Source organism: Cupressus sempervirens, chromosome 11 (assembly GCF_028749045.1).
Source record: "Cupressus sempervirens isolate cs-2001-9-10 chromosome 11, ASM2874904v1, whole genome shotgun sequence".
Taxonomy (NCBI): domain Eukaryota; kingdom Viridiplantae; phylum Streptophyta; class Pinopsida; order Cupressales; family Cupressaceae; genus Cupressus; species Cupressus sempervirens.
This window is the reverse complement of record NC_143128.1, coordinates 79,181,203-79,253,291: the sequence shown is the minus strand read 5'-3', so window position 1 is coordinate 79,253,291 and position 72,089 is coordinate 79,181,203.

Here is a 72,089-nt window from a genome sequence, read left to right as displayed (position 1 = left end):
GATTCCTGCTGTTGACCTTGTGCAAAATGAATGCCCAATAGTTACAAATAAAGAAAGAGATTTATCAAAGATAGAGCATATAGAGATTGCATGGATGAAAATAAGAATGAAACTAAGAATATTAATGTAGATATGATACAAAATCAGAAAGGGAGTTGACAATGAAACTTAAGAGAACACTTTTTCCATTGCATGATAACTAAAGGTGTTTCCATCAATGCGAAAGAGGGAAATTGTTGAAAATTACAACTACAATAATTGTTATATTTTATTGATGCCAAACCTTAATGGTAAGAAATTTGCTAATAGTGTAGAGTTCCATATCAATTGATTGATGAAGAGGATTTGAAAAAAAAGAGTTAACAAGGTGATTAATTAAGTGGTTGAGAAAAGAAGAATGAGTATGATGAAATTACAATGGGAACATGCTCAGTTAGTATTTGACAAGATAATGTGTTATTTGATCATTATATTAAGTGAAGAAGCAAGATGAGTTGAAGTATAAAAGAGATTGTTGAAGTTGATGAAATATCAACCCCACAGCTCCCAAGAATCATCTGCATGCAAACACTTATCATAGAAAGAGAGAAGAAACAACTATGGAGGCTAGAATTCCTAGATCCATAAATGAGAGATTCTTGATGCTATTAATCAATAGTGAATCAATAAATTACAAAGAGATCAATCTTTGTAAAATGAGATGAAAACCCTAATAGATAACTAACCTAGGTTGCATTATAGTAATATATAAAATAATTAATTATTACATGCTCAAAGTTTAGCTTAAGTAAACTAGAGAAAATAAGTGACTTGAAAATTAAATCAATATGATTTAATTAATTAAGAAAATATTTTATTACTATAACACCCCCCCTTTAAGATAAACTTAGGGAGTATCTAAAAGCCTAAAAATTACTATTGAAAGGAAATTGGATCTCAACAACAAGGCCTAATGAGGTACCCAAGCACAACCAAACCTCTTGAAAGAGGAGAAATACAGGAAAACACATAGGAAAAACCCTACTCTAAAAAGAGATGGAAAGAATGTTTCAGAGGATAGGAACAAAAGGACAACCATGAAGAACACCACTAATGCATGAAGCTACAAACACTTCCAAACTGTTGATATGAAGAAACTCCACTATATAGAACATGACCAAGTAGAGAAGACTATGTTTGAAGAGCTAATCAATCATAGATGGAAGGTATGTTCATGGAATCCAAAAATAGGAATGAAAGAGTGTCTATATTGTAAATGATCCATCTTACCAAAATGCATAAGGTATCCAACCACTATAGTCACATAGCACATAGGACCAAATACTAAATACACATCTCACTCCATTGAACCAAGAAAGTAATAGAACCAAAATAACCCTGCTATAATGCTAAGAGATAAGACATAAACATTAAAAGTCAATGCAATATCTCCTACAAAAAGAAGAACCAAGAACATCGAGAGTGTAAAAGAAGTACAAACACTTATAATGACACATGTCATTGACACATCATGAGGCTAATGTCATGGAAGAAACACACACTTGACAAAGGAAGATGGTGAATATGGCCAACATGAAGCCCCCAAGGTACTTTATAATGTAGTGTGAGTAAAACAAAACTCAAAGATGTGCAAAATCCCAAAATGGAATAGAGTGGCACTTTATCTAAGTGCATTTTCAAAAATACTATAAAAGGATGTCAACAAAGATCAAAAGAGACATAAGGCCGATACAATAGATAGTGCAACCCATAAAAAATCATCTAAAATAGAAAAATTTATCTTTAGACCTAAAACAACCAAGATGTTAATCTTAGATTGGTTTTGACATATGAGTGACAATATACTTAAGTCATTTACTTAGTTCATACTATACAAGTAATACATGTCGAGCATAAGTTGCGAGATAGTATATGCCAAGAAAGAGATATATAATAAGTACTTAGAAGATAGTAAGTTCTAAGTCATTTAGATGTTGAGTAATCTAGAGGATAAAGTACAACATTGAAGTTGCAGTTCATCCCGAGCATCAGGGACTTCAAGTGCAGAGTAATGTAGTTTTGACATAGTTGTTTGTAATGGTAGAAACTACTATGTAAATTATTTTGGAGCCAACTTAAGGATTTTTTTGTGATCTTAGATGATAAGGACAAATCTTTATTGAGAATCCCTATGTAGTACATGTAGTCAATTAGACAAAGGAAAGGTTTAAGCGACATTATGGGTGAATCACAATCATTGATTCATACCTAACCCTATGTCACCTAGGTCTTATTAAGGAGGAAAAAGCCTAAAATTTTTAATGAATGTAGAAGGAGAAAAGAGAAAATTTTTTTCATGTGCAAATAGAGAATTCATGGTGATTAAGGAGTTGTGAATTGAGATACATTGCAGAATTAGTTAGAGATCAAAGGAAAAGAGTTAGAGGAGGGAAGAGATACATTTGATCACAAAGGATCAAGTACACATTAGGAAAGAGGTGATATGTTATCTAGCAACAAAGTGCTAACTATAGGATCATTGGTGAGACATTCTAACAGGTGAATCAATTAAATCTCTTAACAAAGTAGTCTTAATAGGCTATTGTAAATCCTTTTACAAGGTTCTTACTTAATTGTAAGTTAAAGTTATTTTACTAGGAACACTTCTAATAAGGTGTTGAAATCCTTTAACAAGGTAAGATCTAATAATCTTGTAAGCCTTTAATAGGGAAGACCTTTCACATAGTAGATCATGTTTCATGATCAAACATTATAACCTTCATTGGATACACTTTATTACTATAGTAGTAGATATTTGTGGGTGTCACCCCCACCTCAATTTTTCCTTCTCCTTTGAGGGTTTTTGGATAACCAAATATCTTGTGTTATACTTGTGTTGAATCTTATTTTCCTTCATACTTTGGATGAATATGTTTAGCTAACTATTTTAGTTTACATACAAATTATGAGATGGATGTGTAGTGAATGAATTAATGGTTAAAGTTTTGAAGGACTAATTCACCACCCCTCTTAGAGTTTACTTTCCCTAGTGTATTTCCAACAATTGGTATCAGAGCCTTGTTCTTTGGAAAGTAAAGCTTTGCAACTTTGAGGAAAGATCTCAGAGATGGAATTCTACAAGTTGAGAAAGACTATTGAGAACTAGAAGATTGAAATACAAATTTCTCCATATTAGTTGAATGAAGCAAGAGATAATCTAAAGCATTCACTCAAGAGAAGGAAATATATAACTATTGAAGAGAATGACACACATTACCAAGAGATTGACACTATTGAATTATTTTTAGATAGAAACACATGTGAATTTGATGAATCAGTTGCAGATCTAATTGAAAAGAATGGAGCCCTAACTAAATAGGTTAGAAATATCAAGATAGAACAATAAGTCCAATAAATATTGCTATGTGAGGTGACTTAGTAGGAAAAGAAAGCTAAAGATGACAAAGTCATGATTCAAGATGACAAAAGGATACTGATCAATAAACTGGAAGAGAACACATCAGAGGTGAATAGGATTTCTCACATGCAATTAGAAACATTAAATCTAATGATGATTACAAATCATGAATTGAATTGAAAAGTATTAATATGACAACATTGAAGTTGTAGAATAAACAATTGAGAAATGATCTAAAAAGAGAAAAAGAATTTGCTAAAAGTTTTAACAAACCTAGTGATGCCATCAAGTATTTGAGCAATTGATGAGATCTCCTAGATCCAACAATGATACTACTAGATTAGGTTAAAGTAGTATTGAAGAAGGAGAATCATCTAAAAGTGGTGAACAAAGGAATTCCAATAGTAAGAACTCCAAATGTACTTGTCATGATTGTGGTAAGATACTACCAATGCTTTTAGGAGCAAGATTGCAAACCAGAATCCTAAGTAGAAGTTCATGGGTCACTACCACAAATGCAACAAACAAGGACATTAGGCACATGAATGTAGAACCAAGACAATAAGCACACAAAGATTTGAAGGATATTGATGTAACTATCAGAACTATGGACACCAAAAATATGAGTGTAGATCAAAGAATAATTGGTCATCAAACAAGTAGACAAAGGTAAAGTAAAATGGTAACTCTTATAATTGGGATTATAATACTAGGTACAGTTTTCACTATTGTCAAGAGTATGGACATATTGTTGAAAATTGCATAAAAATACATTTCAAAAGTGACTACAAAAGATGGTTGAGTCAAACTACATGTTTTAGCTATTTGAAGATTGGTCACATAAGAAGAAATTGTCCAACAAGGTCAAATGCACCTAGTAGTGAATTCGATAAAGGAAAAGGAAAGATTGATGTTGATAATGTTAGAAATGAGATTAACAAGACATGGAAGAGAAAGGAAGATTGCAACACATCAAGTTTAGATGGGATTACTTCACCCAATGGGTCAAGTGATCACACCACCTGCTGAAGAAATCAAGAGGTATGTTTGGGCTTGATATTTAAAATATATGCTATACATCAGTTCCAAGGTTTAGTTCTAAAAATATTATATTTTCACGAAGAAAGATGCAAAGTATTGTTTAGAAGCTAGAAGAAATCTTTATTTTTTTTGTTAGTTTTCATGTTACTGCTGAGCATAAAAAGTTTCATCATGGTTGTTGAGTGAAATATAGTTAATACCAAGCTATCATAAGTGATAGTGTTGACCAAGCTTGTAGTGGTTACCAAGCTTAAAGAAAACTATATGGAAGCTTAGTGAGCTAGAATTTCTATAGGAGCCGAGCTTACAACTGTGTAAGCACTATGCATTAATTGTGAAATTTTAAGGTCTATATGATCAATTTTTGACTCATTTGACATAATTTGAGATTGAAGAGAGCATGAAGAGCTGAAAGAAAATCAAAGAGATCATTCCAAGCATTTGTAGAGTGAATTCAACCATTGTTTGACAACATTCATCAGATTTGTGAAGGTATTTATCATGTGCCAAGCTATGCTATTTGAATTTGTGCAAACCCTAGGTATTAAATATGGCATCTAGTTCTTCTACTACTAAGGTCAAAGGGGGAAAGGATGTTTAATTAATTAGAAATGAGATTACACAATTTTAAGGCAATTCCTAACATTTCTTATAGACAAGACCCATCTAGTGCATTATCCATGATACCACCACAAGTCTTAATGATTCAAGATGTAAGATGCTATTACACATGCAAGGTGGGTAGCATAGGTGACATGGAAATACAAAATCTATATGGAAAACTATATGAAAATGAAATAATGAAGGAGGAAAATAATATTGTAGAAAGAAAAGGATAACTTGTCCCTCAATTTCCCCAATATTTTAAAGATAGAGTGGATAAAGATTGTTTTGAGTAAAATTCATGACATTTATGTAAGGTTAGAAGATGGACCTATGAAGATTACTAATAAAATTATGTAGAGGGTAACATGGTATCTAACCTTAGAACCAAAACCATGAGAAATTATGTAAAAGAGTTTATTGAGAAAAACATAGGGGTAGTGTAGAACAAGAGAGGAATGACAATTGATACCATCATTGCACACAAATTATTTCAATCAAGTAGGTTGAATAGTGTACCTTGTATTTTTGTTGATGTAAGATACAAGATAGTGAAGAAGGATCATTCTTATGACCTTGTCGAGCTGCAATCACAACAATTATAAAAAAATTGGGAGCCATAAGGAAAACCAAGAGTGCACAATGCAAGTTTGGATCAATAATTGTATGTATATTTTTCTATGTGTAGAAAACATTTCCTTCCTTTGGTAAAGTTGGATGGAAGAAAAATAGATCTATTATAGTACAAATAGGTGAATTCATTAAGAAAATGGGAGAGAATTTTGAGTCTATTATGACTAGTTACATTGAGGACTTTAAAGAGTCACTGGAACAAAGACATAAGATTCTAGTGTCACTAGTTGAGAAAAATTTTAATGATGTTTGATTTCTAGTTGATATTGATTTCACATATGTATAAGCTACAATTCCAAGGGCAAGATGGTTAAGACCTCTAGGATATGAGATTAATTTCCAGATGAGGCATCTACAACAATTACATCTTTTCTTGTAGAAGAACTAGATAATAAGGCTACTACCTTTGGTAATTATGATGTTGTAAAATCAAAGGTAACTATGGACTTGAAGACAACATGAGTATTAAGAAAGAAGAAAAAAATAGTTAAGGAGCTTAAAGAAAAATTTGGTGAAGGAGAAAAGGAAGATGAAGAAGAGGAAGACCATGAAGATAATGAAGAAGATGATGTCCCTACTTAAGCACCATTGGCCCTAAACCAAGGTCAAGGAGAAGATCAAAGTGAAGACAAAGCTAAGCTTGAAGAAGGAGATAAGGGAGAAGAAGTTAGTGAAGAACCTATAGCCATAGAGAAGAAGAAGAGGAAAGCTAAAGCTCCAATAGTTAGCAAACAAAAGAATGTTGTAAACCTAAGCTTGTAGTTCTAGCTACTAGAACTAACACAAGAGCTACTGCTAAGAAAGCTCAAGAAGTGGCAAAGCCAAAAGGAAAGAAGGCTAGGAAAGCTATATAAGATGATAAGTCTAAGAAGAGACAAAGTAGAAAGTACATTTCTCCAGCTGAATTAGATGAGGAGAAGACATAATCTAATGATAATAGCCAATTTAATGTGGTAAGTCATAGTCCTTCTTTTGATTTGGATAATCTATGTGAAAATATAAAGACTAATGTATATTTAAGTGGATTTTCACGTATTGAATTTGATAAGCTTGGAAAGCTAGAAATGGATAAGGTAGAAGAGTTAGTATATGCCATGATGGAAACTTTTAAGAAGACTCCAATTGAGATTGCTAACTCTCTACCAAAGAACTTATATGATAGAGTTGAGATGGAAATATAGTCTCATAATAGAAAGAAATATAAGAGAAACTACACTTGCAAGAGTGATGATAGATTTAGATAAATTTGAAATGATAAAGGCCATTAAGAAGCAAGTGGGAATATTTTCTCCAAAGTATTGAGCATTCAATATTTTGTAGAATAAAATTGAAATTTTTTTTCAACAGAGTACCCAAACATGGAAGGTAATTTATGGGTTGACAACACCCAAGGAAATTGAGTAGATGCCTATTGAGGTAGGTGATGAAAAAGGTGAACAAGAAGTAACTGAGGTTACTAAAGTTGATATTGAGAATAAGACACTAAGACAAATGTAGACATATAGGCAACAACTAAAGATGAGCAACAAATAGAAAAAAGTATACTAGATATACAGATGCCAAGTGCTAGTCGATAACATGTGACAAAAGAAGACACCAAAATTATATAGATCAAGGATGTTTCTGACAATGTTCCTTAGAATATCAATCCCCTAATAGAGGAGGACATGAAGAATATATTTCTAGACACCACCACCAAGGCAAAACTATGTACTCATCCTATAGTGGTGAGTGCAGATGAACTTAAGAAGGCATAGAAGTCATCTATAGAGGTGGAATTACAAGAATTATCAAAAACCCCTCAATTTACTATGATACAACCTACATTTCCCATTGCAATGTATCAAAGAAAAGAGACATCCATAAAAGACATCAACAAATTGGTGCACACTATGTCTGTACCAGAAGTTTCTATAGAAGAATAGGTTGAAACAAAAGTTCAAGGTGCAATTTAAATTAAAAAGCAAGAAGAGGAGAGGAATGATGAGTTAGAATTGAATAAAAAGCCTAAGGAACAATTAGTAATACAAACATCAGTTACTTTGCCAACAATTACTACTCCTCCAAGTCAAGCACTTCATAGGCTAAGTGTAGAAGCTACACAACTGCAATCATCAAGGCCTAGTTGTATTACATCTAAGATAGATGAGGTTACATCATTTGGTGATGTCAATTTGGATGAAGTGATTGTATTACCAAAGTTTGACCTTGCAATAATCGCTATTGAACAAATGGGCATACTATAGGATGCACTTGCAAGGAAAAAGTATCAATAATTTCTCAGAAGGGAGCATAGGTAGAAGCAAGCATTGCAAGACATTGTTTATAAATTTCTTGATGCATTCAACCTACCAAGACCTGAAGAAGACAAGCCTATCATGGAGTAGTTGATAAACATTATAGAATAGATCAATGTTGCAGACCTGGATTCCAATGTAAAATCACTTAAATGGTCTGAAATAAAATTTTCAGGAAAAATCAATGAAAATATATCAAGTGTTACTACACTTAGTCAGGTTGAGTTAGCAACCAAGGTTGAAAGTTTAAAGAAAGTCCTATAGAAAATTTTCTCACTCTACACTAAGTTGTGTGATACAAATCTATTCACACAAGAAGTGCAATGACATATTGTAAATTTTTAGGGAGATATGAAGCTAATAGGTACTACTCTATCAAATTTTCTAGCTTAGAGTCAAAAGCACTTTAAGAATTTGATGAATTTCCAAGGTCAGTTGGTAGCTTTGCATGCTCAAGATGTAAATATATGAGCTACACAGATCAACATCCAATCCATGTTGACCCCTCACATGAAAATACTTTACAAGGAGCTAGCCTTTGTAGAGACATTAATGTAGAAAGATCCCCATCTTTCTACACTTGAAGGCTTAGTTCATCTTGCTACCGAGTTAGCCATCTAAATCAAATCATTGGAGGTAGCTTGCAATAATTGGGATGCAGCTCTGAAGTTACTACTTGAGATCCATAGATCTTTCTTGGATAAACAAACTATATGTGTATAACCCTTTGACATAAGTATCAAAAGGGGGAGAAATAGGTAAAAGGGAGCACTAAGTTTTGAGAGTGACAATGGCTCCAAGGAAAGAATAGATATAGTTTTGGGGGAGGCAAACCAAAGGGGTAAAGATAGAAATAGAGTACAACATAGTTCAATATATGCATATTTACTCGGCAAGAGTATTGGTTCAAATTTAGAAAAAAAAATCAACTCAAGGGGAGTTATAAGATTTTGAGGTATGACTATTAAGTCAAGTTTTTGCAAAATTTTAAAATTTTGTATATATGCCAAACAGAGATAGTGAGTATCTAAGTTATGCTCATGAGTTAATATCATTCATGCATGACCAAGTGATTTTGCCACTCATGTCAAATGGGGAGATTGTTAATCTTAGATTGGTTTTGACATATGAGTGATAATATACTTAATTCATTCACTCATTTCATGCCAAACAAGTAGTACATGTCAAGCATAAGTTTCCAAATAGTATATGCTGAGCAAGAGATATACAGTAAGTACCAAGTAACTAGTAAGTGCTGAGTTACTCAAGTACTGATTCATTTAGATGCTAAGTAATCAATAGATGTCAAGTCATTCTGAGGCTAAGTTACAACATTAAAGTTGCATTTGATGCCTAGCATCAAGGACATCAAAATTTGAGTAACACAGGTTTGACATAGTTGTTTGTAATGGCACAAACTACTATGTAAACAATTTTGGAGCCAACTTAAGGATTTTTTTTGCAAGCTTAGATGATAAGGATGAATCTTTATTGAACATATCTATGTAGTACATGTAGTCAACTAGAAAAAAGGGAAGGTTTAAGCTAAAATATGGGTGAATCACAATCATTGATACGTATCTAACCCTAAGTCACCTAGGTCTTTTCAAGGAGGAAAAACCCTATACTTTTTAATGAATGTAGAAGGAGAAAAGAGAAAAAGTTTGCATGCATAAATAGAACATTCATGGTGGCTAAGGAGTTGTGAATTGAGATACATTGTATAATCAATTAGAGGAGAATAGAGAAAAGTGTTAGAGGAGAGAAGAGATACATTTAATTAGAAAGGATCAAGTACACATCAAGAAAGAGGTGATTTGTTATCTAGCAGAAGAGTGCTAACTACAGGATCATTACTGAGACATTCTAAGAGGTGAATTAGTTAAATCTCTTAACAGAGTAGTCTTAATAGGTTTTTGTAAATCCTTTTATAGGGTTCTTATTTCATTATAAGTTAAATTCCTTTTACCAAGCACACTTCTAACAAGGTGTTGAAATCCTTTAACAGGGTAAGATCTAACAATCTTGTAAGCCTTTAATAGGGCAAACCTTTCACAAGGTAGATCATGTTTCATGATCAAACATTGTAACTTTCATTGATTGCACTTTATTTCTGTAGAAGTAGAGATTTGTCGGTGTCATTCCCACCCAAATTTTACCTTCTTTTGGGAGGAATTTTGGGTAACCAAATATCTTGTGTCATACATGTGTTGAATCTTATTTGCTTTCATACTATGAATGAATATGTTTAGCTAGCTATTTCAATTTACATATAGATTATGAGATGGATGTGTCACAAATGAATTTATGGTTAAAGTTTTGAAGGTATGATTAACCCCCCCTCCCCCTTCAAGTTTATTACTTTCCCTATTGTATTTCCAATAATCCACCAAAATGCAAAAAAGAAAAAAAATGAATGGGATGTGCCTAGAGCAAAATCTAGAAAATAATGTCTCAAAATATGTCTCCCAGAGTGTAAAATAGAACCTTGACTTTAACTACATAAATCAGCAAACAAACAACATCAAAGGTCCAAATAAATTACATCATCATGACGAGCTTGAAACCATCTTTTTGATGATGTTTAATTTACAAAAAATAGAGTTTGGATGAGCAAGTTATGACCAAAAAATCATAGGTAGGTCAAAAAAGTGTTGGAAAAGCAAAAAAAGGTGCTACCTCAAGATCCATGCTAGAATACACCAAGAAGCGTGTCCACCAGTACCAAAAAATTACATTGGGATTTGTGTCCAATATTTTTTATTACAATACCAAATTACCTTGATTTGTGTACAAATTCTCAATTTTTACACCAAAAAAATCTCAGGATGCGTGTAAAAAAATCTTGATTTGTGCATCAATAATCTTGATTTGCATGCAAAAAATCACAATTTGCATCTGAAAATCTTGATTTAAGCTCTACAAGCTCAATTTTTGTAGAAAAAACTCAATTTTTGAAGTGAAAAATCTTGATTTAAGTGCTAAAAAATCTCAATTTTGAGTCAAAAAATCTTGATTTGTGTATTGAAAATTAAAAAATTATCACCTTGCAAAACATGCCAAATCTGCGAGCAATATTTTAAAGCCTCAAATTCAAACTGTGTCCAAATTGTACAAATTTTATATGAAAATAGAGGGTTTTAGATACTTTGAGATTAATGGTGATGTTTTTTTGGGTTCAAAGTGCACTGAAAATCAGTCACACCCATATTCAAAACAAAAATCTTCTAAAAGCCACAGATCTAAAAATTGATGCCAAATCTCTCAAGAGCAGAATAGGGGAATAAAGATCTAGAGCTTTGATACAATATTGAAGTTGATGAAAGATGATGTAGGAGCATCCTAGGTTGCCTTTTCATCCTACTTATTTTTGTTCATCCTGCCAGTTTCCAGTTTCCAGTTGATGTCGAGTTGCTAGTTGATGTCGAGTTGTCAATTTCTAGTTGATGCCAAGTTCTTAATTTCTAGTTGATGCCAAGTTGCCAGTTTCCAATTGATGCTGAGTTACTAGTTTCCAGTTGATGCTGAGTTGCCAGTTTCTAATTGATGTCAAGTTGCCAGTTTCTAATTGATGTCGAGTTGCTAGTTTTCAGTTGATGCTGAGTTGGCAGTTTCTAGTTGCTGTAGAGTTGCCAATTTCTAGTATGTGCTGAGTTATCCAGTGCAGGTCAAGTGTCAGCATTTGGATGTGATTTTTGCAAGCCTACTTGTGAGATTTATTTTGATTGTGACATTTATGTTAAGATCTTTTCTTGGGATGTGTCTAGACTATTGTTGGGTTGGCCTTCCTCTTATGTAATGTTCTAGAATAATCTATAAGCTATTTTGGCAAGTATATATATAGTGTTTAGGCTTAGAGTTAAGTAAGTTTCTGGAGAGAAGATGGCTAAGAAAAATTGAATCTACAGTTGGATCTATGAATGTGAATGTATTTGTAATTGGCCGTAACCTAGAGGGTCTTACAGTTGGGCATGTATGAAGATATTTTGATGAATCAATAAAAGTATTTCTCTCTTCTTCCTCCTTGGTTGTTATTCCTTGTGTTTACTTCTATTGTGTTAACTCTTGTAGGGTGGTTTGGATAGCCGGGTGAGCCTTTGGCCCTAGTTATTCACCCCTTGCCTATGTTAGTTGGTATTAGAGCTTGAGGTTCATCCTTGTGGAGATTGGATTGTGTAGAACCCTAATTTAGATTTGGTTGTAGGGTGGCAGATCTATGAATTTGACCTATAACTTGTAGATGGTTACAATCTTGTAGGAACCTAATTTGTAAAGATGGTTCATGGTAGAGGAAATAATGTTGATAATTGTATATTGGATTAGTTGAGACAAATTGTAGCTAGATTAGATGCTATGGAGATAGCCTATAAGAGAGGAGTGCATCTTGAAGATGTGGGTGATGATGAAGTAGTAGCACCAAACCATAATCCAGAACCTGAAGAAGATTAAGATGAGAAAATATTGTTGCAACCGTTGTCTAGGAAAAATTCAAATCCTACTATAGAAGTTGTTCCTTATGATAGAAAATTGGGTACCAATGCTATGTTGGATTAGATCTCTAATATGGAGAAGTTCTTTGAGTATGAAAACACTCTTGATAATAGAAAGGTGAAGATTATAGTCACTAGGTTGAAAGGTCATGCATCACTATGGCGGGAACATTTTTAAATTGATAGACAAAGGAGAGAAAAGGAGAAGATAAGAACTTGGCCAAAGATGGTGAACAAGGCAAAGAAAAAATTCCTCCCTGCTGATTACCAAGTTAGCTTGTTGAGAAAGATGAAAAATTTGAAACAAAAGGACATGAATGTGAAAGAATATACCAAGGAATTCTATAGATTGGACATTAGATCTAGACATGTGGATGATGATGTTGAAAAAATTGCAAGGTATATTAATGGATTGAAATTTGGAATACAAGATGAAATAAGTTTTGTGAAGTTGGAAAATATAGAAGAAGCATACCAATATGCCTTGAAAGCTAAGGAGATCTTGACAAAGAAGCATGCATGAAGACAAAGAGGTAGAGGTGGTAGATTCCAGAGAAGCAGAGGTAGATCTTATGGTGAAAGTGGTAGATCTAACAACTCTATGCAGGATAAAGGCCAACCTAAATGGAAGAGTGATGAAAAAGACAAGAATGAGTGGAAAGGTGGTAGTTCTTACTAAGGAGGTACTGGATCTTACCAAGGAAGAGGTAATTCTTATCCTAGAGGTGGTTTTTGGGGTAATTGTTTTAGATGTGGAAAAGTAAGGAATAGATCTTTTGAATGTAAATCTTTTGAAAGTGGGTAGAATAATAGAAATGTTGTGATTCAAGAAGACATTAAGAGTTCATCGAGTGGACTTGAGGTTGGAGAAAATCTAATGGTGAGAAGAACCTTATGTAATAAGGGAAGTGATGAGGAACCTATTTTAAGGAGAAGTCTTTTCAAGACAAGATGTAAGATGGCTGGAAAGTGTTGCAAAGTGATCATTGATAGTGGAAGTTCTACAAATATGGCATCAAAAGAGCTAGTTACCAAGTTGTAGTTGCAGAGGATGAAACATCCCAAACCTTATCATGTTTCATGGATCAAAGATGAGCATAAGATATTGATAAGTGATCAATGCCTTGTGAAGTTCAAGATGGGACATTACTGTGATGAAGTTTTGTGTGATATTATGCCCATGGATTGTTGTCATATTTTGTTGGGTAGACCTTGGCAATATGATAGATATGCTATACATAATGGAAGATTAAATCAATAAACTCTTTGGGTAAATGGGAAGAAACAAACATTGTTGCCTTTGATTGAAAGTGCACATGAGGTTAATTGTACTGATATAGAAATTTGCATGGTTAATGGGAAAAAATTTGAAAAGGAAGTAAAGAGGAATTAGGTTTGTTTTGCTATAATTCCAAGAAAACCAAGTTTTTTCAATGGAGACCAAATGCTAGAAAACAATGTTAATCGAGTGCCAGTCAGTGGTGACCGAGTGACAAATGGTAGTATTGGCCAGAAGAAATTGCAAAATTGCTGAATGAGTATAAAGACATTATTGCTGATGATATTCCTAATGGTTTATCTCCAGTAAGAAGTATAAGTCATTGTATGGATCCAATTCTTAGAGCTAGTTTGCTAAACAAAACACCATATAGATTGACACCTACAGAGAATGAAGAACTTAATAGACAAGTGCATGAGTTATTGCAAAAAGGTTTGATCAGAGAAAGCTTGAGTCCATGTTCAGTACCTGCTATATTAGCAACTAAAAAGAATGGACAATGGAGAATGTGTACTGATTCTAGAGCTATTAACAAGATAACAGTGAAATATAGGTTTCTTATGCTAAGGATGGATGACATAATGGATTGTTTGAGTGGAGAAAAGTATTTTACCAAGATTGATTTGAAGAGTGGCTATCATCAGATCAGAATTAGAGAAGGTGATGAATGGAGGGCTGCTTTCAAGACAAAAGATGGTTTGTATGAATCGTTGGTTATGCCTTTTGGTTTGACTAATGCACCTAGTATTTTCATGAGGTTGATGAATGAAGTTCTGAAAAGATTTTTGGGTAAGTTTGTGATTGTTTATTTGGATGATATTTTGATATTCAGTAAGACTAAGGAAGAAAATCTTGAGCATATTAGACAAGTATTACAAAGGTTGAAAAAGGAAAAGTTGCCAATTAATCTGAAAAAGTGTTCTTTTATGCAAGAGGAAATTGTGTATTTGGGATTTATGATTTTAGCTGATGGATTGAAGATGGATGCTGAGAAGGTTAAAGCAATTTTGGAATGGCCTACACTTGAGAATGTGGGTGAAGTAAGATCATTTCGTGGTTTGGCTAGTTTTTATAGAAAGTTTATAAAGAATTTTAGTGTTGTTTGTAATGTTATGACTGAGACAATGAGGGGAGATAAAAAGGAATTCAAGTGGACACATGGAGCTGATAAGAGTTTTGAGACTTTGAAACAAAAGGTTGCTAAATTACTTGCATTGGCTTTACTTGATTTCAACAAAGTATTTCAAGTTGAATGTGATACGAGTGGTAATGCAATAGGAGCTGTATTAAGTCAAGAAGGTAAGCCTATTGCTTTCTATAGTGAAAAATTGAATGATGCTAAAAGGAAGTATTTTGTGTATGATCAAGAATTTTATGCCATTGTTCAAGCATTGAAGAAATGGAGACATTGTTTGATGCCTAAGGAGTTTGTATTGTATATTGATCATAAAGCTTTACAATACTTGAGAAGTCAACATAAACTGAATCAAAGACATATGAAGTGGGTTGAGTAGTTGCAGAGTTTTACATTTGTTGTTAAGCATAAGAGTGGAGTTACTAATAGAGTTGTTGATGCATTGAGTAGAATACATTGTTTTTTGACTGAAATGAAGGTTGAAGTTCTTGGTTTTGATGAGTTGAAAGAGTTGTACGATGTTGATCCTAATTTTTCAAAGGCATGGAGAGACTATAGAGCACCAAATCTGATAGATCACATAAGTAAGTATGATGAGTATTTTATTTAAGAATGTATGTTGTTCAAAGGTATTCAATTGTGTATTCCTAGAAGTTCTATTAGGTTGAATCTGATTAAGGAAAAGCATAGTGGTGAATTGGCTGGACATTTTGGAATTGATAAGATATTGAGTTTGCCAAAAGAGAAGCATTATTGGCCAAAAATGTATAAGGATGTTCAGAAATTTGTAAAGAGTTGTGGAGTTTGTTGAGTTGCAAAGGGAGTGAGTCAAAATATTGGTTTGTATACACCTATTTTTATTCTTGAGAAACCTTGGACTGACATCATTATGGATTTTGTTCTTGAATTGCTTAAGACAGTGAAGGGGTATGATTCCATATTTTTTGTAGTGGATAGATTTTCTAATATGGCTCATTTTATACCATGTAAGAAGACATCAGATGCTGAGCATGTTGCTAAACTTTTCTTCAAAGAGATTGTGAGATTGCATGGATTACCAAGAAGCATTATTTCAGATAGAGACAGTAAGTTTGTTGGTTATTTTTGGAAGACTTTGTCGAAGAAGATGGGTATTGAATTGAAGTTTAGTTCTACATTCCATCCACAAATAGATGGACAGATAGAGGTTGTGAATAGAAGCTTGGGTAATTTGTTGAGATGTTTAGTTGGGAATAAGCCAAGTAATTGGGAGATGGTATTGAAAAAAGATGAATTTGCATATAATAATTCTATGAATAGGAGTATAGGGAAAACACCTTTTGAGATTGTTACTAGAATGCATCCTAGAGGTATATCAGATTTGAGAGATTTTGTTGGTGAAGAAAAGAGAAGCACTGTAAGAGAAGAATTTGATGATTTTATGTAGTCTTTGCATAAGGAAGTGAAGTTGAGTTTGGAACAAAGTAATCATAAGTATAAGGAGAATGCTGATCATTCTAGAGGACATCATGATTTTCAAGTTGGTGATGAGGTGATGGTTCATTTGAAGAAAGAAAAATTCCCAGTTGAAACATACAGTAAGCTAAAGATAAAGAAATTTGGACCTTGCAAGATATTGAAGAAGTTTGATAGTGGTAATGCTTATGAAGTTGATTTACCTGATGACATGGATATATCTCCTATATCCAAAGTTGCTGATTTATATAAGTATAATGAGTCAGATGATGAAGTTGTTGTGTCAAAAGATTATCCTAAGAAGCAGATTGAAGAGGTTGAAAAGGTATTGGATCAAAGAGTTGGTAAGAGCACAAGAGGAAAAGATTATTATGAGTATTTGGTGAAGTGGAAGAATAGACCAGTTGAAGATGCTACATGCATTTCTCAACTTGAGTTGGATTCAACTCAAGTTGTGACATCTCAATGATTCAAGAGAATCATTTCTTTCAACCCCAGTTGTCTGATGCAGGAGCATCCTAGGTTGCCTTATTATCTTGCTCATTTTTGTTCATCCTGCTAGTTGCTAGTTTCTAGTTGATGCCGAGTTTCTAGTTTCCAGTTGATGCCAAGTTGCCAGTTTCTAGTTGATGTCAAGTTTCCAATTTCTAGTTGATGCCCAGTTGTTAGTTTTTAGTTAATGCTGAGTTGCCAATTTCTAGTTGCTGTCGAGTTGCCAGTTTCTAGTATGTGCCAAGTTATCTAGTGTAGGTCAAGTGTCAGCATTTGGATATGATTTTTGTAGGCTGACTTGCAAAATTTATTTTGATTGCAACATTTATGTTAAGATCTTTTCTTGGGATGTGTCCAAACCATTGTTGGGTCAACCTTCCTCTTATGTAGTGTTCTAGAATAATCCGTAAGCCATTTTGGTAGTTACATATAAAGTGTTTAGTCTTAGAGTTAGGCAAGTTTTTTGAGAGTAGATGGCTGAGAAGAATTGAATCTACAATTGGATTTGTGAATGTGAATGTGAATATATTTGTAATTGGTTGTAACCTAGAAGGTCTTACAGTTGGGCACGTATGAAGATATTTTGATGAATCAATAAAAGTATTTCTCTCTTCTTCCTCCTTGGTTTTTGTTCCTTGTGTTTGCTTCCATTTTGTTAGCTCTTGCAGGTGGTTTGGATAGCTAGGTGAGCCTTTGGCCCTAGTTATTCACCCCTTTCCTGCATCAAAAGACCAACCCCACAGCTCTCAAGAATCACCCGCATGCAAACACCTATCATAGAAAGATGGAAGCAAAAGCTATGAAGGTTGGAATTCCTAGATCCATAGATGAGACACTCTTGATGAGAAAAAAGAGAGATTTTTATTAATCAAAAGTGAATAAATAAATTACAAAGAGATCAATTCTTATAAAAGGAGATCAAAACCCTAATAGGAAACCAACCTAAGTTGCATTATAATAATTAATAAAAGAATTAATTATTATATGCCCAAAGTTTATCTTAAGTACACTAGTGATAATAAGTGGCTTAATAATTAATTCAATATGATTTAAGTAATAAGAAAATAGTTTATTACTCTAACACCCCCCCTTAAGATAAATTGAGGGAGTAGCTAAAAACCTAAAAACTACTGCTAAAAGGAAATTGGGACTTGACAAAAAGGCCTGATGAGGTACCAAGCACAAAAAAACCTCTTAAAAGAGGAGAAATAGAGAAAACTACATGGGAAAAACCCTACTCCAAAAAGAGATGGAAAGAATGTTCTAGAAGATAGAAACAAAAGGATGATCATGAAGAACACCACTAAAGCATGAAGCTACAGACACTGCCAAATTGTTGATATGAAGAACCTCCACTGTAAAAAATGAATAGGTAGAGAAGACTAATTCTAAAGAGCTAATCAATTGAAGATGGAAGGCATCTTCATGGACTTCAAAAAATAGGAATGAAATAATGTCTATATGGTAAATGATCCGTACTGAAATGCATAGGTATCTAGCCATTACAATCACCTAGTACATAGGATCAAATACTGAATACATAGCTCACTCCATCAAACCAAGAAAGAAATAGAACCAATATAACCTACCTATAATTCTGAGAGGTAAGATGTAAACACTAAAACTTAATGCAATATCACCTATAGAAAGAAGAACCATGAACATCAAGAGTGCAAAAGAGGTACAAACACTTATAATAACACATGTCATTGACACATCATGAGGCTAATGTCATAGAAGGAACACTCACTTGACAAAGGAAGATAGTGAATATGACCAATATGAAACCCTCTAAGGTAATTTATAATGTAGAGTGAGTGCAACAAAACACAAAGATGTGTAAGATCTCAAAACACAATAGAATGACACTTTATCTGTGTGTTTGTAAAAATACTACAAAAGGATGTCAACAAAGATAAAAAGAGATATAAGGCTGATAAAATAGATAGTTCAACCCATGAAAAATCATTTGAAATAACAAAATTGATCTCTAGACTTGAAACAACCAAGATATCCACCCGAATGCAAAAAAATAAAAAACTGAATGGAATGTGCCTGGAGTAGAATCTAAAAATAGAATGTCTCAAAATATGTCTCCCAGAGTACAAAATAGAACCTATGAATTTAACTACATAAACCAATAACTAAATAGCATCAAAAGTCCAAATAAACTACATCATCACAATGGGCTCAAAACCATCTTTCCTATGATATTTTGTTTGTGAAGAACAAAGTCTAGATGAGCAAGTTATGACCAAAAAACTATAGGTAGGTGAAAAAAGTGTTGGAAAAGAAAAAAGGTGCTGCCTCAAGATCGGTGCTAGCATACATTAGGAAGCATGACCTTCAGTACTAGAAATTACCTCAAGATTCACACCAAATATTTTTATTACAATAACAAATTATCTCGATTTACATGCAAAATCTCAATTTTTACACCAAAAAATCTCAGGATGCCTGTAAACAAATCTTTATTTGCACACTAAAAATCTTGATTTACATGCCAAAAATCTTGATTTGTGTACAAAAATCTTGATTTGCACACCAAAAGCTTGATTTTTATGGAAAAATCTCAAATTTTGAGCTAAACAATATCAAATTGTGGGAAAAAAAATCTCAATTTTTGATCCAATAAATATTGATTTGCATACCAAAAATAAAAAATCAAGGCTTCGATTAATGTACCAAATATAGAAGTAATAAATTTTAGCCTCAAATTCAAACTGTGTCCAAATTGGACAAATTTTATATGAAAATAGGAGTTTTTGGGTGCTTTGAGCTTAAGGATGATGTCTGTTTGGGCTAAAAGTGCATAAAAAATAAGTGACCCTAAATATTCAATATAAAAATCCTCAAAAAGCCACAAATTTGAAAATTGATGCCAAATCTCTCAAGAATAGAACAAGCACATAAAGATCTAGAGCTCTAATACCATGTTGAAGTTGATGAAAGATCAACCCCATAGCTCACAAGAATCACCTGCATGCAAACACCTATCATAGAAAGAGAGAAGCAAAAGCTATGGAGGCTAGAATTCCTAGATCCATACATGAGACATTCTTGATGAGAAAGAAGAGAGATTGTTATTAATCAAAAGTGAATTAATAAATTACAAAGAGATCAATCCTTATAAAAGGAGATCAAAACCCTAATAGGTAAGCTTAAGTTGCATTATAATAATTAATAAAAGAATTAATTATTATATGCCCAAAGTTTAGCTTAAGTAAACTAGAGATAATAAGTGGCTTAATAATTAAATCAATATGATTTAATTACTAAGAAAATGCTTTATTACTCTAATAGGAACGATTGATAAAAGTCAAGAAGTGAGTAAAACACTAAGCTGCTTGACATAGTGATAGGTTACTAGGTCAATGAAGAAGTTGAAGTAGAAGATTAAGAAACTTAAGTAATGGTTGAGAAAAATAGTATTAGCCAAGTGATGGTAGAGGTCAAGCAAGATGAAGGGAAATCATAGTAGTGATCAAGCACAATGACTGTCGAGCGAGCCAATATAAGCTGAATGAGACATATCAATAGAGATTGGGCTACCTAGTGATAATTGAGATGAAGAACATAGTGATGATCATGTGTCAAAAAATTAATAGTTTGTGAAAGAATCAAGATTTGAGGCTGATACAGTTGAATTTATGAAATAGTGAAAATATGTCAATGATAAGGATTGATGAGATAAAACATTTAATGCATGAATTGATTTTGTTAAGAGATCTATGGTGAGGATTCAATAAGAAGTATTTAGTAGTTTCAAGAAAGATGAAGGAAAAAATGATGGAAAGATTCAATGAATATGATCAAACCCTAAAGTCTATGATTATGTTTAAGTGACAAAAGATTAAACCCATCTATTTAAGGAGGCACAAGAGATGATTTATAGCTGGTTGGTGGAGTGGAAAATTTTTGATTTTGTGAAGAACAAGTAAAGAATAGATTTGTAGAGAAAAAGTGAGAATTTGTTGAGAGAAAGTTTTCTTGAAGAGTTGCCAAGAAGATCAGAGGTGGAGAATGTGATGAAGTCTAGTCAATGAACCAAGAATGAGATAAATTGAGATCTAAATTCACAAATTGAGTTGTATTTATTAAATGAACATAGCTATTACTTTCTAACCATTGTGGTAGCAAAATCCTTTAATCAAGGTTGACCTAACAATCACATTGTAAATCCTTTAATCAAGGTGTCATTCTAATGGGATGTTTTAAATAACTCTAAAAAGGCTGCTCCTAATAGGGTGATTAAATCCTTTAATAGGGTCATAGCTAACATTGTATTTTGTAACCTTTAACAAGGCTAGCTCTTAACCAAGCTCACTTCAAAAGACTGAAAAGTGGTAGCATGTTACTTGGTGGTTTTTTCTAAATTGGGTTTCCACACCAAATCCCAATGTCATACTTGTGTGAATGTTACTTTAATGTTTCATGTTATTTACTATTATATATTTATGTTATTCAACATATACTAAACATAGACCTAAGTGACAATATGGATAAGTTGGATTATTGATGAATTTCTATATTGGATGAGTGGGTTTATGAGTTTAAATAAGTTGTTTGAAGTTATTAAAAGTTGAATTGGTACATTTTGACCTAAGAATAATTGATTCACCCCTCTCTTAGTTATTTTAATCAATCTAACACATAACACATCCCTTTACAACTCATGCTTTTTCACATCTATCAAGAATGAATATATGAAGAACATGAATAATTAAGTATACATACATTAAGCTTAATGACAATCAATATAATTGATATATCATAACAACAATAATCATCCTCATCTCATTAGCATCAATAATGATACTACAATGCATTTAGTCTTTGAGTGCATCATAGGATTATTAGAAATATTTATAGCACTAGTATTATGATAGTAGATGGTGTTAGCATGAGTGTCGGTGATATTCCTATGGGGGAGTATTCTAGCATTTCTAGAATAATGGAGAGATAGTTAGCATGATTGTATGTTGCATTCATGACTATGTTTGTCATTGATGTCAACATACTGTGAAGATTAGTAGAATAACAAAGAAAGAATGAGGTCATCCATATCATGTATTAATGATGAGGTCAAGCATAGTTGAGGATATTATTTACAATGTGTCTTGATGATGTGGATAAGTGTGCATGAATGAAGTCAAAGACATGTTAAAATTATTTGTGATTTATAGAAGACAGTGTACACATAGTGTACTTGAGAAGTGGTTTCTAGTGTATTGGTTAACAATTTGTCCCTCCTATGATTTGGCTTATACCTTGACTCTTTATTAATACCCAATATGGTGGAGGAAGAAGTTGTAATCAATAGAGGGGTTAACACATGGGTGATATTACTGCCCTATGAATTGAAAGGTACAACTCCCTTGTATGCAAATATTTCTAATGAATACTATTTTTAATAGATATTAATCTAAATAGGGGTATGCTCTTAACCAAAGAGCATAAGAGAAATAAATAGGTTACCCACAGCCACAAGAAAACCAAGCCGAATGAGTGGATTAGACAACTTATAACACCCAAAACTATGAATACTATTAGCCACTTTCAACTCTTCTACACTAACTCTACTTTAAACAACTATTCCTATGGATATAACTATTGAATGAAACAATGGTACACTCAAGAATGAAAATTCATGGGCCCAAGTGGCTCTCTAATCACACAAGATCACCCAACAAAAATCTCCTAGCTCACTTATATCCTAATCCCAAAACACACCTATGCAAGCCTATACTAAAAGATGCAACCAGTAACAAGAAAAATAGTAACATTAGAGGAAAGTAACACTCAGATTACCCCACCAAGCCACAATGACACATAGATCACTATAACTTGATCAGTTTACAATTAAAATACTTCACTTTCTATTATTGAATTGAACATGCATGCTAAACTATCAAATGTAATGCAACTGAGAAATGAAACAGAACTAAACATGAAAAGAAACACTCAGATTGTTTACACTACTAACACACATCACTAACACTTAGATCAATGTGACATTAACAACTTAAAATTTGATTGTCTTTCACTTCAATATGAACTAAACTAATGAATGAAAAAAATTCACAGTAAACCTAGAGTCTTAGCTACAGGGGTGAATTGACAAAAATGATTGTTGATCCTTTATTAATTTTTCAAAATTACATTTATAGGCCGTTTTTAGAGTCTTTTCAGTTATATTCCTTTTATGCTCTTAATGCATCAAGTGTCATTCTTAGATCCTTGACACCTAGGATGTAAATATTATCTTCTCTAATGATCTAGTAGTCATGGTCCTCTATTAGTTCTTCCACTATGGTGACCTTGGATTGGAGCTTATTTGATGCCTTCTTTAGGGTAAAATATATGGTAGTGAGCTATAAAAGCTTGGAATCTTGATAATTGGCTAGACTAGTATTTTCCTCAATTAAGCTAAGAAATTTTTCTCTCATATGATGGGTATCCACCAATTGCTTATTTGGAGCCACTTAGGATTCAATGTGAAAGTCCTTTAGGTACACACAAATCTTCTCCATGATCTTCCTCACATCATTAGATATGATCTTTAGTTCTTTCTTGGATTTCTCCAAGTTATCCTTCTTGAATTCCACATATTTCTTCTTGTGGTGTAATGGCTCTTTTCTTTTTCTCAGGATCCCATGATTGATGAAAAAATCAATCTTCATGTTAGAGTCATGTCAATTCCTCTATCAACTTTCAAGTTTCTCATTAGATAGAGACTTGGTGATTAGCCACAATCTCTCTCAATTTTTTGGTATCTAGCAATAAGTTTCACAGGTTCTCAATTAATGGAGGACCTTGGACCTTCATATCCTCTATCCAAACATGACCTATTTGCCCAAAATGACTCCCCTATTGCAACTTCATAAGAAAAATCTTGTTCTCCTCTATTGTGGGATCAAATATGTTTGGGGTGGCACTTCCTGCAGGGATAACTACAAGGGGCCTAAGAATAACTCTTATATAATTAGTTAACTCCTTATTTAAGGCCCTCAATCTATCCTTATTTAATTGGAGCTCCTCAAGTCTATCTTTAATCTTCACATTGGAGTATTTTCAAACATTGACCATGGTGTCATGCATTGGAGGGCCCATGCCATGTATCTTCAACTAGAAATCACTTGGGGCTATATCTCTAATTTACCCTTCCTTTTGCAACTCAAAAATCTCCATGGCCATATTCCTTGTGTTTGCATTAGTAGCAAGGGCTACCAAAGTTCTTGAATTCTTAACCTTTTGTGATGATGGATTCTATGGTTGTATTGCCTAAGAAATTAGGTTCTTGGGTGGTGTACAATCCTCCAACCAAGAGTCAATGGTTAGGATGTTGAATCTAGATTGTGTTGGGACTCAAAGTTGAAGCCCTGATTTTGAGTACCATCCTAAAAATTAAGTCCAGTAAGCACTTTTTAATGCATGTGTACCCAGCTATCCATTTGAGGCCTAAAATGTGTTTAATGTTTCTAACACCTTGCATTCAACATATCCATCCATTTCATGGGGATACATTTTTATTTCAAGTCATTTTTTGAAGTTCTGTTTTGAGCAATATTCAATTTTGAATTTTTACCCTAGTGTCAAACAATGACATGAGGCCTAGTTTGCAATTGAATATCTTGCACCCAATTATGTTTCATGACTCGCCACTTTAGGAGTGTTTAGTATCCATACTAGAGAACTTATGTTTTAGATTTTGAGTCACTTCTGATATGTTTTGCCTAGGTTTTGAATCCCTCAAAGTTGGTCATTTATTGTCATCATGTTGATGCAAATTGTTCAAAATTTTGTGAGGCCCTATTTGACCAGTTATAACTTTGACCTAGTTGATTGAAATAAGAAAATTCATTTTCTGTTGCGTTCTAGAGGTTAGAGACTTGCTATGTTTATGATTTGAGCTTATGAAAAATCTATTTGATTAGTTTTTGAATGTGATTCCAAATGCTATTTGTGATGTTTTACTGGTGTCGATAAATGTAGATTGATCAATACCCCTGTTTGGGATGTTATAACTCTGAATTCATGATAGGTGAGATTAAATGGATTGTACCATTACATTCTACTCTAAAATTCTTTGAGTGTGCCAGTTTGAAAGTCTTGACAAATCCATCTACACACATTCCTAGGTCCATTATGTTTGCAAAAACCACTTTTCCACTATTGTTTTGTAGTTATGCAAATCTGAGTAGCCCATTTTGACTACTTGCCAAATTCACCTAGTTATTCATCATGAGCCCAAATCATAGTTTTATATTCTACTCATGATAGTGAACTAATGACCTAGTTTTCATGCCTCCAAGTGTCAGTTTTCCCTATTTTCAAAGCTAAATTTGAACACAATTTATTATTTTTTGACATGTTTTCTTGTAGGCAGTTCTGAGAAGGAAACTTTGACAGTCAATATCTGTTGACTAAAAATTCTTGATGAGACAAGATTTGATAGAGTAAGAGTATGCAAAACAAAGGATTAACATGTCTAACTTCAAATCCTAGTTAGGTGTTTTGGTTAGTTTTCAAAGGTAGTTAGAGGACCCCTTGGCACAAAATTTGCAAATGTCTGAAAGAAGTGAAAATGAATTTTAAAAGTTAAACCAATGACACAGATTAATTTCAATCAGAGTTAGATGTTTGGTAGGCTAGTTTGAGATGTTAGTTGTTTAGAAACAATTTTTTTTAGCTGAACCCACTTTGGTGCCCAACTAATTTCATCAGATTGATAAGGCTTAAATGAGAGTCATCATGGATGGTGTTTCCAATATGCATGTTACAACTTGAAAGTCAAGTAGTAGTCATGCTATTATTTCTATGACCCTAATCCAAAGCTAGGATGCCCCCATTATACATTTGATTTTCAATCACCTTGGAATAACCAGTGAATGAATGGGTTTGTCTATTGTCATCTACATAATCATTTACAAATTTCTAGTGATCATGTATTGGAAGTTGATGATTGGGTAGCGATTACTGTTATTATCACATAACCTTTTTTGTGACATGTTTCTAATCTTGTTCCTCATAAAATAAAGTGTTAGGAACCTTCTATTAGTGGATTGGAACCTTAAGAAGAATGATGATTCCAAGTTTTTGTAGTCATGCATTGGTAGGAGCAATTCATGGAGGTTCACATGACATGGTCTTGGACACATTTTAAACCCATTTGTGAGAAGAGATTCGATGCCTGTGGAAACATTGAGGTGGTGGTTGGTCTTCAAATGTAGTGACTTCACCAAAAGTATTTTGAAGAAGCAACCAAGAGCCCTTCCTTCAATCTATCCAAGTCAATCTGATAGGTGATGGTGCACTCGATCACTAGGTGTGAATTAAGAAATTCAACCCAATTGTAGCATATTCTCTCCTCAAATTGTGTGTGCTAGAACAAAGGTATCAATCTCCTCTATAGTCAAGCTGGAAGGAAAGCATAAGCATGACATGTATTGAGAATTATATAAAACAATTTTTTTACCATATCAAACAACTTGCAAGAGTCTTTCTCGAAGCTTCCATTTGCCAATTTTCTATATGCCCAAAGAAGATGTTTCCATGTTTAAGATGATGAATCTCATTTGGGAGATTTCACAATAAACTGAAAGTGTGGAAATAATATTAATGTTTGAGGTGCTTTATAAATTGTTAATGCACATAGCTATCTTTTTAAAATGAGTATGGATGAATCTACACCATGACAATGATGCTCCAATTCCACCCATGCCATCAAAAAAAACTTCTCTCCTACCACATGTTGGCAAGGTCTTTATGTAGATAATCATTGGGAGAATTGCTCATGTTGAGGCACATGTGTTGCAAGATCACAATGTAGGAAGTTATGCACTGAGGAAGAGGAAAAACTATCTACATGTAGCTAGGGGGGATGCAATTCTTTTTTAAAGGCTCTTCCATCCCTCCCTTCCCCTCAATTTATAGAATTCTAAGAAAGTTACAATAATGAATTTAAGTTAAATATTTTATGAAATATAGAGCATGAGTTTGGTGATGATTGTAAGTGTCAAAATTGATTACTACAAGAAAAATGAAAATATAACTTGGAGGAAATACACAAAAATGGGAAAAGTGATAGATAAAATTGGGCCTCAGATGGAGATTGGCGAAGAAAAATAATAAAGTAGTGAAACATTCTGACTGCATTGATCCAAATCTCTACATAATTGACTAGATCAATAAAAATAGACTCAATTATTATTAATGCCAGAGAAAGCTATGTCTGATGCAAAAACTAGGAAAAGATTTTGTCCCACATTGGTTGTGGGGTGGGCTCTTTATATGTTTAAGTAAAGAAACACACAATATCTAAATGTCTATAAGACAAAGGCTTTTTGAAAGCCTAGCCTCCTATGGAGGAGCCCACCTGCAGCCAGGTTGGAGGGTAAGACAAGTTAAATTTTGAAAAAGTGCACTGATGTCATAGCTGATGTGGATCCTTGGACCAATAAAATTATGACATGTGGAAAATAGAAGGACCAATTATAAAATGACACATGGTAGAGGTTTCTAGATGTGGTGCACAAACTAAGGTATTGATGTGGTGATCAATGCCATGTGTCACAATATCATTATGTTGCAATGATGTGGCACCCTACTGACATGCCATGTGACATAGTGACCAATGATGTGGTCGGTTGACATGGTAGGATAATGAGGAAATGACATGTTACTACCAACTAGATGCTAATGTGGACTAGGATGCCAGTGTCATGATGTCACTATGTCATGATAATATGTCATGATGTTGACTAGGATAAAGACATAGCGATTGATGATGTGGTTGCCACATGGAAAAATAGAGGACCAATGGGATAGTGACACATGGTGCTTACGTGGTGGGTGTCAGGTGACTGTGCAGGAATCTAATGAATCACATATTGCAATGTGTTAGGGCCAGTCAAACTAGTTTGACCTAGATGAAAGAAGGAGGGAAAAATCAAACTAGCATAAAATATATATTTTTATTATTCTTCCCTTTTTTTTGAATGTGTAGGGAAGTTTTAAATAAATTTGATTTTAAACCTACAGTTCAAACTTTGGAATTTTTTAAATATTTGAAAAGAAATATAGTTTTAAAGCCATGACAAGAGCTTAAAATTCAAACTAAGATTCTAGGCATTTTTAGTAAGTAAGTATACTAGTATTATATATCTCTAGAATCGAGAGAGAATGAACTTTCTATTTCTAGAGTTTGTTTTTGAACAGGAGGCCATTGTTTCAAATTATGCAAGGATTTGTCTCAGGTGCCCAATTTTTTAGATTCATTCAATTGGGGCAGTTCAGATCTAATTTCTAGTGAAATGGTGAACTGAGTGAGTGTAAAGGCAATACAAATGTAGTTATGGGTGACTTTTGTCACATCCAAATAAGTTGACTCGAAATATTATCATCATTTCATGGTGCATTTCAAATATTTTAGTAACACGAGGATTTTCATCATTAAGGAAGAGATATTTTGGATTTGTTATAGAATAATGATGAAAATCATATCAAATTTCATGGGTAGAAAGATGAGAGATGTTTTACAACAAAACAAAATGAAGATTCAGGTGGAGACATGTCACTTCCAGATTAGATCTAGGATTCCATTCTTCTCCTATATCTTTCTCTTTCTCATCCATTGTAAGGGTTGGTTCTAGTTTTTTTATGAGACCACATTGTTGGATCCAGAGTTATGATTCCACAATTTTCTTTAGCAATTTCCCTTGTAATGAACAACAAGAAATAAGAATATAGATAGTTCTAATCTGTTGGGTAGTTTTACATTTCATTTTCATGCATTTTATTGTATTTGTTTCAAAGAAATGAATGAAAATGTAGTAGCAAGTTAATCTTCATTCTGATATCTTGTCTCCCATTCATGTTGTTTGTGATCTTTTGTATTTTGTAAACAAAGAGTATGAAAATTAGTTTCAATCGATTGGTTTCATATGTTGATTTATTTTTCTTATGACTCAAGAAGTCATGTAAATGCTTAATTTATCATCATAGGATTGTAGATCTCATGAAGGGATAGGTTGAGTATGAGGTTCAGAAAGATGCAAATGTTTGATTCACAAGGTAAATAGATAGATTAGGAAGTCTTGATGTATTGGATGTATGAATTTTAGGGATGTGTGGTAGGGGTTTGTGGGATTTCCCAATAGATAGGGCACTAATCAAATATAGGATCAAAGTGCTATGTTTTTCATGTCATGGTTTTTTAAAAAATCAATATCATTCATCAAATATCTTTCCCTTTAATGTTGAAGGAAATGAAATGTGATGCCCTCACTTAGCTTAGCAATTTCTTTGGCCATGTTATTAGCTATTCCATGTCTGAGATATTTACATAAGTGTTAGAATAATAAGGGTTTTATATGCTTTGTTAGATTTAAGTGTATGTTTTAGAACTAGTACCATATAAGTGAATCTGAGGTCCACTAGCCTAGGTTTTGCAAAGCCTAAAGTAGAAGAAGGGTCTAGCCTTATAGTTGGCCTAGTGTCTAAAATGGTATGTTGAAGATGGGAAGTAGTAGTCCCTAGATGTATCTTGTTCTCATCAGGGTAATTTGAAACTGTGTTGTATCAAAACACCAACAGATTGTAGTGCTGAAGGATCAAATAATTTCCTTTCCACAAGAGAGGTATCCTTCTTCCTACTAGAAAAAGGAAATGTTACAATCCTAGCTACAAAGTGAGCATTAGAATTACCTTTATTAGTGCCTCCTTTTTTGTTGTTATTGTTGTTGTTTTTGTTGAGGAGTTACTTGTGCTAGTTGATCTCCATCAAAGCCATCACTTGGTTGGTTACTATCTCCATCAAGACTGATTACTAGAACTACAAAGGAGACTTTCTAAATTGATTTCTCCTTCTCTAGCTATGTATCTCCAATATTACCAATGTTTGATAGAGAGAATCCTCTACATATAGGCATTACTTGAACATTCTTGTCTTCTAGAGGCTGGTCACCTCCTCCTCCAGCTGATTGTGATGAGCCCATTGATGTAGAGGTAGTAGTAGAAAGGGTGGAAGTAGTCACAAATGTTGTCTAGGCTGCTCTAGAAGATATGCCTATAGAAGAACCACCAAATCTAGTTCTTTTTGTTCTAGATTTCATCCACTCCAACCATTAGAATCTCCATCATATCAATTACTAGGCCCTTTGGTGGAACAGATGAAATAGGTTTGTCTTTGATCTCTTTTTCATAAGTAGAGGACCTCAAATATTATCCATCATCTTCCACATCACTAACATTAATTTTCACCTTATAAAACTTAACTTTCTCAACTATCAGCCTCATCCAAAAGTTTTCCCTTGTCTAGAATTCTATATAACAGTCCACCCAGTAGTCCTCTATATTTTGAACATGCTTGTAATTGGAGCCAAGTTGTAGATTTTCCTTCACATAATCAGCATGGTCAAAATAAGGCCTTATCAATTCAAAATCTTTCAATTTATACTTTCCCTTAAAGGACTTGATCAGGTTATTTGAATTTGATCTAGATGCACATGAGTATGATCCTACAACCACCAGGAAAGGGATTCCCATTCTTAATATCTATGCACAAGGTATTCACTTCTAATAGTTGTCTACACAATTAAATCAAAACAATCTTATCCTATGGATACCTTGGAAATATCTGTGAGAAGCCACCAAATTTTTTGATTCTAATGTAGGAGAATGCAAAGAATTGTATGAAACAACACCCAAATTGAGTGACCATAGAAATGGCCTTTGATGAGAATCTCTTTTAGGACATCCTTGTATCTCTTTGCAAAACCTCATAGTAAAGGCATCATTTACCTCTAAAAAATCTTCACAAATTCTTTCATGTCACTAAGATGGAAACAAATCATAGAATTTAGTATTCTCATTAAAATATACTAGGCATGGTAGGCTTGACAATAGATAATGTGTCACCAAAACATATATAATATAGGAAGAAATATATAATTGCTTGAATACCTTGGCCTGATTCATCCAACTGGTAAGCTCATCACATAAGATTTAAGCCCAATAAATATACTATCCACCATCACAAACTTCTTGTACCAGAAATAAATGGTGCTTAATAAAATTAAGGATATCCTCATATCCTTTTAGTCTTAGAAGCAAGTACTCGATATCCATGATTTCTCTTTTTAGATAGACTAGTTCCAAATAGAGTGTTAGGAACCTTACTTTTCTTATGATTTTGTGGCTAGAACTAGGATGCCAATATATCTCATTTCCTCAAGGTCCTCTTCTCATTATACATAGAAGCAAATGACCCAAAGTCTATGTCACAATACTCTTCTTTGTCTGGGATCCCAAATGCACTTTTCATAAGACCTCTATCAAATGTAAGTATGCTAGAGTGATGAGACATCTTGATTTTATTTTCCTTTTTATCATATCTAGCTATGCACTCTTCAACAAATTATGGTGTTTGGATGACTATTTGGAATCCCACAATTTCCACAAGTTCACTGTCTTTAAGCTTATGAGTTATAGGATCAATGAGCTAAGAGTTCAACCTCCAATGCAAATATCTAATATTGAAGAATCAAAATGACGTATCACTATAATTCTTTAGCTCACTCTCTAGACCAAGAAAATGACTTGTACCACTAATTCTCCCTACCATTAGCTATATATAATCACATAGAGATAGAAAAATCACACTTACCATGAAATTGTTCCCACTGCAAGATGAAGAATTGAGAAAAGCAAGAATTTATTTTATTGAATTTGAATATGATCATTGGGCATTAGATTTCCTATGCCACACGAGTGAAGAATGACCTAATAGCTCAAATTTATCCCTTAATGGTGCAATGATTATATTTACAATTAATTCAATAAGTTAATGACTCCATTAGGCATCATTTGATAAATTCCACCATTAATGGGGAGCCATATAGTGGGTCCTAGCCTTTAAGCTCAAGTGCATTGGAGAAGGCAAATTTTTTATTCCCCACTATACAAAAACTAGTGGAGGAGAAGCTCATCAACTCATAGGAAAATCAATGCTTTTATTTAAATTGGAAAATAAGAATTACCTTTTCTTTTCCATAAAATACTCCTTCTATTTATTTTGAGTGGAGAAGCTCTTTCATTTCTTTCTTGACAAGGTTAAAAGCTTAACATTTTTCTTTTATCAAGATTGTGCCCTTTAGGCTTCTATTCTAACAATAGAGAACTTCATTTCTCACTTTTCTCCAACTTTCACATTTTAGCTTTTACTTTATTTTGGGAATCTTGAGAATTTGGCATCTATGAAATAATTTTGTCACCCAACTACTATGAAAGAATAAACTTTAACTTGGCCTGTTGGATAAGTGGCCCGAGTGATGCGCTTTCAGAGAAGGAGAAGTCAAGAGGTGAAAATTTGATAAGAGTGATACTTTCATGAGTTTATCTTATCTATATGAATTTTTTGCATAGGAATCCTCTAAATATCTTCAGATGCATCTTCTAAAACCTTCATCAAATACCCTTATTGAAAAATGTATATCACAGGTGCTCTGGGTGCCATGGTGCATTAAAAATGACCAATCTATGGCCAACTATTTTTGCCTTCGAGACATCTCATAAATGGTTCCTTCTTTCTTAGAAACTCTTCAAACACTCCTAGCTAGAATGTAAAATTTCATATGCCCAACTCTTGAATCAAGCAAGATCCATACTTTTAGAAAAGTGTTTTTTGAGGTGCTCCATTGTCAGAGTTGCATTTGTAGAGGTGGATTCATGACAAAGAAAGATAATAATTTTTAGGTACTTTAGAAATGGCTCATTTTGGTTTAGGATCCCTCTGGGAACCTTTAGAATGTGAATTAAAACCATTTTCTTCATAGGATAGACCTAGCTCTAAGTTTTTGGAAAATTGTGGAATCAGATTCATAGTGCACTTGAAGTAGGTTGTTTTTGACAAATTCATTTACTTATCATTAATACACTTTGAGAGAGATTATGAAATATTTATTGCTTGTATGAAATTCTTGTAAGCATATTCATTCATTTTTCCACCAAAAATGTAGTTAGATCACTTTTTCAAAAAAAATGGGTTGCATACCACTTGTCTGGGCGGGGAGAAGTCATAGAGGTGCAACTTTGAAATAGACTTAAGAATAATTAATTATTCAATTATGGGACTTAATATAGACTTATTTTCCTTAAAATCATTACTCTTTTACATTTCCTCTTGATAATCCTTCAAAATTCTGCTTTATGAGGTCACCTTCTTTGTGCATCGGAAACTCATTGAATTAGCTTCACTTCTAGTAGAGGAGTAGCTAGATAGGTGAAACTCCAAAAGGAGCATACTTATGAAATTTTGATGGTCCAAATGAATCTTATCTTTATTATTATAAGGGGAAGACACTCTATAGTAATCCTGTCCAATCCTAAGACCTATAAGACCTTGATGCACGTGGTTTGCTTGAATCTTGCATGAAGGGTTGGGGGAGAAGATGGTGCAGGGAATTCCCAAAATCTTGCATAGTAAGGGAAAAGTTAAAATTGATGAGAATAAATTACATAAGGGGGAACCTAGACTTGGGTATTATTGCATTAACTTGACTCCAAGCTAGAGGCATAAATAGGGGGGACTGAAACTTTGACAACATGGTGTTCAAATTATATCTCCTAATAAGGATATAATTTGGATGAGAAAAGGTAGAAAAAAATAGTAGACAATCGGACAATGATGTTAGGGAGTGTACAAAGTTCAATGTCACATGTGTGAGATGCTATGAATATTGTGAGCTAACAATATTTTTTAATTATGAAAAGATGTAATAAATCGTATTATCTTAATGAGGTCCTATTATAATTGCAACTGAGAAAACCTCAAGGATGACTTAATGAATTATTTTGAGGACTTGCTATAAAGGAAGGATTATTTCCTTGGTTGTTATATAGATGTAAGTGAATTGAATTGGATTTGAGAAGATTTGAAAATGCAAGTAAGCAATCAAAGGGATCATTGTGATGAAAATTTGGAGATCTAAAATTGATATATGAGAAGTATTTAGTGTGGTATTGGCATAGTAAGAGGATAGATAAAGAGTTCAAGTTTCTAAGATCAGTTGTATTTCTATTATTCTTAAAGGAATAATATAGACAAAAGTTAGATAGTGAGTTTCATGGTCTTTCCCTTGAAGCTATTTGGACATTAGGCCCATACACCTTCTACAACTCCTAATAGGTTGGCACAACTCCTAAGAGGGTTGGAATATCCTCATAGGGATTCAATGTCTCCTAATGGGGGCTAATATGTACCAAATGCATTTTATTGGCTCTTAATAGAGTCCATCCTCTTCCAAGGAACTTTTATATTAGTACATCATTTTGTGGGTACCATCCCCACCGAGGTTTTTCCTCTAATCAAGGGTTTCCCTAGTTAACATATCTGGTGTTATTGTGTATGGTATCTCCTTATCATTGTTATTTATATTGATAACATGTTTAAGGTTTAATAAGGTTGTTAAAAGTTATATTGATCAAATAACTAATTCACACCCCCCCCCTCCCCCCCCCAACTCAAGTTGTCTTGGTGGACTTTACATTCTATTAATTGGTATCAAAGCATCATGTCCTTGAAGGAAAAGCTTAACAACTTAAGGAGATCAATGATGGGTCATTTTAGGAAAGAAAGTCCTAAGTTTGATGGAGTTAACTATGATAATTGGAAAGACAAGATGAAGACACATCTGCTATGCATGGGTCTAGGATATTGGCTAATGAGGAAGGATGAGAAGACCATTATGGAAGAAATAAAACTTGAATAATATAGTAAAGCTAAAAGAGATCTATTCATGTGTAACATTCTTGCAAGAGAAGCACTTTTGTTAGCTCTTCCTGAAAATGAATACAATCAGGTAAAATCCTTAGTACATCTCATGAAATTTGGACAACTTTGGAATCTAATTTTGAAGGTGATAAGCATGCTAAGAGAATCAAATTGCAAAATTGGATATGTTTATTTCAAGAGGTTAAAATAAAGAAAAATGAATTTGCAAGAAGTTATATTGGCATAATTTTAGAAATTGTTGCAAGGATCAAATCTTTTGAAGGAAAAAAAGATGAAGATGAGATAATATGGAAGATCTTGAAAAATTTGACACCACCATTCATGACGACAATGCAAATGATTGAGAAAGTGATACTTTGTCCTAAATTTTTTTCTAGAGAGACTCTTCTTGGAAGATTGAAAGCAATAAGAATGCTTGAAATAGTATGGAGATTTTCCTAGAGTGAGACTATTTTTAGTGCATTGAGTGTCATCCTTCCTTATCAAGAAGTGAAAACACTAATAGAGATTATGCTAGTAGTATAATCTAGATCTAAGGAAGATAGAAAGATTGAAGAAGGAATTTACTTTCTTGTGAGGAGAGAACTGGATGGTAATAAAATCTTTAAATGTTGGACTTGTGATGAATTTGGTCATTATGTTTCTAAATGTCCTAAAAGAGTGAAAAAGTACAAATGGAATTTCAAGTCTAGAAGGCCTAGAGAATGTTTGTATGAAAATGATGATGATGCGTATGATGAGAGAGTTAAAAGTGAAAGTGATGATGAGTTAGGATTTTTGGCTATAAAAGAAGAGAATCTTGTAAATAGAAGTTAGAGAAGATAAAGCTCTAGTATTAGTGGTTGAGAAGAGAGCTGATTAGATCATAGACAATGATTGTTCACATCATATGACTGGTGATATAAGTAAATTTGTTACATTAAATAGCCATGATAGAGGGATTATTAGAGTTGGTAACAATGCAACCTGTGATATCAAGGGAATAGGATCTATTACTCTTGATGAAAAAACTGACATAGATGATGTTTACTTTGTTAATGGATTAAAGCATAACCTATTGAGTGTTAGACAATTGATTGATGAGGGATATCATGTATAGTTCACATAAAAGGTATGCATTATTAAGGACAAGAATGGTAAGATGATTGGTACTGGTACAATATCCAAAGGTAATTGTTAGCCCAAAGTTCTCTCACTAGAAAATCAAATTCGAATAATGACCTCTCGTAATGGTCACCTAAGGTTCTCATGAAAATGATTTAACATTGGCCATATTCCTTATTTCATGTTATGCATTGTAATATTCCAATGCAATTTGCATGGTCACTGTTGGTTAAGTGCTTGGTTAAGTGCTGACTAATGTCAAGATGGCGAAGGTGCACTTTGCTTTGATTTTTTCTATTAGCATGGTTATATTGACATGCTATGGTTTAAGTTGTGATAATGCAAAAAATTAGATCTTTAGTATTCAAGACATATCTAGCACCATTGGATCTTCCAGATCTATGGCCAGTGCATGATCACCATAAATTAAGAGATGGCTAAGCCTTGAGTTGCAATCAAGTGGTTCCCTTTGTTTTGCTTGGTCATAAGGGTCAGATAGTAATACCAAGTTAAGGTGGCGACGGTGTAGGTATGGTATAACTTTATTTTTTGCCAAGTCATGATAATTAGTAAAGAATGACAAGTGTAGTTTGTGAGCCAATGATGATTAGTGGATCACAATTTTGCAAGCAATAATAATTATTAAGGGAAGGTGGTGGTGAGGTTGTGATCATGGGTGATTGAATGTAGAGCATAAGGATTGGACCATTGATAGGGTGGCATAATGATGATAAATTCTTGGTCCACATGGTAGGACTTGATGGTTAATCACTAGTTGACTAAAATCAAAGTTAATTTGGTAGATTGGCGACAGTGGAAGCAATTCCTTGAATAAAGAATTTGATCTTTCTAATCTCCTACAACCACTTTCATTGATCCCTAGGCTTGATAAGTGAAAATAAATACTCCACTACTATTTTTTGATCCATTCATTGAGCAAGAGATTAAATAACCACCACTCCTAACCTCTCTGGGATTTGTTTGGTGCAGAAGTGATCCTCTCATGTATGGATTTACTCAATGTCTAGATCTTTCAACTTCACAGTAACGACTCTCTAGAGATTTGATTATGGTAGTTGAATTTTGTCTTGTAATAGAAGTTATCTAAGTTATACATGCACTATAAAGGCAAGCATTGTACTCTTTCTTGGGGTCAGATCTTCTCTATTTCTCTAGTACTTCCTTGACATACTACTGTAAATTCTCTTTTGCCTCTGACTTATATGAATTTCTACCTTATCTCTTTCAAACTTTCACTGTACTATGTAAAATTGTTTTCCTTTCTTCAATGTACTACAAATATCTATAATTTGCATTCTTTATATCTCTTTGGCCCATGAATGATAAGAAGTGAATTATTCTCCTTGTGTCACTCATATGGTTATCTGATTTGTGTGTAGTGTAGACACCTAAAATTGTCCAAATCTCCTTTTTCTTGACCAATTAAATAAATATTTATTATTTATTTAATTAACTTACATTTAATTAAATAAATTTGCATTTGTTTAATTATATTCACCTTACCTTGATTTAAATAAACTAAGGTTTATCTAAATCCTAACCTTTCCTTGATTTAAATAAACTAAGGTTTATTTATATCCTAACCCATTCACTTTAATTAAGTACTTCATTTACTTAATTAATCCTTGCCTGATCCCCCTTGGAATTAAATATTACATTTAATCCTATTTGAGCACATGAATCCTACTTTTAACCCTCACCTAACCTCACTACTCTAACCTAACCCACCTTTATAAACCTACCCACTTCTTAATCATGCTTGCTTTTCCTAATCACCTTGCTAATTACCTTTTAATACTAAGTGAATGCTCACACATTTGTGAGAAATCCTCACACATGTGTGAAGGATGTTCACAATTTCCTCATTCCTCATGTCTTCCACACCTCTTGCACACTTTTCCTCTTGCATGAGAGTCAAGGTGTCTCAAACATGTGTGAGAAGCCATGCCTTCTCACACCTCTTGCACACTTCTCCTCTTGCATGAGAATCAAGGTGTCTCACACATGTGAGAAGCCATGCTTCTCACACCTCTTGATCATGTCACCATCAAAGGTTTCTCACACATGTGTGAGCATATTTCCCCCTTTGAATGGTAAAAACCCTAATCCACATGGAATCTACTTGGCCTCCACCTCATAGACACCTCATTGATCCTAAGAGATCCTAGACCTTCATCTTGCATTCAATATTAGCCATTTGTTGCATCTCATTTCCTATAAATGGAGAGCCTTCTCCTCATTTCATCAACCATTATCTACCTCATTGTTATGCTGCAAGAATTGTGAGCAACCACATCCCATAATGTGAAATCATCTCCACTCAGTGAGAGGCATGGTCTCTCACACATGTGAGACACCTTGACTCTCATGCAAGAGGAAAAATGTGTAAGAGGTGTGAGAAGGCATGTATTTTCACACATGTGTGAGACACCTTGACTCTCATGCAAGAGGATAAGTGTGCAAGAGGTGTGGACGACATGAGGAGTGAGGAAAGTGTGAACATACCTCACACATGTGTGAGCAAACACTTAGGATTAAAAGGTAATTACAAGGTTATTAGGAAAAGAAAGCATGATTAGGAAGTGGGTAGGTTTATAAAGGTGGGTTAGGTTAGAGTAGTGAGGTTAGGTGAGGGTTAAAAGTAGGAGTCATGTGCTCAAATAGGATTACATGTAATATTTAATTCCAAGGGGGATTAGGCAAGGATTAATTAAGTAAATGAAGTACTTAATTAAAGTGAATGGGTTAGGATTTAAATAAATCTTAGTTTATTTAAATCAAGGAAAGGCTAGGATATAGATAAACCTTAGTTTATTTAAATCAAGGTAAGGAAAATATAATTAAACAAATGCAAATTTATTTAATTAAAGGTAAGGTAATTAAATAAATAATAAATATTTATTTAATTGGTCAAAAAAAGGGGATTTGGACAATTTTAGGTGTCTGCATTTTATTCCAAAATCCATGAGCAAACCTCATTTAGTCGTAACAAACCTCATTTAGTTGACAAATTATGGTGGGGATCAAGACCTTGGAAATATTTATCTGTGAAGACGAGGTGTTGTTGGGTGGCAAGGTTTCCAATCATAGCGATAAATTGGGATGCATTAATATTTTCAGGAACATGAGACTCCAAAAGAGCCTTCTCCAAGATCTCTTTATGGATGGGTAATGTAGTAAGAAGCTTAAGAATGGATATTTGTGCAGGAGTTTTACCTAGCTGGGATAATACATCATAGTGAGAAGTCAGCCTTTGTGAAGTGGATGGCATAGTAGGTGCATGTGGAATTGATGGATTAGTGTTGTTGGGAGTGGGGGCTTGCAAAGTGAGTCTTCCCTATCAAGTGGTTGCATCACAATCAGCTACTTGTAAGACAAGGGTATTCACATGAGTGTCTACTTCTTCAATGTGACCACATAAGGAGTCAAATCCACATATATTGCTGGTTTCTATCTTACCACACAAGGAGTCAAATTCTGATATATGGTTAGTAGAATAATCATAAGGTAATGCATTTGATATGGAAGCTTGATTCACATTGTTGGTATTGTTGTTATCATTGTTGTGATCGGGGAATGGCTTTTAGAAGATCTTCAATTTTGTATTTTTAGAAGTTGGACCTCCTTCTACTTCAATTTCCCCATCATCAACAAGATTTTGTATAAAAACTTTGAGCTTGATACATTTTTTGGTGTCATGTCCTTTGATGCGGTGGTATTTACAATATTCATTTTCCCTATACCACTTGGACGTCAGTTGATTCTCATCAAAAGGATGGGTGTTAGGAAATACCATCAAGTTGTGATCCACTAATTTTTGAAGATGACCTCCAAAGGTTCATGAAAGTTAGTGAACTTTGTATTTCAATCATAGTCAAGATTGTAATTATTGTTGCATGGAAAGAATTGCATTTGATTATGAGATTGTTGATTGCCATGATTCAAATTGTTGTTGTTTCAATTATGGTAGTTGTTGTTACCTCCTTGAATATTTTTGACATCAGTAACACCATCATGTGTAACACCCTTATTCTTGGACCAGAATTTGGGTTTGCTATTGCTATTTGACTCATTGTGTGAGGATGATGAATTATGATGCTTAATTGTACCCTTCTCCAAAAGTCCATTTTCAATGTTTTTACCCTTCTTGACTAAAGTGGCAAAGTATTCAGGGCTAGCCATATTCATGTGGAAGGACATTTTGAGTATCAAATTCTTGATGAATATATCCACAAGATGGGAATCCTCAATTTTATAGGGCATACGATTAGCAAGATGTCTCCACCTTTGTAGGAAGTTGGCAAAAGTTTCACTATTTCATTGCTTTGTGTTGCACAAATCACTCAGTGAGGCATGATGTTCAATGTTGTAAGAATATTGTGCTATAAACTTGCTTGTCAAATCATTGAAGGAAGTAAAGGAGCCCTTAAGTAAATTCATTAACCATTCTAGTGCGGGCCCTCCAAGATTTCATACAAAGAGTCTGTTAAGATAATCATCACTGTAGGCCACTTCTTGGCACAAAATGGAAAATTCCTTGAGATGTGTGATGGGGCATGTCTCTCTCATATACTTGTCAAATTTAAGAATTTTGAAACTAGGTGGAAATGGTACCATATTGATGGATTTTTCAAATGGAAAAGGAAAAATTTCCTAAAAAGAGACATTCTTCACCCCTTTGTTGTTCATGTTGAGGACCAAATTTTGTAATTCTTGGAATTGTTGAGCCAAATCTTGATTAGGTTGCACTTGTGATTGTTGGGAATTCACAAATCCACCTCCTGAATTGTAGTGAGTCCCAAATGTAGTGTGAGGGGGTGGAAGTATTCCACTTTGGCCAATGTATTGATATGCAGTTGTCAGAATTGGAATGGATGTCTTTACCATACTGGTTGACACTTGTAAATAAGAGGAGTGCATTGGTTGTGTCAGAATTGCCATTAGCTGAGTAGGCACTTGCCCAATGTCTAACCATCCCATAGTTGAAGTTGTCAAGGTAGACTATGGAATACTAGCATGTGTGGTAACATTGGGCATGACACTAATGATTTGTTGAATATATTTTGCACTCAATTGGAATGTGGATTATGTGGAAGTGCTAGATGTAGGCATAGCACTAGTTGTCATCGTGGTTTCTTTCCCTTTGCTAGAAGTTGGAGCTATGTTTGAAGTGGGAAATATGTGTGCACCACCCTTTGTAATTTGTCTAAACAAAGTGCTCTCATCAAAGTTTGGTAGAACATTAACACTATTCTTGACCAAATTTAGGAATATCTCATTTTTGTTTTCCCTAATGGATTTTTCCACCATTTCTACATTGTAGGGGTCTGCAAAGAATGTCTTAACATCACTAGGTACATCATTGGGGTCAATAGGATCTTCATCTTGGTATACTTCTTCATCATTACACACCAAAGTTGTGTTATGGAAGGGATCTTCTAGTTATTGTTTGGATGTTGAGTTAGGCATACCAAGGTTCAAAGTAGAGGGAATTGTGCTCCCTAATGAAGTTGTGAGTGGAGGAAATAGATTCTCCATCTCTAATTGCCTCAATGATTCCCACAAACATGACATGGGATTAAATATGAACCTTCCTGATCATGTGTGTACCATGAAATAGTGAACAATTGATGGGAGGAAGATTATGGAAGAAGAAGAAAAATGAGGATGGAGCTATTAACTTTATGTGATTAAAGGGGTCAACTACCCAAGTGTGGAAAAAAGACCTTGGTTTAGCAAACAAAATTTGATTAGAGGATAATAGTATTTTTCTCCTACCAAAGATAGTCAAGTGATCTTTAGGCAAGATAGGGCACCAAATTGATTACTCACTATTTGGAGATGTAATTTTGATCCCAAATAAGTAAGTATAATTAGGATAAATGTTTGCTTATAGCTAAAAGGTCTAGTGTCACAATTTCAAAAGATGTTTTAAAGGTTCAAGCTCCCTAGAAGAAGATTTGAAAGTGGAAGACTAGGAGTTTGAAAAATGGAGGTAGATATTGAAAATGGAAGATATTATGGTCACTTATGTGGTTAACTCAATCCTTGTTCACTGAGAATAAAAATTTGGGGTTCACTCCTAGGAAGGCAGACCAAGTTTGCAGTTTTCCATTGTATTCAATTCTATCATAAGGATCTTGTCTAGCTTATTTCTTTTGAATGTCTTTGATGGCATATTGAAATTTTTTGTTGCTGTGTGCTAAGTTCTTCCTTTCCTTGTAGATGGGTGGTTTGGACAATTTCACTTTCTTGTGCTTGACTTGGTTGACTTTATCGGTCATGGCAAGAATAAAACAAGACCCAAATTTCAAGCACCCAAAAACTTTGCAACAAGACTTAACTAAACTCAATCACTATCAATGTAAGACTTGCTGAAAATAACCATGAGTCAAGAGGACCTCACTTACCACTATTTCACTTAATGAAAGGCTACCTCACAATTTCACTCATCTTAGAATTTGTTTAACATTTAGCTTAGGTTTTGAATGTTTGAACAAGCACACTGAACATGCCAAAAATCCTAATAAGGCTACCACTAACATGAACAAGGCTTATCTAAGGGGTGTCCTCAATATACACAAGGTATGTGGGGCCAAAATCTATAGATGAAAGAAAATGTTGCCACACAATGGGGGGGAGATGGTAACCCAAATCTCCTCCTTCACTTTCCAAAGGTATAAAGTTCTTTGGGGCTTAGCCAAGAGTGACAATATTATGCTTCCAAGAGAGGTGTCTTTTGGTTCACCTCCTGCTATTTATACTCCACTAGAACACTGGAGTTGAGGTCATCCTAAGGGGTGATGAATCCCCAAGCAGGCCTCCTAAAAAAAAAGAAAAAAAAAAACCACTTATTTCTTGTGCACCCAAGATCACCTGAAGGCATGAGGGGAGAGAATACGTAAGTGGTCTTGGGGTTTACAAGACACTTGTTTTTTCCCAATGAAGCTTTAAATTTTTTATCTACTTGAAGACATTTGTGATTAAAATATGCAACATTCTTTCCAACTTGAAATAGCACCAATGTAAATGAAAACGTGGATTCGTCAACAAAAAAGTAAAGCAAGTGCATGAAAATAAAATGTTGAAAATAAAAATATGAAAAATAAAGTCAATTTACCTTAGGGCATTCAAGAGTGTATGACTTCATTTTAAGCACCAAATCCAAATGTGATCTAGCTTAAGCATACATGTCCATTTTAAGCACCAATTCCAAATGTGATCTGGCCTAGGCATACATGTCCATTGTCCCTTAATGCACTCAAGATGGTGTGAATTCATTTTAAGAACCAAAACCAAATGTTGTTTCTATCTTAAGCATTCATGTCAATTTTATGCACAAAGTCTAAATATTTGCTAGCCTAAATTTCTATGTCAATTTTAAGCACCAAGTCCAAATGTTGGCTAACCTAATCATTGATGCATTCAAATGAAAGTGTTTAATCCATACAAGTTCATTAACCCTAAACATTAAGTGATAAAAATCAGTACAAATCTCCTTTAGTGATAAAAATAACTATTGATTTTGCTTTTTAAGTTTTTAAAGTCAATTCTCTGCATCAAAACTATCAGTAAGAACTTGCAAGTCAATATGTTAGCAAAAATTATTGTTCAAAATTGCACAATTATATCACAAAATAGAGATGCAAAAATATAGGAGGAGATGCCAATCTGCGTAGATGATGAAATATGCAGATGCTAAAAAGTGTAGACATTGAACTACATAGATGACAGAAGGTGCTAGGGCGCAGTTTTCAATAGACTAAATGATTTGTTAGATGTGTTGGAGTTCTTTTGGGGAAAAGAACATACCAAGTAGATTTAAACTTAATACCAAAAACAAAGACCAATGATAAGCCTAAGGATGAGCTAAATCCTATATTCAGCAAGGCTTTATCTAAGTTTTGGACCAATTAACAGAGTCATATCAGGACTCATTTCACTTTAGGCTCTACAAAGCCAAGGTGGGAAAACCTAAGGGATTTGTCTAATTTATCTTGATACTTCACTACAAGACTACCCTCTATAGTAGAAATGGTCAATATTCTTCTTCAATTTTCTAGTAAATCTCTTGATCACAGTAGCTAATCATAACCAAGGAAAGTAACCACAAATAAGCCATGACCTACAATTCTAGTTCTTCAAAACATAAAATGGGAAATTGATATTAATTTTGATTGATTTCTCAGCATAACCCAGGCATGCAACAATAAAGAACATGCATCCCTCAAGTTGACTAGTCCCTTATCCATTGGGCATTAACTGAATCTTAACATACAGATGGATTCTTGAAATATACTCATATATTTAGGCATATGATCTATCTATTTGACTTGCAAATAGACATCAATCTTCGCTAAAACTCTTGTGCTTATAATTATATCCTCCTCATGTAACCCACAATCCTGTTAATGTAAACAAGCATTTACTCAGATTCTTTGTTCCAATAGCAAGTTCATCATGACATACAACATTAAAAGATTGCAATTGAGTTCAAGACCTTGGTTCTTAAGCACAGAACATTGCAAGTAATAGAAGAAGGAGATGAGAATCAAAATGAAACTAAGAAAGGTGAAACTCTTGCATTAATTTCCTTGGAAACAATACATCATCTATATATCAAAATTCAATAAAGAACACCAAGAGATGACTGTGTAATATAAAATTGCCTCAAAAGGAATACAATACTGATGTTCATAATAGAGGAACACTGGGAAAATTTGTATCACAACTATGAGAAAACTCAGGAAATTGGAATCAGACTTGGTCTCTCAATACTCCTAAAATCTTCAAAGAATTGGAACCCTTACAATAAGTAGAACAAGAAGATATATAGGAGAAGATCTTTCAGGAAATGTAATCTGGAATTGACATTTGTCCCACTGAGAATGTCTTCAAAAATGGAGTTGCTGAAACTGAACTTCCTCATCTACCTCTACTTTGAAAAACATAAATGATGCCAAAATATCTGATATAATTCCACTTAAAATATGCAAATATCTCATGGAGAAAATATCAGAATCATCACACTGTACTGAGGCTCCAAAAATTTGATTTTGCTTGTCACCTCTGCTTTGCCATGAAATTCAACATGTGCTGTTGCCAAAAACATTTAATTGCTCCCAACTGCATCAAAGACAATCAAATCACCCTTAAAATTGCTGGAGAAGTCAAATCAGATGAAAATATCTCTATATTTGATTGCAATTTCATCTGCAACATTAAATTTGCACAATTCACTGTGAAGCCCCCGATATCAAAAAATTTCCTGGAGTTGCTTCTTGTTAATACCTACTCAAAAATTGACTACAAAAATGAAGAGTTCATTCTTTCCTGGTTCCAAAAGTATATTACACTTCACATTTTGGACAAAAATAGCCCCCTTGAGAGCACTCTGAAAATCCAGCCTCCAGACTGAACAAACCATTAAAATTGAAAAAATTTAAAAAGAGTTACATAGTAAAACTATATAAAACATTAAAAATAAATCAAATTTATCAATTTGAAAATCTAAGCTTTCAAATTATTTGCAATTTCTTTTTATAATCATTTTTCACTTTTCTCCCTTGCCACGTGTCAATTTTTATTCACTGAGCGGCCTCTCTTTGTCTTTTTCGTAGCATCTTGGGCTCAATTTTGACCTCCTCCGACCCTACAACAAAGAAAACCTATAACATCAGGCTTCTTCATTTTGGAGCCTCTGATCACATGACTGGGTGAAGCATTGCAAGACATCAAAAATTTTGCCCCAATCTTATAACGAAGTCATAGGATCGAGGACCTTTTATTTTTCATTTACGATTTCACGAATTTGTCAGACCATCACACATCACCAAGGCTCATTCCTCAACCATACAAAAATGTCATAAGGTTAGGGCTCCACAATATCTACCTCCTGATCTTACGAATTTCAATTATATTGTATACAACATCAAAATCAGGTTGACCTTGACTGCTGGTTAGATGGGGCCCTCCATGTGTGCCATTCTACCAATAGGCAGACATTGTGTCTTAAAGACACATTCATAGTTAAGCGTGTACAATTTTAAACACCAAAAGTGTTTGCCCACAGAAGGATGTGGGATAAAAAATCTTCATGCCCCCTTTCGCTGTGACTTCCTCCTGTGAATGTATGGGCAACATTGATGTTGTGCCCTACTGCTTCTCCTCTTCATTTGGCATGGGCTGCCCATAATTTTAACCTATGACTTATCAGAGGTGGGATGCTCTCTTTTCATATGCTGGGTCCTTGTATGCTTCATTTTTTCTTTACATGTGTGTGGAGTTTGAAATTAATCTACTGTAACTTCTTTGATCAGCTCCCTTGATGTGCCTGCTCCCATTATATGCTTTGTATGTTGGAGCTTTTCTTTGCTTCATTTCACTACCCCTCTATGGATATCAAATAGAAAGAAAGTCCCCCTACATATACGTTGGAACATCTTTTGCTACAACTTCCACTTTTGGAGTCATCCTCCATTATTGCATGGGGGTCTGATCTGTTTAGGAGGGACTAGCAACAGAATTTCATTGCTTAAGAATTGTTCCAGATGCCTCTTAATTTTAAAGCAAGAAGAAATAGGAGATTTTAATAGAAAGGTGCTGTGATATGCATGTCCTTTTAGTAATGGATTTTGTGGTTGGTTGTTCATAAATTATGAAACCAATCCAATCCCCACTAATAGTATCCTTCAAAAAAATTTATTCATTGCTTTGTATACTTAGATTCACTTCTTTCCTCAAGTTGAATGTTCTTCATGTATGGATGGTTTGAATTCTATGGTGGGGTTCTTCTCATTATGCAACTTTCATTCATCCTCATAGCTCACAATGATTTAATGCACATCTCTTAAAAAATCCCTCATTCATACTCAGCTCAACTGCTACTCAAGTACATCTGACCTTGCAAAATTATTTGGAAGAAAAGATAATGTGCACATAGTGAACTTTGTAACCATTAGAAAATTTCACTTTCCTTTTCAAAAAACTTCAACTTGCACACACACTTCATTAATCTAGTGGAATTAGTCGGACCCCAAAGTGGGTCTGGCTAAAAAAACAACTGACATGCAAATTGATCCATCGACTGTCTGAAACTGACAAGAATCAAACTTGATCAGTGAATCATTACTGAAAACTCATTTTAAATCATTTCTACACCACTGTGAAATCTGTGTTAGGAGACCTGTTGCCTGCCTTTAAAAACTATCATAAACACTTGGCAGGGCTCCAAAACTTAGGATCTCTGTTCTCTCTGACACATTCAACAGGCCTACCAGATCTTGTTACATGAAAAAATTAGAGTCAAAAGATATCGACCTATGAACATGCCCACTTAAATTTACTAATAGATAAACATGCTAGAAAGCTAGAAATTGCGTTTGGTTTTGGCCTTGAAAATTGGGCAAATGGGCATATGAGAAACTAGAAAATGGGGCATTGATACTTTGTCATAAAAAGAATATGATTCTACAATTTTAGCTCATGATGAATCACGGGATGCATTTGGAAAAGGTCCAAAGTTGGCTACCTGGATTTGCAGGATAGGGGACATTAGTAAAAAGATGTTTTTTGCCAATGGAATGGCCCTGGAAAAGTGTGCAGACAGATTCATGAAGACTTGAAAAATGACACGCTTATAGTATTTTTGGTATAGAATGCAAGGGAACAAACCATTTGATCCCACCAATCATGGATTCAAAGATATGACATCCCGAACAGGGCTCCCAATCAATCTGCACTTTTGATTACCAGTGAAACTTTAAAAATTGCATTTGAAAACTAATCAAACAGATTCATCATGACCTCAAATTAAGAATGTAGCAAGTGTCTGACCCCTAGAATATGATACAAAAGGAAATTTCTTATTTAGGTCAGCTGGTCAAAAGCTATAGCCTATTGAACAATGCTACCTAGGATTATGAAGAATATGCAAATTTACAACAAGGGTAATTGACCAACTTTGAGGGGTTCAAAACCTAGTCAAACAGATTTAAAATGACTTGAAACTTGGAACATAGGTTCTTTAATATACATATTAAACTTCCTCAAAGTGGCAGGCCATGAAACATAATTGGATAAAATATATTCAAATGCAAACATGACCTCCTATTGCTGTTTGACACAGGCAAGAAATGCAGAATTGAAGACTGCTCAAAATGGAACTTCACCAAATGGTTCAAAAAGTTAGTTGATCATCATGGGACACATGGATAGGCTTAATGAAGGGTGTTAGAAACATAAAACACCTTTAGACATTAATACAATAGCCAAGTACATGAACATGGAAAGCGTTCCTAGGGGCACAAAACTCACTCAAAATGGGAATGCAATTTTGAGTGCCAACAATGGCTCTGTCTAGGGATGCATGCCCCTTGTGGGCATGGAAAGAAATCAGATCTCTGGTTGAAGCAGACCACTCAAAAACTTTCTCCGAACAAAATTTCAAAAACAAGGGGAACTAAAACTTCTTCAAACTTTTTACCTCTGTCAAAAACTTGATTCTAACTTATTTCTCCTTGAGGTAAGCTAAAAATTTGATTATCCTTTGTTTTACCCAACACATAAGAATTTTCAATTGGCTCAGCTAGGAAAACAAAATAACTATCCTGACTTTCATAATGCATATTAGGGACTTGCTTAACATATTGCTCACTATGAAAATAGGGATCAACATGCTCAAATATACTAGGATCAAACTGATAACTATCTTCAACAAATGAAATATGCATGCTATTAAATTTTTGAAAAATATCAGACACACCTTGAAAACATGAATCTCCATGTATGGTTGGATTACATTCAAACGCATATACAGATTTATACTCACCCATGTCTTCCTTGTCAATGACTGAAAATAATTTGGGGCTCTCCATTGATTCTTTGTAATCAGAAAACAGATCAGTCATATCAAAGTATTCATCATTAAACTTCATGTAAGGTGCCAATAGATTTTCAAAAACCACTTCATTTAACACCTCACCCACATCATCACATCGAAAATGGTGATAAATTCTTATGTCATATGAATCATTATGAAACTCATCATGAAGTGCTAGTTTATTTTCAAAGACATCTTCATCATGCACCTCATCCCCAAACTCAAAAAGTGTAACATCACTAGAATCTTTACTGTCACACTCAGAAAGAGAATAGTCTAATTTGTTGCAAAAATATGATAGTGTATCAGCATTAAAATCATCTTCTACTAAATTTGAAACCTCCATATTGTCTTCAAGCAATGGATTGATTATTCCATGTAGGGATCCACTTTGAACATTCTGACATAAGACAGGCTGATCATCATCTAAGTCCTCATCATATAAGGCATTAGTATATACCTTGAAACCATTTCCAATGTCATTGTCATGAAAACTCTCAGCATATGAAGAAAAATCAGAATCAGAATTAGACTCAATATCATCAATTAAATTCACCATTACTTTATCTTCAGAGCTGGAAGACAAATCATTTTCAAATTCTTCATTGACTAATTGATTTGTAAAATCTAAACATTGAGATACATCTTCACCTTCAAATTCAGAAAAACAAATCAAATCTTCGCTTTGATATGAACATTTCATTCCATCATTGCTTTCTTTTTCTTCTATTACATCTGACTCATATGAAGACATCTCATCATCACTGCCCTCATTATCATTTATATATCCACTTTCAACATTTTGTTCTTCTAACTATAACTGAGGTAACTCTGATTCACATTCTTCATTTTCATATGATGCCCCATTATCATATACCAGATCAGCAACCATGTTCACATCACTTGAAACATAACTTTCAAATTCTTCACCAACAAAGGACAAAGATGAATGCCTTGCAACATCATGATTAGTTACATTCTCAACACAAAGAAAATCATCAATTGGAGAAGAAACAAGTGAATTTGAATCTTTTACATTTAACTTATCAAGTGAATCAACCTCAATACCCACTGCTGAAGTACCACAAACATATGCATTTTGATTTGCAATAGGGTCATTCTTTTCTATACACACATTCTGATTTGAAATTTCAATTTGATTACATATTACAGCAGGGGTGTTGACATTCTGATCTATATTTGAACACTCAACATAATACTGCTCTTGATTTTTGTCTTCATTATGCAAGCAAGCAGCCTTAGAAAAATGACTCCTAGTAAGTCCATACTTTAAATTATTTTCAATATCCGTAGCAGTCATAATATCCATACCTATATTTTTTTTCTTTGATATGATGCCATGCTGACATCACATCAAAGAGGGGAAAAATTTAGATGCTTAAAATTCTCCCTAAAAACTATATTAATTTATTAATATTTTGCATGACATTGTAATTAATTATATTGCTCACATTCTTCTACTTATTTAATTAAATTATTTTAACTAGATGAGTTCATGTTCCTAAGTATTTAAATTTAATTCAAATACCCCTAGCCTTAATTTGTTAAATTAATTTAATGCATGCCCCCTCATCATACCCTTTTTAAAATAAATTTTGTTTATTTAATCCTCACATTCTATTAATTCCTCTAAACCTAGGATTAAATTAAATTAAATTAAATTTCATCTTAAGCCTAACCTAGAGCCTAACCTATAACCATCATTTTCATCTTATTAAGCCTACTTCTTCTCTAATATCACTTAATCATTCTTAATCTCCTTCTTAATCACTCTCATTAGCATAAGAGTGTGCTCACACATGTGTGAGATGACATGCCTACACACTCCCCTTTGCACTCTTTTCTCCCACTCTTTTTCTCAAGTTTGTTCACACATGTGTGAGAAAACTTTGAATTTTTGACCATTTGCATGGCTTGCATGTCACCTTATGTGGCATCTACATGGATTCTGCCTTACCAAGCCCTCCCTCAAGCCTATAAATAAAGGCCTTGTGTCAAGCATTTGCATATCTCATTATTGCATTGTTACCATGTTGGTTTGAGATTTGAACTTGCATTCATAGTTTGAGATTTCATTGTAGTTGAGTTTTCATATTAGTTTAAGCTTTCATAGTAGCTTTCATGGTAGTTTTCATGGTGACTTTTAAGTGTATACTAACCTTTTGGTAGTTGGTTTAGCTTTGCATTTTCATTGTTCATCTAGTTTCTTTATGCATGCACATTTCCATTGCATTTACATTTTAGTGTAGTTTGCATACTAGTTAGTTTGCTTGGTTACATTTTATATCATCTTCATTGAATACCTTCAAGTATGGCTTTCTCCATAGCCATTTCTTGACATGTTCTCCATCTCATATAGGTTAGGTTCATGGTTTTCACAACCATTCATATTTGCACACTTACATTCAAGAGATGCACCACATTGTTGTGTTTAGGAGAGCACACCAAATATACCCCCCATCTTAACACACCAACAAGGCCTCTCATGGGTGCCCTTGTTGAGTTGTAGAGGTGGCTAGAGGATTTGGTTTGTTAGCTACTTAGAGTTGTAAAACTCAAGTAAGCATTAGTTAGTTAATGTTCCTTCATTTTTTATGAGTCTTTGATGCATATTTGGAGTTTTTAACTAATGTTTGTTTGTTGATTCATGCTCCCAATAGGTCACATTTTCTAGCACACATTTTGGAAAAAAATTCTCAATCATTGTGCAATCAATACTAATCTTGCAATCTTGTACATCAATCCTTAATCAATTCATTAATTTGACTCAATTAGTTGATAATCCATTAACCATATTCCAACATTATCATGGGATGAATCCTTCCCAATCCTTGGATGTGCCTTATGCTTATCGTTAGCCTTTCCATCCTTAATTGATCATCATCAATCAATCCATTAATGGGTTTTTAGCTTTACTAGGGGCAAAATGTTGGTTTTCTTTTGGTTTATTGTGCATGATTGCTTGTTACTTGTCTACATTAGTATTTTCTGCATTTATCATGGTCTTTGAATCCTATTGTCCCTAGGAATCATGGTCTTCCATATCATGGTTTCCCAAGGTATATGGTTGTATTCGACCTCTTTTTATCAAATACTTGACACATTGTCATCTTGGTTCCTCATACCTTGGTGCATAGTGTTGAATACAATATCAAACTTAGGTTGTTCTCGCAATTGTAGCATAACTCCCTTCCATCATCCCTTCCATTTCAAGAGAACATCCATGTTCTCCTAACCCGCATGTCCTCTCAAGGGGGCATACCTTTCCACCCTCATCATCCTTCCTCATCTTTCCATGATTGGGGCATCATGCTACTAGTCTTATCCTCCCAGCCACTATATTTTATTCTTCTTTGATATAACATTACTAATGCTATATCAAAGAGGGGCAAAATGTAGACACCTAAAATTGTCCAAATTCACTTTTTCTTGACCAATTAAATAAATAAATATTATTTATTTAATTACCTTACCTTTAATTAAATAAGTTTGCATTTTTTAAATTATATTCGCCTTACCTTGCTTCAAATAAACTAAGGTTTATCTAAATCCTAGCCTTTCCTTGATTTAAATAAACTAAGGTTTATTTAAATCCTAACCCATTCACTTTAATTAAGTACTTCATTTACTTAATTAATCCTTGCCTAATACCCCTTGGAATTAAATATTACATTTAATCCTATTTGAGCACATGACTCCTACTTTTAACCCTCACCTAACCTCACTACTCTAACCTAACCCACCTTTATAAACCTACCCACTTCCTAATCATGCTTGCTTTTCCTAATCACCTTGCTAATTACCTTTTAATCCTAAGTGTGTGCTCACACATGTGTGAGGAATCCTCACACATGTGTGAAGGATGTTCACACTTTCCTCACTCCTCATGTCTTCTACACCTTTTGCACACTTGTCCTCTTGCATGAGAGTTAAGGTGTCTTGCACATGTGTGAGAAGCCATACCTTCTCACACCTCTTGCACACTTGTCCTCTTGCATGAGAGTTAAGGTATCTCACACATGTGTGAGAGACCATGCTTCTCACACCTCTTGCACACTTGTCCTTTTACATGAGAATCAAGGTGTCCCACACATGTGTGAGAAGCCATGCTTCTCACACCTCTTGATCATGTCACCATCAAAGGTTGCTCACACATGTGTGAGCATATTTCCCCCTTTGAATGGTCAAAACCCTAATCCACATGGAGTCTACTTGGCCTCCACCTCATAGACACCTCATCGATCCTAAGAGATCCTAGCCCTTCATCTTGAATTCAACCTCAGCCATCCATTGCATCTCTTTTTCTATAAAAGGAGAGCCATCTCCTCATTTCTACAAGCACCATATATCTCATTTTTATGTTGCAGGAATAGTGAGCAACCACATTCCACAACAATAAAATCATCTACACTTGGTGATTTCATGAGGTTTGCATTGGTGCTACTTTGAATGGTTTAATACTCTTTTTATTTCATGTCATACTTGGTTACATGTTCTCTTACATATTTTGAGGTTTGAATGATCATGTAGGAATATGCATTAGTTTCTTAATGTTTATTCTGTTTATTACATTTTTATGCAATACATGTAGTTTACAGATTAAAGCAAAGTTTGAATCTGTATATCTTTATATTATCATAATAATAATAACACCATGCACGTATGGGAAGAGATTAGTCTAGACACCATATTTTGGTGCATCACCTCTTTAGAATAGATTAGGTAGTTTCTTTCATGCATTCATTCTCCCTTTCTCTTCACGAATAGTTTAAGTGTATCCTAATGGTTGAGGAAGCCAACCTTCTCTGAAGACTCAACCTCATATTTTAAGTCCCATAGCTTGGAGGTTGTTTCCATGTTTTATGAAGTTGTCTTTAGATAAGACTTTAGACAAGGGTGCAAGAATTTTTGACAATAGTTTTTGGCACGTATGGTGGGACATACATTAAAGATATTTAAAGTTCACTGGCACTACAAAAATATTCCTTGATCATGCTGAGGAGATAGTACTAGCTTCAATATAAAGCCTTCGAGAGGCCCATTATTTAGAATGTTGGCAATAGTACCAATCAATCAAGTTAGGTGAGATATGTGGTTGTCATTTATGGCAACATATGTTTTGTAGTTTAGTTATAATTATTTATGAAGAAAAATTGTCTAAGTATTGGACAATGTTATAGCAACATGACAAGATTTGTTGATAGCATAATATTCCCTTGGAATATTCTCTTGTGTAGTTAACCCTAGATGCATGATGTCATCTTGATGATGCATACTAGTGTGCATGTTTGTATGAGCAACCTAGTTCAAGTTATGGAAGAAATACTGATGCAGTTATCTAACAGTGTAGAACATGGCATGTCAGCAAATTGACTTGTACGACTTACATAATTGTTTTGATTACTAAGTCTTGATGAGCTGACTATAAGGATGATATGTGAGCTGAATAAAGAAGAATTTATTGATATGTTTGATATAAGTAAAGAACTTCAATTGTGAAGTTAATGTGTGTATGCAATATTATGATATGTGATGCAAAGTAATGCAAGATATGATACAAATTGATATGTGCATAGTTACCCAATGCATGAAGAACTAACAATTAGAAGAATTGTGAAGTACAACTAGTGATTTAGTATTGTATGTATATCTATTATCTTGAAGAACTTATTGTATAGTTGTATGTTAGGGAAGTGGGCTCTTCTTGCACATATTTGTATGTGATCCACCAACTCCTAATAGGGTTGAAGCAACTCCTAATAGGCTTGAGGCTTCTAACAAGGCCTAGTCTCCTAACAAGGACTTGAGGCACTATACATTCCTTATAGACTCCTAATAGGGTCAATATCCTTAATTAGATTCTTTTATATAATGAATCATCTTGTGGGTTTCATCCCCACTGGGGTTTTCCCTTGGCTAGGGTTTCCCTAATTAACAAAATATGGTGTTATGATCTCTTTTTATGCATGGTTGTATATACTATTCAATATTATTTGTTTAATTTCTGATGCATGTATTAAAGTAGTTAATAATTTACAGTTGTGGGCAAAAAGATTGAAAATACTTATTCACCCCCCCTCTTAGTATTACCTATTTCTAACAATTGATATCAGAGCTTACTTATTTAGAAGAGGCTTAACAACTTGAATAAGATCCCTATGGATATGGAACAATTCAAGAAGAATCTTGAAGAAGATCTTGAAAAAATTGATCTACTTATTGATGAAAGAGATAGTCGAAGAGATAGATATAAAGATGCAAAATATTACATTGGTGAACTAAAAGAGAAAATAAACAACCTAAAGCAAAAAGGACCTAGTGAGAAAACTAGTGATGATGCTATTGAAGATCTAAAGAAAGAAAATGAGATCCTGAAACATGAGTTAAAATAGTTGAACTCAAGCTAAGTCTTAAGAAAAATGGCGGAAAGAATGACTTTGAAATAAAAGCTAAAAATGCAAATCTAAGATCCCAATTAAGCAAAGTAACATCTGAATTGGAATCTATCAAGTTAGAGCATGCAAAATTAGAGAAATATACCACTATTGGGAAAGGTGAGTTGGTGCAAACCAAACAAGAACTTGAGAAATTATATACCAAAAGTTAAAAGATTGAAGAAAAAATATCTGTATAGAGACCTAATTATGACAAGACTGGACTTGGATTCTTCCTTAGACAATCCACCAATAAATCTATTGAGAGAAAAGAACTTGATACTCCTGAAGTCAAAAAGGATCTAAGCATAAGCAAAATAGATGATACATCTAAAGAAAAGGAGAATGTTACTCACTTTGGAAGTCTAAAGGATCTGATCATGATGAGGATAATAAAAGAAAGGAATTTCATACCAAATGTAATGAACTTGAACATATTAGAGATGATTGTAAAGGTAGGTCTTTTAAACCTTTTTCAAATTTTTATTATCATAATTTTCATGGATATGGACATTACATAGTAGATTGTAAGAAACCTAAATTTGATAATGATAAAGCAAATAGTAGAATATTTAGGAACACTAACCGTGTAAGCAACATAAGAAGATCTCATAGCAATGAAAGTGGAGAAAGAAGACAAATTGTTTGTTACAGATGCAATAATCTTGGACACATAGCAAGGAATTGTAGAGTACTTGACAACCAAAATAATGACCAAAGAAGGAATTTACCTGTAGGTCAATTATGTAATAACTCTAGACACACAACAGTGTTTTGTAGAAAGGATAGAAGAAATCTTAATAAGAATCAGAACTACAGAAGGAAGAACAGAAGAAATGATGACAGTCTAAACAAGGAAATGAAGGAGTTGATAGAAAAATTTAAGGAAATATTAATAAAGGCAAGAGAAACTAGAAGTTCTCATACAATTTATGAAGAAGCTCATCCTAATGTACCTAATAAGATAGTAAAGTCACATATTGGCTATGACCCAACTCACCTGCATTAAGCATTCTCAGTAAGATAGTCTATCAATTAATAATAACTGATGTTAGAAAGAATATCACAAGTTGCATGACATTGAAAGGAGTCTACAGTAAAGTGTGCATTACTTAATATGACCAGTATAAGGATATGTAAGAAGAATAACCTCTCTATTATATAGAGATAGTATTTTGGATGAGTGGCAGATACACATTTAATGTGAAGTACAAATTGCAAAATATTTAAAGGACACAAATTAATTTACAAACATCATTTTCTTGTGCAAAATCTTAAGTGCAAGATTGAAGAGAGATTTGAAGTGTTGAAGAAGTTTGGAGTTACACAAGATCACTAAAAACCTTAAAATACAAAATTAAGGTATTTTTGAAATTTGTTGAGCATATTTTTCATAAATGGTAAGACAAGAAGTGTTTAATGTCAGTAATAGACCTAGATATAACTTCAAGAAACACCCATTTGTTTTTCTACTTGATGACCCCATTGGAGCATTTTTGCAAGTACTAGAAAATGTTCTTCATGTCAAGGACATAAGAGGTTATATTCACTATAAAATAGAAATCATAGGAGATATTGAGATTCATAAGAAATTAGAGAAAATGTGAAACAATGATTTGTCATTGAAACCAGAATATGCATACCTAGAACAACTTAACCTAGTTAAGCACATGTTCTACATGGACTTTGATAACCATGAATGGACAAGAATTATTCTGAGCAGAGTTCATGATGACCTCCTATGGTTGGAAGATTCAATAATATTCATTGATAATGACCTAATTCACAAAGTCACAAGTTTGAGTAATGAAGGATGCAATCCCGTGAACATAAAGAATGTACACAAGTTAGTTGAAACAAACCTCAACACAAGTTTTGATGGTAGAAATATGAAGATCAACTCCATTCAAGATGATGGAGTGAGACTTTTTAGTAAAATATTGGGATATAAGTTCAACCTTGGATCTAGGATAGATTAAGTCCCTACTAGATTTCTTTATGTAGCTTATGTGATGGTAGTAAAGGGTGAAAAGGTTAATCTATGTGATATTATCTGAACTCAGTTGTTGGATAACATATCAAAAATCAAGAAATCAAGGAGCACAATCTTTAGGTTAGAATCTTGATTGGCTCATATATTCTTCTATGCAACATAGAAGTTTCCTAGTATTTCAAATTGGGATGGAAGTGAGTGCACAATGCAAACTATCACTCTACATACATAACTAAATTAGAAATAGTCAGAGATAATGATATTGACAAAATGATGAGATCATTCCAAGCTAAAATGAAGCAAAGATATAGGACACCTCTTGTGTTGGTAGAGAAATATAAGGATGAACTATATTTTATGGTAGAAATAGATTTCACATGTATGGAGGCAGTAGTTCCTTGAGTAAAGTTCATTAAACCTATGGGTTATGAAATGAGTGATCAAATGATGGATAGATATGTGTAGATAATTCTACACTTTGAAGTTGATTTTGAATGCCCTAGATGGGGGAAATATATTGAGAAGATGAGAGAATTCAAAACAAATCAAATAGTCATCATCTCCAAGAAAAAGGTAGAAACGTAATTGATTCTATCTAAAAGGAATCAGGGATGTCAAGAAAGGAATTTGAAGAGGTGAAAGGGATAGCCTTGGAAATGAAGGCTAGTGATCAATCTAAAATATTGACTTCTACACCTATTGGAGTGATTAGACCTACTGAAGAGGTCATAGTTGCATAGACAAGTGTGCAAGCACCCACAATGCAATATGCAATAGTTGTACAATAGTAACCTCTGAGAAATCCAAAGAAAATAGAGGAAGCATTAGCACCAAGGAAGTCCAAAAGGATTAAGAAAACCAAAACTCGTACATAGAAGAGAGTCAAGAAAATAACAAGTGGACCAAGTAAGAGAAGAAGAACCTTGCAAATTAGTTCCACTAAATTTGAAGAAGAAACTGGTGATAGACCAATAGAACTGATAGATTAGGAAGTGAAGACTTCAGTAGGAAGAAAAGCATGGAAACCAAAGGTACAAAATCTTAACATGCAAATTATTAATGACAATAATTTTATGCAATTGAATAAGTATTATGACTTGTATAATAATATGGATAGAAGATAGCTAGAGAATGCTATAGTTAGAAATATGATCCTAAAAGACAAAAGGTTTGATAGCATAAGAGTTCAAATATGTGAAGATTTGTACAATACACTAGGAAATAAGAAAAGTAAAGTAATTGACGATGATAAGAAAATAAGGATAAATATGGTGAAAAATTTATGTATAATAAATAATGAGGAAGAGATAATAGAAATTCTAAAAGGAATAACACCATTGTTGAGAAACAAGAAGAGATCTATTCTTCTAATGGGAGGAAATTATGAAGTGAATGTGGAAACTCAAAAGGCAATAGTCACATACATGTCTACTATGCCTAAAAAGTCTAACGAGAGTGCACAGCTAGAGAAGGCAAGCCCTATGCCTAAGGAGTCTAAGAAGAGTGTGTAGATAGAGGAGATAAGCCCTACTATGGTAACAGTTAGTCCACTTCATAGTTTTGTACAACCAAGTGATTCACCACACACTACCATTGGCAGTGAATTTATGCAAGTAGATAACAACAATGTGACAGTGGATAGAACTAAAGAACCATTTAAATATTTTGGCCCCAACATTGTTGGCAATATTATTGATTACATCAGCTCTTCTGATGAGGAAAAAGAATAGGAGAAAAAGGAAGAAGATGCACCTTCTACGAAGAAATTTGAATCTATCACTGAAGCAGCTACTATAAGTGTGCCTACAACCACAATAGCAGTAAAACCATCGACACCACCTACACAATTAGCAGTGGTCACTATAGAAGTAGTATAGTTACATGAAGAAGATGAGGCACAAAACCTTATATCTTCTTTAATTAAACTCCTTAAAAAGAAGAAATCTATCAAGTCTATTAAGAACACTTTAACCTTAGTTTTGGATAGATTGGAAAAGATAATAAGTTTTGCTGATACACCTGCCAACATTCAACATAGAGTAGAAATTTTGTGCAAAACCTTTGATAATGAGTTTACAATGCTTACCAATGTTGCTACAATTCAAACATAGACTACGCATGATGGTAAACTTCTTAATACCATGTGTACAAATATAAGAAATGATATAGAAACACTAAATGTATGCATTAAGGCATTAAGGCAGAGTATGGAGGAAGGGAAGTAGATATATGCTAAATGCAACATGGCATACCTTCACCTTCACAATTTTGATGAACAAATCAAAGAAAAGATAACCGAGCTTTAGACACTCATTAATAAATTTCTGAAATAGAATAAAAAATTAGAAAACTTTGAGCATAGAATGCAAGCAATTCATGATAGCATCCATGATATACAAGCAGAAAAGTAGAAAGCTCTAAAAATATTTACTCTTTTGAGGGACCATTTATCCCCATAGATTACATTGTTACAAAATTAGTTGGAGGAATGTTTGGCAGCTAAGACCTCATATGAAAAGTTTGTGGCTACAGATTTGAATGCAATAGAGTTAGCTAAAAATGATCTATATGTGCTAATCAATGTCTCTAATGTACTAAAAGATAGTTGGAACAAACACCTTGCACAGTTGAAAACTAACTTTAGTGATTATTTCTCCAAGTTATGATGTAGCTTTCAAATTTTGACAAGATTTTTTTTTTGTTAACACCTTTGTCATTGATGTCAAAGGGGGTGAAATAAGGAAATTTGTAATTGCAATTGTAAATGTAAGTTATATAGTTGTATCTTGAAGTATAGTAATAAGCTTTGCTTTAAGAAAACCTTGTAATCAGAGCTATAAGGGAATTATTTACTTTGATTGGTATGACAACATGTTTTGGACTTAGCCAATTTTCCCAATATGTTGCCATCAATGCCAAAGGGGGAGATTGTTGGCAATATGACCAATCAATCAAGGTGAGATATGTAGTTTTCATTTATGGAAACATATGTTTTGTAGTTTAGTTATGATTATTTGTGAAGGAAAATTGTTTAAGTATTGGACAATGTTACAATAACATGACAAGATTTTTTGATAGTAGAATATTCACTTGGAATATTCTCTTGTATAGTTAACCCTAGGTACATGACATCATCCTAATGATGCATACTAGTGTGCATGTTTGCATGAACAACCTAGTTCAAGTTATGGAAGAAATATTGATGTAGTTATCTCATAGTGCAGAATAGAGCATGACAAAAAATTGACTTGTAGGACTTGTAGAATTTTTTTGATTACTAAATCTTGATGAGCCAACTCTAAGGATGATATGTGAGCCAACTAAGGAAGAATTTATTGATATATTTGATATAAGTAAAGAACTTCAATTGTGAAGTTAATGTTTGTATGCGATATTATGATATGTGATGCGAAGTAATGTGAGATATGATGCAAATTGATATGTGCATAGTTACTCCTTGTATGAAGAATTGACAATAAGAAGAATTGTGAAGTACATTAAGTGATCCAATATTATCTATTCTCTTGAAGAACTTATTTTATAGTTTCATGTTAGGGTAATGGGCTCTTCTTGCACACATTTGTATGTGATCCACCAAATCCTAACAAGGTTGAGGCTTCTAACAAGGCCTAATCTCCTAACAAGGACTTGGGACACTATACATTCTTCATAGACTCCTAATAGGGTCAATTTCCTTTACTAGATTCTTTTATATAGTGAATCATCTTGTGGGTTTCATCCCCACTGGGGTTTTCCCTTGGCCAAGGTTTCCCTAGTTAAAAAAATATGGTGTTATGAGCTCTCTTTGTGCATGGTTGTATATACTATTCATAATTATTGGTTTACTTTCTCATGCATGTATTAAAGTCTAATATCTAGTTGTGGGCAAGAAGATTAAAAATACTGATTCACCCCCCTCTTAGTATTATTTATTTCTATAACACAAGTACTTGACAACTCTAAGCTTTAAATGTATTTGGTTTTTAGACCAAAGTTGCTATAATTCATGCTCAAGTGACACACAAGGACATCTTCCAAAGGTAAGTTCCAACATGAAGAACTTTCTCTTTCTAATTCAAGAAGAAATGTTAGGGTATCCTTATCACCAGTTAGGAATGTGCCAATAACACATACCATTGCAAGGTCATCTTCACTCCTCCTATTGTTAGGACTCAACCTATAATACCATTCGCTCATATCAGTAGAACACTTGCTTATATGGCTAGAGCTCACACTTTCACCACCTTTAATGGTGGGAGCCCCCTCCTATTAGCCCAAAGGCATGACATACTAGTATCAACTCTCAGAAGTGTACCTGATTTTACTAGTGAAACCTCCATATCCCTTATTGAGCATGTTCAAGAAGTGTATAATGTCTGTAATATTCATGGCATCTTTGAAGATGATGTATTGGTTAGGCTTCTAGCCTCATCCTTGAAAGGAAGACATTATAATGGTATAGAAGTTTTCCTCACAACTCTATTACTAATTGGGATGGGTTAGGGGCAGCCCTATGCAAGAATTTTGAGGATAAAAGTGACCATCTATCACTTTTAGAGAAACTGACAATTATCAAGAGGGCCCCCATGAATGTATGACTAATTTCAATGGTAGATTTTAGAAAACATGGGATAGAATACCTAATATAGTGAAGCCCTCTCTTGGTAATACATTCTTGTATTGTCTTAGAGCTTTCAACAACAATCTTGCCACCACCTTGCAATCTAATGGGGGGAGACACTTTACCAAATGCTTATGGGGTTGCTATAAGAGCTGAAAATATTTTGATATAGGGAGGGAAGTTAGCTCCAAGACCCCTGATGCCTTTCTTCCTTGACATGCCTAATCATCAACCTAATGTAGCCCCTATTAATGTCCCCTCTATAAGTCAACCTCTTGCTGTAGTTCTAAAAGCCTCTACATCATTTAATGGAGTTGATAGGATTGAGGCTATGATGTAGAATGTAGATAGAAGGATGATAGATCAAGAAAGGAAGATGGAGGAGAATAGTCAACAATGTGAAAAATGGGAAATGAGTTTGTAAACATGAAGAGGTAATGAGCTCAAAATAGTAAGCCTCTCCAACTCCAGATTCAAGGTCCCATTCATGGTAGAACTCCAAATCAGAGTCATACCTCTTACAATTAAAATAGACCTATCAAACACCCTCACTATTAGAATAGACCTATCAACCATCCCCAGTCTTCGAACACCAACCTAAATAGGGCTTTAGTCCCTTAGAACAACCTTTCCCAAGATCAAGATTTTTTCCCTTCATATAACTACTCCTATGGATATTGCATGTGTTAGAAGGTAGAATCTTCCTTGGTGTTAACTGTACTTGAGTGAGCAATTTTCCAACAACACAATACTACTCAACCTGTTGATACCTTTCAATAGGATGATTGTTCTTTTATAAACTGCCAAGTGGATGAACATGGTAATATAAACTAGGATTCCTATTCTTATAATACCAGGAGCAAGAAAAGAGCTGTGGAAGAGATGACTCCTCAACCTCCTAACTAACCTTTCACATAAAGTGTAGTGCCACATGTACAAGTAGTCACCTAGCAAGACAATCCAAATTAACCTACCAATATTTCTCTAAAGCCAAGACAAGATGGAAGCGAAGATAATTTGAACAACCCACAAACTATCCCACCTCAGACTTCTACTTCCAAGATTGCTACTAGAACATCTAATGCTTCTTTTAGTGTGGTAGAGTGGATGAGGAAGACCAACACAAATATTCCTATGTGGGATGTTTTGGTATGATTTTTCATAGTACAATTTGTTTTTGAAAATTTATTGAAAAATCATTTAAGACATTGTATCATGCAGATTAGGGTTTTTGTTCCTTATATTTTCAAATTTTTAGGTTGCCCTAGTTCTTGTCCTAGTCTCTGTGTCATTAAAATTCTATCAAATTCTCAAGGTTTTTCATCAAAGAAATCATTGAAAAACCCTAATTGTGTAAAACCCTAATGCCTTATTTTATTTTACCTTAGTTTTGAAAAACTTTCAAATGTAATTTTTCAAAAAAAACTATAAGGCATATCACTTTGACCCTAAGGTTAGGCTTATGCAAGCATGAACTAATTAAAATCATGTTTAAACCTTTATTGGCTGTGCTTTGTTTACAATTTGCTTGATTATTTTATTGAGAAATATCCTATGTGATATAGATTTTGTGTAACTGTTGATGTTGTTCAGATCAACGAGTATCACATTCCTGCAATGTTGAGATGTAAGGTTTTTAAATAATGCGGGCATGTGCTTTGATGATATGTAGCCCTTGAATTTTTAAAGTCTCAATGCACTACAAAGATTGTGATTTTTCATAAATTGCTAGAACTATTTTGCAGACTTTTCAGTACCTTTCATGTACATTCTATAATTCCTACAATGTGATTGGTTGATATATTAACATAGGTATCACTTTATGACCAAGATTCATTGACAATTGATCTTTTTTACATCAAGGGCTAATGATTTCCCACATTAATAAGATGCATAAGAATTAAATAATGCGAGGAAGTGCAAATTGGAAATGTAGCAGGATCTGACATCATGGCCCCACCTTTCTGTAGAATGACATTGAAGTATCTTCCATGGTAGTTTTCAGATGAGTTGGACTAGGTGGCAGTATTTTATTTATCAATTTGGTTGAAGTGGTATTTTTAGGACACATCATTCTATGACCATAGATCCTTCAAAGATCAAAGGCTGGCACAAGCCCACATTAAGAAATTTCTCATTCAATGAAGAATGTGGGCATGTGCCTTTGTGCCACATGTCATAGTGGAGCCAAGATTAGGAGAAAGAGTTGAGTCATGCCATGCTGTATGCCACATGTGCTTAGCTAGAAGTACTTATGTTACAGGCATGTCAATTCTAGTAATTAATGCAATAGTCAGATTGGTCAAAGCATGAGGGTCGAGACAAGTCATTTCATTAGTCCAAGTGGATGATGCAACCATAAAGTTCAAAGTTTTACTTGCTTTCGATCTTGATCAAATTGATGAAAGGTGCATGCCCACATTAGGAACTTGAAGTAATTTTAAGCAAAGCAAGTATGCACCATGCATACATGTGTCCATAGTGATGTCACTATCCCCATCTCAAAAAGTTTGTAGGATTCAAGTAGTGTCACCATTAATCTTTCTAAGATCAACGACTAGCACAAGCCCACAGTTTGAAGATGCTTGTCCAATAAGGAAAGTAGGGATGTGCCAGATTAACATGGGGAAAGGATGACATCAAGCACTCACTCACTCAGAAGATGATATGGGATCCACCTATGTAGAAGTTGTTAGGAGGGACAGACTCACATAAAGACTTCCTATTGGTTAGTACAATAGATTGGGCCTTATTTATTTATAAATTTGTGTGATTGATGAAATTGTCTTGATCAACAGATGGTTCTTACCTACAATTTCAAGATGCAAGAAATTTAAGGAATGCAAGTAAGTAGTAATGTGACACATGGCCATGTTTTTAAAGCCATAAAGCTCATTTTGTTTTGAATTAAAGCCATCTAATCTAGTGAAATCTATAGATAAGATTTAAATCTAGGTGCAATTTGGAGGTAACAGTTACTAAGAGTTAATATGGTGCAAAACTTGTTTTTGTGATTTCAATGTATGAATAAATCTCATGATTTCACCATTAATAAACCACCAAAGCATAGAAAGAATATCAGAGCATACAAAATATTCAGAGCCAGGGCACAAAATTTTTATTGAACAATCTAGTGAGTTGCAGTGGAAATCATATAAAGAAAAGGGTAAGTACTCTGTGACTCCTCAAAATTGAGTTTCTGCTATTATACATTTTCTAGGTTTTATTCAAAATGCCTCCCCAAAAAGAATTCATGGGACAGATGGATTATCTGAAGCATTCTGTACATGATGATTTTCTTGAACAATTCCACTTTATCCATACATGAAATAACTAAGGGGAGGGAGCTCATTCCAAAAGAATCTAGGGAAATTGTAGCAAAGGGTTTCTATGACAAGGACAATTGGGTGAGGGATGCCAGGTATCTATAGGAGGCCTAGAATTGTTCAAAAAATGGTTCTTAGAAAGGAATTTAGATACCCCCATGAGCAATGTCTGGGAATTTGACATTGGAAAATTAATAGTCCCTATAGTTTTCTTTGATAGTGATTTGTTGGTTGACTTGGCTAAAATGTATGACCCTATTACAAATTGGGTTAAGAACTATGCTAGGGTAAATCTTTTTAGAGTCTTCCTTGAGCTAATTAGAGAGGTTTTCAACTTAAACCCTAACCATGTTGTCCATGAAAAAATTGACATTGGTGACCTCCAAGCAAGGTATGATGCCCAAAGGGTATACTTGAGAATAGGGCCATTACAAGAACATGCCACCAAGGTGGGCACATTCTCTGTAATCACTACCAGCACACCTGAGCCTTAAATGAGAAGACATTTTAATCTGAGGGCTTAATCATTATATTTTTCTCTATGAAAGATCTTTGGAATGGATGAAGCAGAGCATATCCCAGGCTCTATTGTTTTCATTATGGCTTAGACTCTTCAATTTGGGATGAGCACTATTCTTGACTTTGGTACTTTCCTAGCACAAGAAATTCACAATGCTTTAGTGGGGATAGCTTAGGGAAAAGTAAAAAAACATTTATGTTGGTATTCATTACTTATGTATATATGCTTGTACAAGGGATATACTTTCTTCTCTAAGGGTATGGAGCTGGAAATAACCAAGGATGGAGACAGGCATCCAGTTCAATTATGGAGTGTGGATATGACATCAGAGGCTAGAGATGCCAATTTTTTAGGTTTGATAGATACTTTGCATCAAAGCTTAGATTTCTTTTGAGAGGGGACAGCCTTAGAATTCCACAAGCACTATTAGACTGGGTCAAACCTAAGGACCATGCACAAGGGCTATTGGTTAGTCACAATTGGGGGGATATAATGCCTTATAATGTCTCAACAATAATAAGAGTAAATGACTTCCTGGGAAAGCCTCATGTGTTACCATTCCATGTGCCATTGAAAATAGGGATAAAAAAATTATTATGGCAGATAGGCACAATTGATGAAAGAGATTTTCCAAATAAGGGTAGATTATTTCTAGTTGTCACTATAGTGCATGATTTCATTTTTTTGAGGAAAGGGTGGAAACATCTCAACTTGTTCCTAGATATATACAACATGGTAGAATCTCACACTGGATTTATTGACCCCAAAGGATTCTATGACCTCTTAAGAGAGAGGACAAAGGTTGCTCACATGGTGCACTAGGTATACTATCCTGAGGATGTTATTAGAAATTTTTTTCTTTACAAGAGTAGGAATTGAGAAAAGAAAAATGGATACTATTTACTAAGACTTTAGAATTCATTAATGCTTTTGACTCTAGCTATGACCCATTGAAAGATAAAAAATATTGGGGAGACAAGATAAAAGCATTAATAAATAATCTTTCTATGATAATCCAAACCATGAATGAGAAGAAGGCCACATATGTTGAGACATATCCACACAAGGCTATAGAGGTGCAAAGGAGGATAAATAATAGAAATATAGTGGCTCCTTCCCAGTATACCTTGTAGAGAAGGGCATGTTATGTGATGATTCAAAGTATGCAATAGGCTCTTCTTCATCAAAGGCCAAGGATAGAAAGTCCATCTACAACTAGTGCTCCAAAAAGGCAAAAGTTAGAACAAGGATCTTCTTCTTCTCAAGTAGAACAATACTCCCCAAGTTAGTCCCCAATTTGGATAGATGATGAAGAATCTTTAAGGGAACAACTTAGAAAAATTGGTGGGGAGGGGGATGTAATTTTTACTTCCACTAATTTAGAGATTGGAGAACCACAAGAGCCTCCTACACCTTCCTTGGATCCCACTGTTGCTGACTACCAAGGTAAGGAAATAGATCCTATAGTTGCTCAAGCCTCTGAGAGATTTATTAATGATGAAAGTTTTGTCAAGTCTAGGGCCTTTGCACAATTTTTTTGGAGATTAAACATAGGCAATTTTGAGAAAACTTGTGAGAAGATAAAGGTAGAACAACTTGATAAATCAAACTTTACTATTAAGGAAGAGGTAAAATCTAAATTTTTGAATGATTTTTCTCAATTTACACTTGAGCCTAGAAGGCAAATAGTTAGATAGTTAGGAGTCCTCATTTTACTAGAATGGGATATAGTGAATGCCATGGTTTTTGATTCAATAAGGAAACAAAAGGATGTCCATTTTAAAACTAAAGAAGAGATATTACAGGCTCATAGAGGAGTCAAGTTTAGTGATGACCACCAAGCCCTTGTTATTTGGTCTATTGAGAAGAGGGACAAGACCATAATGCATGAAATTTCTACTGAAGAGCATACTGGTGCATTGATAGTTTACAAGGCTGGTGAGGTAGGCAATAAGAAAATAATTGGAATGGCTTTAGAAATGCTAAGGTGTCTAGCCAGGAAGAAGATAGATTTGCTCAACTCAATGCTAGGTTTGAAGAAGTTTTGAAAGCATATGAGGAGAGGGGTATGCAAATACAGTCATTAGAGAATAAAGTTTCTCAAATGGAGAGAATACTTGGGAAAAGAAAAATATGAGAGTCCAGTAGACCTAGGATTGTATACCCCCCACGACTACCTGTTGAACCTTTTAAATCAAAAAACAATTATTGAAATAGTAGATACCCCAAAAAGGCCTTAGTTCTACACTGTAGAGGATTTTGAAGAGAAGAAGAATAAGTTATATGCATTGCATGTAGAACTGAACAATCAATATGAAGAAAAGTTGAGGCAGGGTATAATGTATCTAGTAGACATAATTGACTAGCCATCATTTTTTGATCTGTTAGTAGGAATTGTAGCTATTAGGTATGAATTAAAGAGAAATGAGGTTAAATTCAGACCTCTTTTGCAGAAATGGATAGAGAGGAATAATGATATTATCACAATGTGTATATCTATCATCCAACTATCATGTCATCAAATTGAAAAGATCTTTGATAGGTTAAATAAGTTGCAAGGTTTTGATGATAAACAAAATTCTTTACATAAAAGATTAATTATTTGTTTTTCCAAGTATATTGGTGAAAAATTTGATTTATTTCCTATTGCTTTAAGGACTATTGATAAAGTGAAGGAAAAGGAAGAGTGGAAGAGGGAGTTGGATGAGATTTTTTGTGAAAGGAAGAATAAAACCATTAATGAAACTGGTCATTTGTTATGGGCAATGACTACTGAGGAGTTGGTAAAGGTACAATTATTCTATAATACTGTTAGGAAAGATCTTGTTGATGTAGAAGCAATTGCAAATTCCTTGATAACTATACATAGGGAGGTCCTGAGTTTTGATTGGCTAGATGAAACTACCTATAATGAGTGGAAAGATAAATTTATATCTATAGAGTAGATGGTAGAAGTTGATGAGATAGAAGATGATGAGGAAGAAGAAGGTGCAAAAGTAAAAGTCACCCTTATAGTTAATGATAAAGACAAGGAGAATCCTCAGGCTAAGGTAAGTTTGCAGGTAACTAGAGATGACTCGTCACTTTCAAGCTTGATGGCCACTTACTCCAAGGAATCAGAATGATCAAAGAATCCAATCATAGTACCTTTGTCTTTCCAAGTGGTGTAATAGAAAGGGACCCACAAAAGAATCTTTGATGTATCATTTTTTCTGTTATTCATAATATTGTCTTTTGTGATAGTTGTGTAAGTATCTTTTTGAAGGAGACCTGTCAATCACATTTGCCCTTTGCTTGTTGTAACTCATGCCTATATAAATGAGTTTTCAAGGAAATGTGATGCTTTGAATTCTAATGTATTTTTTTTGAATTGTCAAGAAATAGTACAGTCGATCTTGTTTCATGTAGTAGTTTTAGATACTCTCAAGTGTACTTTTTCTTAGAAAATATGACATAACTGGTTGAATTTTCTAGGCTTTTTTGAAATTCTATTGGTTATTGTATTACTCATTTCAAAAGGATAATACAAAGGGGTATTTACACCATTGTTCTATGTCATCATTTCTTGTCTCTATTTTATGAGCTTGTTTATTTTGAGGTCATTTGAATGAGGTTCATGTGGCTGAATGTAGTCTGGATTGGTTATGTATTGGTTCTATCATTGCTTTTAATTCAATGAATTATGTAAATTCTTTAGTAGATCAATAGAATTCATGAACTTATGGAAAGGATATTTTATAAGAATGGGAATGGGTGAGTGCTATTGATAAATTCATTGACAAGTTGTTTGAATTAGATCTCCCACCAGTAGTAAGTTTTTGCCCAATGGATAAGGCACTGGTCATATAAATCAATTAAAGATGAGAGTAAATCTTTCTTCTACATGCCAAATCAATTTTAAACTCAAAATCATTTTTATTCAAGGTTTTACTACTGGTTAGCACTTGTTTATACATTATTTTTGAGTCATAGGTAGCTACTATTACAAGGGATTTTTATAAACTCAAGGAGAATTGTGACCAAAATTTGCTTAAAAGGGATATGTATAAATCAGAGAGTATCAATAAATGAATAAATTGTATATATGATAGGGTAGAAGATCAAAATCAGAATGAAACTAAATTAAGTTTCATATAGTAGTATCCTAGTAAATTATCCCTTAGGTATACCCACCTTGGTTTAGTAGAACCTAAAGAGTAGAAAACAATCGTTGGTTTTGTTGAAGTTGGGTCCAAATGATTTGCACATATAATTGCTAATAGGAACTGGCTATTCCTTAGGTTGTAAGAGTATTATCATGTTGGTATTGAGCATTTTGTTGTTTAGTAGTTTCAAAAACCAACAAGATGTTGTAGCTACTGTACCATCACAAAGGAGGTTACTACATCAAGAGCTAGAAAGCATTGAACTTAGAGATTAGCCACCTAGCATAGAGAATTCCATGAGTTTGGTGCAACCATACAAGGAGGTAGAAATAGGAAAAAAAGTTAGACCTCCTCCATTTTATGTTTCTCTACTTATAGGAGATAAGCTAGTTCACAATTGCATGATTGATTTAGGAGCTAGTAGTTCAGTAATGTCCAAATGTATTGCTGATACCTTGGAAATGAAATATGAACCCATTATGAGAGATGTGTTGCAATTAGATGGTAGTACTATCAAGACTGTTAGAATCCTTAGAAATGTGGAAATGGCCTTACATGCATGTCTAGGTTGCATTGTAGTTCAAGATATATCAGTTGCTGAGGTCAAGCCACATTTTGCCATTTGTCTATCAAGAGACTTTATTACTCAAATAGATGGTTACATATCTTCTAATTGGTCATATATGTTTTGTAGGACTAGATATGGAACCAAGGCTTCAATCAAAGAAAAACCATTATCCCTCCATTATATTGAGTGCTATACTCCTAACCTCATCAATATGAATTGTACCATCCTAGAGATAGATGAAAATGATACAAAAAATGAGCTTGCCACTTCCTTATCTGATACACTTGATTTTCTCTTGGATGAATGGGCTAATGTTTATTAGTTTGATCCTATGTTAGAAACCTTAGAAACTAGCTTGGGCACATATTGCATATTAGAAAAGAATGCTCTTGTCCCTAACTTGATGAAAGCCAAAGAAGATACAAGTGGGATATTGAGCATGTACTTTAATGGATCAAGAAATAAAAATGAATCAGGGGATGGTGTAATGTTGGCTTCTCCTGCATTAGAAAATTACTATTTATCATTTAGATTGTAGTCTAGTTATAATATATTGTAGCTAAATATGAGGCTTTGATTCAAGGTCTATTAATTTCTTAGAAAAGAGGAATCCAAGCATTGAGTGTGTATGGGGATAGTGAGCTAGTGATCAATCATGTGAGGAATCAAAATGCCACTAAGGATAATTTTCTCAAGTCTTACAAACATAGGATATGGGATCTGCTTGAAGGTTTTAGTGCATTTAATATTCAAAGCATTCCTAGAAAAGATAATAGACATGCTAAAAGACTTGTAGTAGTGGGTGCATCTCATGATGTGCTAGGAAGCCTTGAAGATGAGAAGAGACAAAAAATTCAAATGGTGGTTAGGCCTGCTATTCCTAATAATGATATCAATTTGCAGGTCTTTGAATCTGACACACAAATTGTGATTTTTTTGTAGAATGACGGTGAGTTCTCAGATAGAAATTAGTCGAGATTGCATGACCAGTATGGTGATCAAATCATCAACCTTAGCTCCAAAAAATTGCCTAAGGGAAAGAGGAATGAATCTTGCTACAAATGAATGAGACCATATGCCAATCATAGTGCCTAATGGAAGGATGCTAAACTTGGGAAAGGTATGTTCTAAAATTGATCAAGAAAGTTTTTTCCATCTATATCAAGAGTTTAATGATATATTTGCTTAGACATATGATGATTTGAGGGGATTTGACCCTAGTCTATTTCAACATACTATAGATCTAGTGGATAATGTCAAGCCCATTAGGCAAAAATAGAGACCAGTAAATCCAAAGATTGAGCCCCTAATGAGAAATGAGCTATCCAAATTAATTGAGGCCAATATCATTTTCCCTATCAAGCACTCCTCTTGGGTGAAAATCTTGTCCTAGTTAGGAAAAAGAATGGAGAGATTAGAATGTGCATAGATTTTAGGGATCTTAACCAAGCCTCCCTTAAAGATAATCATCCTTTACCTTATATAGAATAGATGTTGTCCAAGGTTAGTGGTTTAGAGAGATTCTCCTTCTTGGATGGATTTTTGGGTTATAATCAAGTGTTGGTCAAGGAGATTGATAGATATAAAACTAGTTTCACTACCAAATGGGGTACCTATGCCTATAGTAAGATGCCTTTGGACTAACAAATACAGATGCCACATTTCAGAAAGCAATAGAGATGGCCTTCAAAAATATGATTGAGAGGTTTGTGTTAGTCTACCTTGCTAATATCACAATATACTCAAAGGATGTAGCATGACATTTTGATCATCTCAGGCAGGTATTTGCAAGATGTAGAGTATAGGTTGTCTCTAAATCTAGGCAAGTGTGTCTTTTCCA